Consider the following 52,060-nt stretch of genomic DNA (forward strand, 5'->3'; position numbering starts at 1 on the left):
CTTGCAACCTGCAGCAAGAAATGAGCATGTGGGCAAATATAAAATGTGATTTTTTTTTTTTTCTGTGGAGAACTGAGAACCTTCCAAGTTGTTTTTCTCACTGTAAAATTATTAATCAGACCTCAGTGCAATAAGAGCTTAGTGGAGTGTGAAAGAATGAGCAACCTGACATGCTTTATAGGCTTTGCCAACAGGCAGAAGGTAAATTTGCCAATGGGCAAAGCCTAATTGGAAGATATGTTTATATGTAGGTATTTCATTGCACTACTTAGTTCAAAACAGTATGTTTTGTGTCCCCTACAAAACTACGAATCTCCCAAGAGATTATATTTGGCACTTTATTAATTTGTAAGATTTCACTCCTTGCAATAAGAAGTAAGAGAACAGCAACTTGACCATAAATATGTGTAGAGAACCTTCCAATTAGGAAGTCTCCAGTAACCTCCATTTCGCATTCCCTGAACACCTGAACCTGAACTAATGTACTCACTTTAGAGTTTTCTTAATGCCAGGTGACAGTGGCTTCACATTTTTATATTTTAACAGCAACAATCACCCACTCCTGTGCTGACTCCAACAGAGCCCAAGACTGGATTTGCCTTCTGTAGAGGGAATCATCCACATTACGAAGTATTGCAAGAATACAGGCAACTATGCTGGGCAATGACAAGGCAAGAGAGGCTGAAGGAGTGCTTAAGGGCAGATCATATTTTCAGATAAAAACAAAGGAGCTTTTAAGGAAGTGTTGGAAAACGAAAGATGAAAAATATATCCTGCAGTGTTCCCACTGCCTGCTTCTCCTGTGAGGCATTGGCCTTCAATTTTGCAGCTACCCAGGCTCCAAAACGATGTGACAGCACCACAGAGAGTCTGGAAAATAGACCCTACAAACCACAGATCCTTTGGCAACACACTTGGCCCTTAGAGATCCTAAAAATCTAGGGAGGAAGGAAAGAATTAAGAGAGTCAAGAACATCATGGCTCAGCATCTGTGGAGAGCTTCGCTGGAAAATTGCTGTGAAGGGTAAAACCAGCCACTGCAATTCTTTTAAGAAACAGTCCCAATAAAGGTCATGTAGTGTCCTAGCATAGTTGCAGAAGATTTAAACTACTTTTTTGGGTGCTGCTTGTTCACAGCTAGGCTGGAGCAACTAGAAAGAAGCTTCTTTTTACCTACCCAACAAGTAAACTCCTATTCATTCTATTTTTGGTTCAATTTCTCAGCACCTCACCTCCAAGGTACCACATCCACATTGTATGCATCTCTCTTACTTCCACTGAAGATGCGTAATGTAATTTCCTCTCCCTTCTTGCCTTGCTTTCTGCCTATCACTGTAGTAAAGATACTGTATGTGCTTGAAACAGTAACATGCTGAAAATTTGAAGGTTTTAATTTTTAAAAGTATTTAATTGTTCTGTGATTTTGATTTTTACACTAGAATCAGGCACATGTATCGTCTCTTTCTAGTGCTATTTGACAGAAGCTTTAAGACTAAGGCGTTACTTTTGAGATGTCTTCTGTGTAAAGCACTACCAAAATTGCTAGTGCTATCTTCCAATTCTCATATCAAATAAGAAGGAAAATAATTTTGATAAATAGTGACCCTTCACAGCTCCTAAGCTTACCTAGAGAGATTTTGGATTTGTCACTTCTTTGTTTGAACAAAGTCATTCTCCATTCCCTAACGGTTCTTTCTGGTCTCTTATCCTTCAGGTGACAAAAACTGAGCTACACAAATGAAATTGCTATAATAAGAATTTGCCCTCTTCCTCTCCACCTACTTGAAGAGGTAAAAAAAACCTTTTCAAATGGCCAAATGATTCCCAAAACTGACACAGTGAAATGGAGCTGGTTCATCACCCAGGGCTGACAACTGTTTCACCAGTTCTCAAAAAATAAAAAACAAAAGGAGCAGATGGCAGGAGGAAGGAGACAGGGAGAAAATAGCTTCCCAGCTCAGAAATTAAAAAAAAACCACCAAACAGGATTGGAGATGCACTGAGAACTGAGTTGTAAAGTTGTGGCGAAAAGAAATGCTGTGTGATTATAGGGGACTGGGAGAAACATTTGATTTCCCTTGGAACTTGCAGCTGTTCAAAAAGGGGAGCTCCCAACAAAGAGCCTGTTTAATCATTTCAGGAAAAGGAGAAAAACTTATAAACCAAATGTGTTCTGGGAATTACTCAGTTGATGCCAGAGGTTATAGAGACAGCTCTGCGCAGGGATCGTTCCTCTGAGTGCTCCCGTAGGATGACTGAGCTGGAACAGCTGCTCCTCAGTAGGGTGCATATGGTGTTGGAACAGGATGTGCTTTAGATAGTGTGGGGACAAACAGTTGTCATGGAGCATCTTTTAACTCAAAGACCAAGCGAGTATCTAATGTCCCACAAAGTGAAAATCCAAAGTGACACCCCTCTTTCATGGGATTATGAATATTGATTCCTCTGCCTTGCTGTCACTTTACCTTCTTGGGCCTTCTTGTGTTGCAGAAAGGGTGTTAACAGTGTGTTTGCATGGCATTGTTATATTTATTGTTTGTTTTTTTTAATTTCTCTGAGCAATTCAGTTCAGGTTTGCTCAATCCATAAATTTATTCCTAATGTGTTTCGGTTTGTTCTCAGTACTGTGTATGTGCTGCTCAAGTAGCAGGACAATGTATCTCTGAATTCACCATGGTTTTTTCTTGTGGCATGTTATACACAGATATCTTCCCAGGGCTCACAGATCTGCAAGTCTCTCAACAGCCATAGTATCTCAAAGGCATTATGCTAAGAAGCAGCAGGAATTTATCAGGCAAGCAAGTAGGACGCATACAGTGATGAATGGCTTTTAGCCTCCCCATAAGTCTGCAACACCTGCACTTCATTCTTTCAGAAGCATGCTCTATTCAGGGCAAATATATCCTTTCCTTGCTTTGTCAAGAGTACACCATTTTTCTGTCCTTTCCTAGGCATCCAGCGAAGGTACCCATAGCCTTAAGCCTATAATGCTCTTGTATTTCAGAGAGACTATTCATGTTCACAAGTTTTCTTTATTTGTCTGGAAATTTCTTTGGGCCAAAGGATCCTAGGCTTTTACTTTTTATAAAGGCTCTAAGAAACTTGTGCATGTTTCCTGGGGCTTCTTCAGCCCATGTTATGGAAATAGTAGCAGATGATCCATAGCAATCAACTACATCTATTGCTAAAATGAGGAAATGTCTTTTCTGCTGCCAAACACTCTGCAAAGACCAGACATGTCTCATCAAGCATCCTATCTCCACCAAATCATCAGCATCTTCCTAGACATTATTAAATTTTATAATATGACACAGCAGCACACTCCTCTCAACATCATAAATCTCTGTGACAGCAGGCCCAACAACTACTGATTTACTTACAACATGTAAATTAGCTACTGACTGGTTGCAACCAAAAGCAGGCAAGCTTCCAGGTGGTGATGGCAATGTTCTGCTGATGATTGGAACCAGAATTGCATAAGCTTTTAAGAAAATGGCTTTTGTCCTCTTGATGTTCTGCTACAGTTATCCCAGTTGTTCAGAACTACTCTCTCCTACAATTGTGCTACTCATCAAACCCCAGAAATACTCTTCCACTGAGTAAATGTCTTACTTTACGTGGAGTAATTGTTCAATTTCTTTCTCTTCTTCCATTAATTGTATCATCCCAGTACCAGCAGCTCTGTGGAAAGCAGAGTCCTGCCTGTTTGCATAAATCCCGACAGGATTTATGCCATGCTGGCAGCTGTATGCCTGGTACCAACTGGCATCCAGCTTGGACTCTGCCACTGAACGCCAGCGCAGAAATACAGCTAGCAAATTTAACGGGTGCCTGAAGAGAAACTCTGAATTGCTGTTCAACACAGTTGAAGAGTTCCTGAAATTTCTGGTAGTAATCCCCAAACACACACAATATAAAATCTAGGTTGCTATGGGATAAATCTCTAGAATGCTCATTAAGTTAAACTAGTGTTCTGTTTTGTGGATAAAGGGACTAATTCAGAAGAATGCATTTCAGTCCGCGGTCGAAGATGGCAGTTAAAGCTAATGAAATAGTTTGCCGGTAACATCATCTGGATGATGAAGGCCACAGGGACTGACCAGGAAGCTCTGTTCTGCTATTTACCCTCAAACCCCAGCAGCTGAGAGTTTTTTAAGTGTGCATAGGGCATATTCAGAACAGCTCTTCATTGCAATTTGAGAGTTTCTTAACCAGCTTTTCCTTCAGTAACTCTTCTTTTTTATTTTTTTATTTGTCGTTCTGTCTGAATGCAGGAAAATCAAGAAAGGAAGGAGCAAGCTGCCAAGTCTGAGAAAAGGAAGAAGCAGCTTAAAGGAGAAGATGCAAAGAGGCTAAAGGGAGAGTATGGAAAAAGCAGTACATTTAACAAAAATTCATTCTGTTTTTACTAGCCAGCCTTTTGTGAATTAGGAGGAAATTATCTGTTTAGCTGTGGCTGATCTAATACAAGGAGAGTGATTTAGCTGTGGATTATGTAGTTGTCAAGCAGATAGTATAGTACGAAAGACATCAATTTTCAAGTGCATGTGAACGCTTAGAAGAAATCATGATAGGAATGTCAGAAAAAATACCACTCCCAATGAGCAAGTTGCTACAATTTTGCTTAGAGGTGGGTAATACCCTGCTATTGCTCTGCATAGCTGTTGGCAGACTTTTAGGGGTGTAGAAAGTTGCGCACACTTGACCTTCACTGTGCTGTGTGACCGTGGTAGGCAAGTTGTGTCCCACGTTACTGTTACCACAACATTCGCTTTTTTCTGATTAGAGGTCTGATTCCTTAAAGCAGTTACGTGTGTGCTTAAAGGAGCGTCTGTGCTTTGTGGAAGAACAGATGACAGACACAAATGCAGAGAAGCGTTTGCTGTGCTGGGCCTCCCCGGGTGTGAAGCATTTCTGGTGCTAACATTGGCATGTGCATATTTTAAAATTTTATTTTGTCAAATACTTGACATCCACTTTCCTTGAAAATTTCTGCCAATAACATTTGGTTGTGATTCTTGATTCTTCAGAGAACCACTGCAAAAATGGCATTAGTAAATCTGAGTGGAGTTCATTTAAACATTACACTAGATGCTCGCCCCTTGGAAGACTGTGTTTTGCCTTGTATCTGGTGTCTAAATTAATGGCCTTCTTTTAGATACTTTCACAGTTACTCATCTTTAGACGCAGTTTTTAAAAATACATAAAACTCATTCAAAACTGACCAAAACAAGCTTTCATTATTGTCTTGACAAGCTGTACTGCAAATGTTTTACGTACTTTGCAATAATACCATGCTTAATGTAAAGCTGCAGATTAAAATAATAAACATTTTTTCTGTAAATACAGAAAAGTAACTTAATAAATGGTAAAATAAAATTATAAAGTGACATTCAGCAGCTGTAAGGATTAAAGATGTGCTTCAACCCTGTGAAAAAAAGGAGCACCAGACCAGAAGAACTTTCTGTGCTTCCAACACGCAGTTTAGATGGAACTGTCATTATTTTTAGTCCTTTGTGAGAAGGCGGATTTAATTCTTGGGGTATAACCTTCAACATGATAGAGCATTTAGACTCTGAATTATTTTTCAGCACCTATTTTAGAAAACTGTGCATAGCACTGGTGACAATGAGAATCAGGCAATTTTTAATCTATTTTAATCTTCATCAGGATACGGTGACATAAATTACAGAGGGTATCAGATCTGGTATGGCAGGATGTTGGAGCTCATCTTAACATTCTTCAGTCTATGCAAAACTTTTTTATTTTAATTATGTATTTAGCAAGTTAATTAGTTTCGGTATTTTCCTGATGTGGGGAATGAACAGGAAGTAATTCTGGTGAAACCCTACTAGCATGTGCTTAGAGGATTATCAAGGCCTGGTCCCGCGAAGAATTAAGCACATCTTTAATTTTGCAGGTATCCCCCCTGCAGCCAGCGATACACAGCACACGGGGTGATCCTGTCCGTAAATCTTTCAGGCCCCAGTACTACAGTCTTTGACTCTCTGACCTTAACTCCCGTCACATGCTCTGTCAGTGTCAATATCTGGTTTACCCAGCTGGCTGAGGATCATTTCTCTGCAGTTGACAGATCTGCCACGGACAGCAGCACACGGCAGCAGAGTCTCTTAGGGCAGGTGGTCTCTCACTCTCCCGCGTTCAAACAGAAGAGGTGAAGGCAGAAGCACGCATCGCTGATGTATTATTAGCAGCTTACAAGGGAGGGCTTGCAGCTGCTGGAAATTGCTGAGAACCAAGCTGAGTCAGAAATTGTTACCAAAATTCAAATGTATGGCACAATTAAGAGAACAGAGCAGTATCTTACTTGGTTCCATGTATCAAAACACAGCTTTTCTGTGAATAAAATTTACGATATGATTTCCTAAAAAATTCTGCTGACAGGCTTCTGCTGGTTCCAGAGACTCAGACATCTAGGGTTTTTTTTTTAACTCCTCTGAACATGCATTTACAGTAAGATTTTTTTTCCATGCTTGATAATGGATTAAGCAACTATCTTGTTTTATTTGCTTCAGCTTCTCTTGCAGCAGGTTCCATTACTGAGCATTTAAAATCTTCAGAAAAATTGTATCAGATACTGGCGAAGACCACTTCCATATGCTGTTTCAAGAGAAATAACACATAAAAAAATATATGTATGTTATTGCAATAGAAATAACGTATAGAGGTTTCTTTAGGTAACCAAGTGGAAAAATGAGCTGTTTCTAATGGAAATTTGGGGACACAGCTAATGACCAGAGTAAGCAACAGAACAAAAACACTTAAGAACAAAATACGGAAATATGCAGTCAAATATCTGGTGAGAATTTATATATGTCACTCTATTACTGTAACTGCAGCAGAAAATTAAATGCTATTAAAGGATGAAGAGCCAATAAACTGTACTGATGAACAGTACAGGAGTTCCGCAGCATAACTACCATCGTTACATATAAAAACCAACTGCAAAAGCAGACCCCCAGTCCAGTTTCTTATGTTGAGATATTCAGGGTCAAATACAAGAGTTTTTCTGTGGAAAAATTCTTATTGCCTGTACTTACACAGCACTTACTCTTTTGGCTGTCAGTAACAAACCGGTGAAACGTCGTCAGCATAAATTGGTCTTGCAATAGTAAAAGCATCTAGTCTTCAAGAGCTGGGAAAATAAGCAAATGTTCTTCTGCTAAAAGCTTACTGATTATTGGGTTACTGTGGTATTCCTAGGATTTGCTGGTTTAAAGCATGTAATAATGTTTTAAAAAACTGTATATTAAGGACAAGTACAACTTTCAATGCAGAGTTTACTTACAACTGCATTGTACTCTAGTATGTATTTGTAATCCAGGATGTCTTCCACTTTTGTATATGTTTATTTTAGTAAACAGAGCTAAACAAATGTACCTGAACCTGTGAAGCTTATTAGGTGAGGTTTTAAATCATATACTAGCAGATAAGATCCCAAGTGACTGCTTATCCTGTGCTGATTCTGAATACAGCCTCAGTATTTTTATTTTATTTAAGTGGCACTATTTTCAGGTACAACTACAAGGACAGACTATCTGGCTCTTACTCTCCTAAAGAAGATGGTGAATAAATGAGAAAAAGCTTTTGGATTGCATTTGACAATACAAAACTATTAAGCCGTGACACTAATTCCACATGAATTCTAGAAAACTGCAAAGATCTTTTTTAAAAAAAAAGCTTGACCCCATGCCCCACAGTTCAATGAGTGTGCCACACTTCTTTCCCTGGGAGCCTGGCAGACTTCAGGCCATGCTCTCACAGGCATAAAGCAGCATAACCATATTCCAATGCACCTTTAATCACTTTTTAAAATATAAACCCCCCTGCAGAATCTCCAACTCATATTGGCTGGTGAGGTGACTCAAATTGAGCTCATTTCATTAAAATGTATTTTTAAATATTTCCGCCGACTTTATGCAGTCTTGTTTCTGTGCATATATACTCAAACAGCTGAAATAATGTGAAGCAGCCTCTGGTTTTGGTATCAGCTCGATTACTTGTTGGGCAGAAAATGATGTCACATAATTAGAGAGCTCACCATAGGATGCCAGAGACTAACATTGGTGTTCACATCTCTAGTCAGGAAAAACAGACCTGAGCCAGTCAGTGTCTGTCACATCACAGCTGAGACCCTTAACTCTTCAGCGAGCCTGTGGTCATAGTCCAGATACAATCTGGGGGGGCATTTGCTCTGGTTTATACATTCACTGTCCGTGACAGAGGGACCCGGTGGCAAAGCAGAATACCCAACACGAGACCCCCTCACAGCTTGATGCACCAAGCTGAGCTGTGGGATAAATTGCCTGTGCCCACTCACAGACATGTAGGTGATCACAGAATTAGGTGGCATCTGAGCAGCTTTTTAAGTGTTGCTTAAGTGTTTGACCTGAGCTTCTAAACAGGTAGATATGTACTTTCTGAGGGTTTGGGCAAAAGTCTGACAAGTCAGAAAAGACTGGCAGCACTGGGATTTACGCAGTTAGTAAAGCTGGTCTAACTCAAAGCAGTTAATGCTGAATCATTTTTGCCTAACCTCTTCTCAAAAAATGCCCAAGGACACAGGAATCCTGCAGCCTGGACAAACTGCTGCTGTGCTAAGATGGTGCTAAAATGCTGCTGTGCTAAAATGCCATCCTTAGGAGCAGTGTTGGAGCAAGGCTGGTTTTATTCCCAGCTTCTGTTTCAAGCTTAATAAAGATTTATATGCCTGCAAGTTTGTCCACATTTATCAGATCAGTCGGTTTAGTCTAGTATGAGATCATAGAATCATAAAATCATAGAATCATTAAGGTTGGAAAAGACCTCTAAGATCATCTCTTCCAAGTGTCAACCCATCACCACCATGACTGCTAAGAAGCAAACTCTTCATTTCATCCTACCCACCAGAGAGACAACACGCTCCCACTCCTTTTTAACTTGCAGCAGCTTTTTACATATTTGGAGGCTGTTATCATGTCACCTCTGGTCTTCTTTTTCCTAGACTAAACAACACCAGCCCTTTCAGTTTTTCATCCTGGGGCTTTCCTAGTTTTTCATCCTAGGGTTTTCCAAATCTGTGATCATGCACTTGTGGCTCTCTTCTAGATTGTCTTCAACTGGATCTCACCTTCCTCGCAGTGCAGTGCTGGATCTCCAGCTGGGCGGTTCAGTGGGGCTGAGGAGAGTGGAAGGACATCCTCCTGCATTTTACGGGTCGTTCTTCCATCTCAGCATGATATCTGACTTCTTTTGCAACCATAGGACATTTTGACTCCTATTCAGAGAAACATCCTGGTCTTCAGCATGATTCTTGTTGCTTCCAGCTTCATGCCATCTGCACATTCAGTAGGTGCACTCTCCATTTCATGCTCCAAGTCTTTCATGGGAACAGAAAAAAATTTGAACCACGGACAGAGCCTTTACGATTTGATGTGTGCTTTGTCCAAATAAATCATTCTTTACTACTCTCAGAGTATAGTCTTTCACATGCTTTTGCACCATTTTACTATTTTTACCAGGGCTGTGAACAAACAAGTGTTTGGTAAAAATGTAGTTTTGAAAAGAAAAAGTACTGTTTTGGTTGATATATTCTGCATTAAATCTGAAGTGCACTGCTTTAATCATGTGTACATATTTGACTCCTATTAGTTGCCCTAAAATAAAAAGCACTGCATTTTTTTAGCTAAGAAGGCAAATGCTTGAAAGTTTTCCTGTGAAATTACAAAGGTCATCTGTTGTCAGGTAAATTGGTTTTAATGGAAGGGCTCCGAGGAACAGGGAGCTCCTCTGAGATACAGACACCGATCACTGAGCTACTGGTTCACTCCTTTCGTCAGCACCCAGCTCCGGGTGATGCACAGGGAATGGGGACACTGTATACCTGCAGCCCTTACAAGTTGCATGTCACTCTGCATGACCTCACTGTTAACTCCATGTATTACTCAATTTAAAAGTCAAACATTTGCTTTTACCTGAGCAAAATCTTCAAGGTTGGATTTTTTTTTCCATCTCACACATCAAAATGGATTTAAATCCATTTACTTTGGTGGACTTGAGATGAGTTTGCATTTAAGTTGGTGTAAGAAGAATAATAAATCACTTCAAGTAATGAACTGCTTCATATTATTTCTATGGTGAGTTACACGGTTTCAACTTTTATAAAGAGAAATTGTCCCCTGGTTGGTTAGTTTGCTTGACAGTTTTCTTACTAGTTCAGTAATTTTTTCACGTAAAACTGTTTACAAAAATGGAAGGTGTGACATAGTTGGCACTGGAAAAAAAAAATACAGCTGGAGTTTCTGACCATCTCAGAATGACAGCGGATCTGATAACAGTGGATCTGATTACAGAAATGCTGAAGAGAACATCAAAAAATTTTCAAGTTTGCTACATCTGAAATAACACAAGAAGAAAACCCCAGCATATTTTCTGGCTATTAAGAACAGAGAAACTGACCTTTCTTTGCACAAAAAAATGCAGAAACTTCCACCAAGCTAGTCACTTTGAAGATATATGAAATTTTCTAACTTATTCTTTGTGACTGAGAGCCATAAAGAACAAATAGCTGAAAACGCTGTCATCTCCTGTTAAGAAGGCTAGATTCTGTCCCTAAGCAGGACAATTTACATGTAGTCATGCCAGGATGATTTGCTTTTAATAAAAGCAGAGCATAACCAAAAGCCAACCAACCAAACAAAAGAACAGCAACAACATTACTTTGGAAAAAGATTTGAGTTCCTACACTAATGAGTGTAGAGTATCATATAGAGAGAAAAAAAGCCATGCAGGAATGGCAATGCTAAAGGCCATAAAAATAACAACAAATACAACTCTGGGATCCTCTCTGACTTCAGAACGGAGCTGTATACAGCTTCTCCTGCAGAGGAACAGCACCGGGAATATGTATTTCTTGCAGCAAAGGGTATTTTTGCATTCTAGCTGTGTGGAGCTGGCTCACAAGCCATCAGTTCTGAGGAGAATTAGTGTGTGTGTGAGGGAACTGAGTGACACCACTGCTACATTTTGCTGTCCCTGGGGCTCGTGTTTTCAAATTGTAAAAGCAACGGTAAATGTAATGCCTGACAAATACTTATTACACAACAAGATGACACAATTTTTGTTATTTAATGGACAAAATTATTTTGGTATTAAGCAGCAAAAAAATCTGAAAGATTTGATGGAAAAGTAAGGAAAGCTTTAGAGGAAATTTTGAAGGAAAATAAAAGCCTGGAGGGGAATGAAACGGGATAATGTACAAAAGGGAAAAGCAAAAGTAGAGACGGATCACTCTGGCACCAGCTTCCTTTGCCAACTCTCAAGACAGACCCAATGCAGTAGACATGCACTTCATTAAGGGACTCAGTGTGGTGTGGAGTATGGGGCAAGTGCAACTACAAAGGGAGCTAAGGTACCAGGCAAAGAGAAGTTCAACTCATGAACAGGAATTTCCGCTGCATAGCAGGGCCAGGCTGGCTGCAAATGACTGAGATCATAGACCAGTGCAGAAGCTTTTCTTACGAGGTCCACAAGCTGTCAGTGCGTGGCTGCAAAGAGAAACACGGCCCGTGCTGGCTATTCCCATGTCAGGTGGAACAAGTTCAAGCTCAACTGGGATGCTGGGGAGCTCTAGACTGGCTGGTACCAGGGCAAGCAGTCCAAAGAGTTTGATGCAACGCCTATGCTTGAGGAGTTGTGGCCAGACATTTGGTGTGCATTAGACCACAGGAACCACGTCTTAAAAGACTTCACAGAAACTTCCCATCCCTACAACTGAAATAGTGGTCAAAATAAAAGTAAAGGTTAAAATTCTACAATGCAAAATTCTGAAACGTGAGCTGGAGGTTTGTCTTCCAGGCTATGTTAGATTGCACATGGCGTCTGGCTGTGAACATATACGTGAAATACCAAGCAGCTGTATGTGCATGTGGAGTGCCAATGGCAAAAAGAGGTAGCAGCATTTCAGTGTGTGAGACACCAGCAGTGCAGTGAAGCAGTGTGGGAGAGGAGCTGAGTTTCATCACGCATGTGAAACTTGGCAAGGCCAGGAATGTCTTAGGTGAGATATTTCCAGCTGAAAGGAGAAGACATTAATTCCCGTGTAGAGGATACTATGGAACTTCACATGGACCACAGTGTAGAACTTTAACTGCCCATGTTCAAGAACCATGAACCAAATTCAGAACAGGTGCAGGACAGGCAGATGAGAACAACCAGCAAATTGAGAGACGGTCTTTAGAGGAGAAGAGTAAAAAACCTTGTCTCTTTCTGTCGAGCAAAACAAAGCCCAAGACTGGATGTAATTCCTTCTATAAATACTACACAGGAAAGGGAGAGGAAGAAGTATTTGAATTAAATGGCAACATCAACCCAGAACATATGGATATAAATTGGCCAGAAGGGTGGAAATTAGCAGAGGTTTCTAACAGAGCAGCTCTGGAACAGTTATTCAGTAGGAACAGCAAGGTGATGTAGGATTTAGTTGACTGCAGTAGCAGGGCAAACTAGGCTCAAACATCAGGAGCTCCCTTCCAGACCTCTTTTCCGTATTTATCATCTCCGCTGAGCGATGCCAAATACTCAGCTGGAGCACCCAGAACGTTAAACCTTCCCAGCCTCCTTTTCCTACAGGAAATATTGCAAATGCTAGAAAGGAAGCAGAGCAAATGTCTGCTCTGGTTGCCACCATGAAGGCTTACAAGGTGCTGGAGTCTGGAATATGTTCTATACCACTTCTATGCACACACACATGTAAACTCATACATATATGTGTATATGAATGGGTAGATGCTTGTATACATATACACATGCACACATACTGACCCAGTATACAGAATCATAGAATCATTGAGGTTGGAAAAGTCCTATAAGATCATCAAGTCCAATCATCAACCCAACAGCACCATGCCTGCTAAACCATGTCCCACAGTGCCATGTCTGCACGTTTTTTGAACACCTCCAGGGATGGTGATTCCACCACTTCCCTGGGCAGCCTGTTCCAATGTCTGACCACTCTTTCAGTAAAGAAATTTTTCCTAATATCCAATCTAAACCTCCCTGACACAACTTGAGGCCATTTGTACGTGTTTGAAATGAGCTGTACATGCTGCTGTATTTCTCAGGAGCTCGTTTAAGTATTCCAGCACTTTCCTTTCATTGTTACACCAGAGTAATGGATTGTACGAGTACCTGTCTGCATTTTGGCCACTGCACACACATGTTTGTGTGATCTTGTATCTATCGTGGTATCTTGTCTGAGCCACAGTGTAAGAGAAGGAATGTGTCACTTGAAAATGCTGAATTTCTGTCACTTGCTCTTGGTGGTAATCACACACACAGATTTGCCAGAAGGAGTGCACAAGCAGCAGCTGGTGCAGTTGCTCCCGTCTGAAGCTGCAGCCTGCTATGTTCTGCTGGTGTTTTGCTTCTGTGCGTGCGTGTGTGTGCAGGCATGTACGTGCATCGATAGGCCTTGTACTAACACAGCTGCATGGGCTCAGACTAGTCTGTAAAGCTTCCACTTTCCAAATTGCTTTTTTAAGGACACAGTGCCATATGCCAGGAGCTAGAGAGTTCAGCGTTACAGAAAAAGCCAAGCCTAGCGAATGGCTCTTGCACGGGGAAGGGGTTATGGGTGCCAGGCACTGTCTGTTGGCCTGTCACACCAGGGAAGCAGGTGCGTAAACCTGTCCCTGTGACACAGCGCCACGCGCCCCGCTTGTTTGTCTCGCAGTGACGGTCCTGTGTTTTTCCAGATCAGTGTGTGAGTGTATGTGTGGCTGTGCATGTGCGCCTCGCCAAGATGGTCTCGGCTGCCTCAGGCCACCAGGACAGGGTATGTGTATGCCTGTCAATGGGGTACGTGCCAGCTGAGTAGCGACAGTCGTATGTATTTTAGGCTAGCGTGTGTGTCTGTCAAGCTCCAAGTGCGCCTGCCCGCGTTTCTCGGGCCAGCGGGTAGATGTTTGTGTCTCATGACCTGTGTGTGCCGGAGCAGCCTGTGTGCCTGTCCTTCTCCCTCTGCCTGTTGCGTATCGCGGGGTACTCCGAGGGTATCTGTGCACGTGCCAGGCTACCCTGCGCGTGCAGTTTGCTGTCTGTCTGTCAGCAACATGCCTCAGAGCAGCACCTGTGTTACAGCGACAGCGACCCGTGTTTCTCAGCCCAGTGTCTGTCTGTCTGTCAGCGACACGGGCTCATGCCCCTCAGGGCTCTGTGAGCGTCTCAGTGACACTGTCCCTGTGCCCAAGACCAGCGCGTGGGTCCGTCTCGCCGTGTCACTGTCACGCACACTCCAGCAGTGCTCATGTGTCTCACAGTGACAGTCACACACCTCAGGACAGCACGCGTCCACACGTCCCTGTGACACGGCCCCACAGACCTCAGACCACCGCGACACCCACATGCCCCGGACCCGTGCGTCGTGTCTCTGCATCACGCAGAGCCGTGTCAGCGGCACGGACCAGCTCGTGAGCGCACCTCACAGCGACACAGCGCTGCGTGACCCAGCGTCCATCCGTCCGTCTGCCCATCCATGCCACAGGCCTGGCTGCCTCAGGCAAGAGCGTGACTCAGGCCCACGTCCCCCCGAGCTGCCCCTGTCGCACGTGTGTGCCTCGGGACTGTGCGTGCCTCACGCTGCCACAGCCCCTGCGCCTCGGCGGTCGGCGTGTGCGTCTGTGTGCGTGGAGACTGGGTGTGGGAGGAGACCGGGGGGGGGGGGGGGGGGGGGAACAACACGACGACTGTGTGTGTGTGTGTGAGGAGACCGTGTGTGTGTGAGGGGACCGTGGGGGGACGACGACTGTGCGTGTGTGTGAGGACACTGGGCGGGCGGGGCCTGTGCGTGTGAGGAGACCGTGCGTGGGGAGACTCTGTGCGTGTGAGGAGACCGGGGAGGGGGGGGGGGAAGGACGCTGTGCGTATGTGTGAGGAGACCGTGTGTGTGTGAGGAGACCGTGTGTGAGGGGGTACTGTGCGTGTGTGTGAGCAGACTGCGTGCGTGTGCGTGTGAGGAGACCCTGCGCCTGTGGAACCGCGCGGGGCGGCCGGCGGGGCAGCGGGAGGCGGCGGGGCGGCCGGCGGGGCAGCGGGACCCGCACGTCAGCGCGCCGCGCGGGGCGGGCGGCGGCGACGCCGTTAAAGGGCGGCGGGCGGCAGCGCGGCGCGGGCAGCGCGCAGGGACGGGGCTCGGCGCCGGCGGCTCCAGCTCCAGCCACCCTCCCTCCTACCCACCATGTCGGGCACCCGGGCGTCCAACGACCGCAGCAGCCACCCCGGCGGCGGGCTGAAGCGGGCGCGCAGCGAGCCGGGCGGTAACAAAGTGACGGTGGTGCTGGGGGCGCAGTGGGGGGACGAAGGCAAGGGCAAGGTGGTCGACCTGCTAGCCACCGAGTCGGACATTGTGTGCCGGTGCCAGGTGGGTGCCGGGCCGGCTCTGCCCCGCCGCTCCCCCCGCCCCGCGTTCCGTCCTCTCCTCGGCCTCCGCTTTACCCCCCGCTCCCCTCGCCCTCCTTCCCCCGCGGGTCCCCTCGCTCCCTCCCGTGCCGCACTCCCTGTTCTCCCGCCGGCCCCGTTTCCCTCCGCCCGCCGCCCTTATCTCCTGCCGCTCCTCGCTGCTGTCGGTTTCCTTCCTCCCCTCCCCGCTCCTTATTCCTCCTCCCCGTCCCCTCTCCCGGGGCGCGAATGTGCGCTGCTGTGGGCAGCCATGTGCGTGTGTGTCCTCCCCACTCCCCCCCCCGCGCTTCGAAATGCCACTCGGAAAGAAAAAGCCCTGAGCTATAAATATAAATAGCTGACCCCTCACGGTAAGCGACACAAGATGCCGAGGTGCCGTCGGGCGGGCGGAGGGAGGGGACGGGCCCCGCCGGCCCGGGCCGTAACGCTGGCGGGCGGGGCTCGGCGGCCCTCGGGGCAGCGCACCGCGGTGAGCCGGCCGGCGGGCAGCTGCTGCCGGGCCTCCTCGGTCTTCCCCGGTTCTGCTGCGGGGGCTTGGTTTTGGATAGGCGGGTTGCGTTCCCTGCAAAGTGCCTGGGAGTTTATTCTAAAAATGCTTTGAAATGGAACAAAGCAAGTGGTGTAAAAGTACCAGATTTAAACAGTTAGATGAAAACAGGGAATGTCTTACGTAGCTTTGCTTATACATAGTTTTGAATTGAATGCAATACAAGGATTCTTAAAACTGTTTGCCTACTATAAGCCAGATTAGACACCAAGGTGATCCCAAATAATAGTAATAAATTTTACAAGAACTGTTTTCAAGTTCTATAAGCATATTAGACCAATGCAGCTAATAATCTGTTCAGCTGTCCTTGTAAACCAGTTGACTGTATGAAGTCGTCAGCTTAGTCCAGCTCATTTGGTATGTACTGTGAAATTCATTCCGCTTTAAAATGCATGATAGCTACTGAAAAGCTACAGATATCCTTGAAGCTGAGATGGTAAATCCAAGGACAATTGTGTAATGAAGTATATTATGTAAATAAATGTTGTCATGTGAGTTAAATATTTAGAAGGTGGAGGAAGCATTTTCAATTGGAACATTAAACTCCCAAGATCTTGCATCACCTTGGGGAGAAATTTCCTTGCAAAAGTTAGCTAATGAAAATGTATTATCAGGACTATAGCTGCTTTTCCATCTTTATTTCCCTCTACCCCCAATAATGTGTTGCTAGGAACTTAAGCACAGGTCTCATAATTGCTTTGGTGAGAAAAAAATAATTTAAAAGTTTTAGCTGAGGAGGAGCATTTTGTGTAGGCCCCAGTCAAACGGTGCTTTCATGTAGGCACACTGTTATTACTGCAAGGAATTGTATTGGTTCTTTTTAGACCTGCTTTTAAGGGATGCCCTGGGGCAGCTTTCAAGACGGATTTGCTGTCCATCCAGAGAATTAATTTGCAAACATAGCCCTCGGGTGCAGCCTCAGAATACACTTTGAAAGATACAGGACTCTGCATGCGTGAGTATACCGGGAGGGTTAGTGTGTTAACAACAGGCTAGACGGCTTAGATGGCTTAATACGCTGCCGGGCACTTGCAGGTTGTTTTTCTGTAGCCTAATGATGAGACCAGGGTGGATGGAAGGCAGGTGGATCTAGAGGAGCTCTGGACTCTTTTCAGAATAGTGTTCACTGGTGCACGCATGTACACATACCATGTGCATGAGACTTCAGCAGGAGTAGCAATGCACTGATTTAAATGCAAGTGTCTTCAGGATTAGAGTCTATGGAAGATGGTAAAACATTCTGTAAAATGAGAAAATACGAGTAATTATTTACTTTTCAGTAGCAAAAACTATACAACTTCAGTGAAAAGTAATTTAAAAAAATATTTAAGTGTGGTTTGTTTTTTTTTTCAAATTTGGCAGTGTTGATGATGCATTTGAAAAAGTTGTCATTTTAATAGCTTAGTACTTCAAGTATTTCATACTTTCAAAGCCAGTCATGCAAGTAGGTAACAGTGCATGATTTTTCCCTCTCTGAGAACTCAGATGAGACTGCTTAGTAAAGATAGGCATGTGTGTAAGCATGTGAACAGTACTCACTAGAGTTCAGTGAGTGATAATGGTAGGTGATTAACTTATAGGCCTAATTAGTTTGAGAGGGACTTCATTACTGCTGTTTAAAAAACCTCAGCATTTGGACCAGAGTCGTGCTTGCTTCACACTAGAAACTAAGAAAAACTTTTTTAGTGCAATAGCACTTGTGTACTAGAGTAGATTGCTTAAAAAAAAAAAAAAACAAAAAAAAAAAACACACCACTGAAGGTCTCCCTTATTAGACACTTGAGGCAAAAGTTCCATCAGGATGTTTCCTGATGTCCTGTCCACTCTGTTTGCTGAGACTTTGATAGAAACAGTGTTTACCAGCTTGTTTTAGTCCTCAGCAAAATGAAAGTAGGGAAAGCTAGAAAAGAAATGACTGAAAGGGGGATGTTTGTCTCTTAAAATGCTGCCTCAACTAGATTAATTCTTCATCACAGTAGGATACTCTTTGATCTAACATTTTTTAAAGCTTCCCTTCCCCCTTCAGAGTAGAATTTAAATTCAGGGCCAAATTTGGGTTTGAAGAGCTTTCTCAAAATAGTAGTACCCTAATATTTCTATGGAAGGAAATAATTTTCATTAAACATTTCTCAAGTGTTTTTAGCGTGTTGATTTCGTGAGAAAAATCTGTGACAGCTAGATTGCTGCAGAGAAAAATGAAATGGTGTTTCCTGGCATACTGGAAAGAAAGGCAAGCAGGCACATGGGAATAGGGAATCCTTTACAGCTACAAGGGAAGCTTCAAAATATGTTAAAGAAAATTCTGCATGAAAACTCTGGCCTCATTAATTTTCCTGAGTTATCAGAATTTGACTTCATATGAATTGAAGAGTCTGAATTTGTTGACCATGTTGTTTCTTTCTCTGTACCTTAGATTATACACAGTCTAAGTACAAGTGGATTATCGTACACATGATAATTCACTTTTCACACTAGTGACACTGAAATATGTGACAAAATGTAAACATGAAATCTTAGTTCACCTAAAGTAATTGATTTTATTTCACCTGTATACTTGAAGCATTCTTTGTGAAAGAGGGTGTTTCAATGAGGGTGAAAGATCTCTGGACATTTTCGTAGATGATGCTGAACAAAACTTTTCACAGACTGCTTTCATTAAAATACCAGATACACTGGCACACATACCCATATAAACAAGCAGAAAAGGTTTTCTAAATAAATGAATAACAACGGGCAGTTCAGGGTTTTTACAGAACTGAGTAGGTTTGTCTAAGTTCGGTTTTTATGGAGAACATCAAGAACATTTTTCCTTTAAATTGTTCTTTCAGCAAGCAAAAGCATTCAGAACCAGAACGATAGAGGCTAATACTTCTTTCCTGTTGTGGTCTCCTGAGGCATAGAACTGTTGCATTGCACTGTGCAATGCTTTGAATCACCAGTATATTTTCAGGGAAGGGTACAATCAAAGAGTTCACCCACAAATGTTTCATTTTGACGTTTCCTTTAAAAACATGGTCTGTGCATTTGCTTGAAGCTTTTAACTGTTAGAAAAAATGGAAGTTCACTTTTTACCTGCCTCTTAGCATGTTGTCATAGAACAGGAAGTCCTGATGTAAGCCTAAGCAATTTGGACACGTACATTAATGAAGACAGGTTTGGCATTGTTCAAAACATGGCTTCAGATCATGATTTCTTTAGTGGCAGCTCTCATTCCAGCTGCACATTTCTCACATCACCTCACATGTTGTTGTGTGGCTTCCTTCAGAACTAGACCTTGTGACTGGTTTTTAATTACATAATTTCTCAGATCTCGTTTGGATCATGATCACACAGTCAGCTGTCACAACTGCCGAGGTGATGTGCCTCCAGAGGCACCACTTAAACTAGATCTGTTCCGAAAAAGTCCTATGTGGAACTGCTGTAGTAAGTTCAGAGTTAACTGAGGACAGCTGGTGGTCATGCAGTTCTAGCTCTTTCCTTAAGCTGAGATTATGTAAGGAACACTTGTAATAATAACTTTTCACTGAACATGTTGACTGCACACTTCTGTATGGTTGTGAATGGAAAAGGAAACAGCATGCATTGTCATACATGGCAGGAGAAGGTACTTTGCCAAGAAATACATCTTTGCTAATAATGGTAAATTACTCGTGAGACACTTCCTCTTTTATAATTTAGCTGTGAACCCAGAATGTCTAGGAATTCCTGTTGTGGTGGAAAGTGAACAATTCTGCCTTTCCTCATGAAGTTTGCTTGTGCAGTATATTGTTTTTCAACAAAACATCCAAATGCACTGTAAGAGAATGCCCCATAAATGATTTGATTAAAAAATTTGAAGAGGAGGAAAGCCTGATGTGAAAGATGCAAAAAAATGTTGCTAGTAAATTAGTAGAGTCCCTGTGATGATAATCATAACCTGCAGTGGGATTGATCTCAGTTACTGAATAGATTGGTAAAACAGTCACAGCATAAATGCACGCCTTTCCTTCACTTCATACCCAAACCAGTGACAGTGATTCAGCAGCAGTGATTAGTCCGAGACTGTTTTTAAGGTTTTTTCAAGCCTTTGTTGCAGAGTTGCCCATGCCAATGCTGGATGTGTCAGACCTGTGACACTTCTAGCATCCAGAAATCTGGAACCAATCTGCCTGATGCTGTCAGCATTCCCTTAAGAACTGGTGTTGAAGAAACACCACCAAATTGTAGGAATGTAGTTGCAGTAAGAAGAGCTATTACTAGATTTGTTAAGCTTTGCATGTTAATGTGCTTTTATTTTTCACTAAATATGCAGCCACTTTTTAGAACATTTCCTCTGTCCAAGTCAGTATACTTTCAAGTTAAGAATTGCTTTGGTTTTAGAAAGAGATCATCTGATCTTTTGAGACAGATGGACAAAAATCGTAGTTGATGTTAATACGGAAGAAAAGCTAAGGAGGTTGGAAAAGGTACCAGAAAAACTTGCTGTTCAGGTCTTTTGTGGTTGAGTAGTTTGCAGTTATGTGGAGTGAAGAGATTTAGCCCAAATCTTATACCAAGGGCCTTGACTGGCTAGTTTTCTGGGTGTAGTAGATGTTAACAAATAAGATTGAGAATGGCTAACCAGTAAGAAAAGCCTGAGAAAGTTTTGGGTATGAGAATTGCTTGCAAAATGAGAGAAAGATCTAGGAAAGTGTGAAAGGACGTCCCCAACACTTACGGTACAAATAACTGTTACTATTATTATCGGTTTCCTTATTTTCTTATTCTACTGTTTTAATGAATGCAAAGTAAATACCATATATGTTAGAAATTATATTCTGAGGAATGCAAAAAAATATACTGTGAGCAAGTGATTGAATAATAAAACCCAAATGTGGCAGAAATGCCAGACAAGAAATTTTTCTCAGTGGTTTAGGTGTGAGACAGGGTGGTTTCTTTTGTTCCACTGTTGTGCTGCTGACATGGCAGGGCAAGGCAGCCACAAGTTGTTGTGAAAGTCTCTGTTGATCATGAGCTGCTGGAACTGTTTGCAACGGGAATTAAATTAGGGCAGTTTTATGTGATGATTACGTGGAGTTCCAGAGCTTGTGGGCTACTGTTTTTCTCTGCGTGTATGTATCGTGTTGCTCTCCTTTCAGTGAGACTTAACCCCGATGTTTAGTATAATTTCTTCCTACAGGATAAAGTAGCATGTAAAGGCTTTAATCTGCTAATGATTTAGTGCTTGATGATCTTCAGTGAAGAGATTGATGACCTTGTAGTCATGAGTGTTCGGTGACTTCTGGACTGTTGTTTTTGATTTCCCTAATGTTTGGAAAGGTTGATAATACCGTTTGCATGCACATGTACATTCATATAGGCATATTGCTTTGTAAGTAACTTTTTGCAAGATTCCCTGCAAAAACCAGGTAGGTTTTCTTTTGCTATTCAACATAGGAAAGGGTTCATTAAGTGTGAGTGGTTTCCTTAGCTGCAATAAAGAAGTCCACCCTTTCAAAATTGAAACTTTTTGTGACAATGTGTCATTTGTAACATTTTACCCAAATTTTACTTTTTATTTTGCTTACACATATTTAAATGCTACACTATATCATTTTAGGATTTAGAACAACATGGTGACACTGCTATTTTAAACTAGCCTCTCCTTTGGGCATCAGCGAGATCATCTCAGGACCACCAGGATTATAAATACTGTATGAGAAGGTCAGGTTTAAAGTTTCCAAATCTCCATAAGAAAGCAAGCTTAATTTTCAATCCCTTTCATAAAGCCTGATAAATGTATTATCCTCTACAAGCATCAAAAGAAAACAGCTGAAAATTAAACTGAAATGACATCTGTTCTGTTTCATTCCTGGTGTAACTCACTGGCTGTTGTTAACTTGTTTACAGATAAAAGAAAAGTTGTGCTCATGTCCTTGGATCATATTACTTCCCCCAGGGACATGACTACACTTCTTCGGAAGAGAGGACTAAAGATGAGCAGTCACGTCTACATTTTTCATGTTCCATTTCCTTTGTTTTGGGATTCTGCTAACATTATTCAGAATGCTTTTTCCACTACAGTATTTTCTGTTAATCTACCCTGAATTCATTATTTCAGTTACATTTTCTGCTGGAGTTAGGTGTGTGTTTTGTTGTGGTGGTCTGTCGTAGTAGATTGTTTTTACGTCGTTTGACCAAACTTTGAATTCAATTTGAGAGAAAATAACTAGAGTTTAAGAGTGTCTAGTTTGTCTACACTGACTGCTGTTTAAAAATGGATTTGAATTAGACCTGGCTTTTCCAGTTGCGTTTTTCAGGTTTTGAGGAAGACCAAGGCCTCCATTTAAGTTAGGGTCACTTTTCATTTGTAGTAAAGGAAGATTACTACGTTATTAGTGCAAAACATGATATGAGCTTTCTTTTGGATATTTGCATTAGAAATATTTTATATATTTCTTTAAAAGGTCAAAAGTTTTGCTCAGCTCTTCTCAAGAGTGTCCGTGTCTACGATCATACTAATTATTTCATTAGGCTTTAGAAGGTCTTCTTCCATGGGAATTCAGGAACTTCTGAAGAGATCACTATTGTAATTAGGAAGGTGGGATCTCTTTGAGACAGTGAGAAGGGGCACAGGAGGAACACACACAGGAACTGGACATAGCAGTTCTGTGCAGAGTTGTGCTTACGTGAAACTGTTACTGCACATGTATTCTTTGGGAAGAAGAGCAGGGCAAACTGGATTTGGCTGATGAGGATTGGTGTCACGGCATGAATATTTGCCACTCACTTTAGGTACAATTATTCAAGTTAGTTCCAGGCAGTTGCTAATGTAGGTTGGAAATAACCGTCATTAATTAAATTGTAGAAAGAAAGAAGAAACAATTTATTTAACAGTGCTCTTTCTCATTTATTCAGAATCACACATTAAATGCTATAAATGGAAGAAAATTCCTCAGTCCAGATAAGAAAACTGAAGTATTTCATGGTCTGTTTCATAGTATGATGAGAAGTATGCGGCCTGCAGATGCAGCTGAATTTCAGAAAATGTTTTGCTTCATTGATGGATGGAATTAGTAGACCTGGGACACTTAGAATGAAAGGAGATGGACAGGAATCATAGCACTTGTTTTCTGATGCAGACTTCCCAAACTGCTGTTTTGTAGCGGGTATTCCAATTCATTGATTACAAATTCATTGATTATAATGCCAGAGGGGATCATCTTGTAATCTTGTCTGAGTACCAAGGACATGGTATTCTAGTAGCAGTTGCACCACTGCCAAAAGGAGAGGAAATACAATCCCTGTACTCCTACTTGATATTCCCATTTATACATGCGAAGTTTGCAGCCAGTACTGAAACTTTGTTCAGACACCTCCACATGCATCCTAGCATAGATATCTCCCATCCAGAGTTTGGCCTACCTTTATGTTTCTAATTCATTTATTCTAAACCCGGTCACGACATTTCATGTGTTCAGTGTTGCACTAGTTGGCTAAGGATCTCAGACCGCTGCATACGGCTGGTACATCACGCAAACAGTGGTGTCAGCTGCAGATCTTCAGTGATAAGTTTCTGGGGTTTTCCCCACTGCATTGATTAACATTGCCAACTGGAAGAGGGTAAGAACTGGTCACTGTGGGACCCATCAGAAACATACCTGTTTTGTGTTCATCCTCTAGTTACATGAAACTATCATCAGGTTTTAAGGCATTATATATGTGCTCTGGTGATTTTTTTCATATCAATCTAGTTTGTTAATCAAGTTAATTTGGAGCATTGTGGGAAGCACTGATCAAATGAAAGATGTGCTAACCAGAGGAAACCAGCAAAGTATATGAAAACACTCCTCCCACATATGCAGAATGCAGTCTCCTGCACACTGCCTGGCTGGCACCGGCAGGGAGAAACACATCTGAGCATCAGGACTCATTTCATTCTTATTCAAATATCTATCGTAAGGCTAGCTGGGAGGCAGAAGTTCCTGCAGCCCCATTGCTGCTCAGAATAGAAATTCTGTTTCTGTCTTGGGATGTTTCAGCTGCAGAGAATAGAAGAGGTGATTTGAAAAAAGCCCAATACAGAGCAAAACATCAGCCTTGAAATGGCTGAGCACTTTGGAAGGTGGATTTGTTTCTTCATCTTTTTTTTGTAAGTTTTACCAACAAGATAAAGACTCTGTTCTCCTCTACCAATCTGTTCTTAATAATTATTAATTCCCTGAAAGATAGTATTTATGCAAGCATACAGTTGTTAACACTGGTAAAATGGAATAGCTTCTCCATTAGTGTGTTGATACAGTGCTTGTGTTCACCAGTTGTAGAAGAGTAATCAAAGTACACCATTTCAGTGCAAGAATGCAGTATCACAAATAGGTCAGCGCATAAAAAGCTTGGAAAAGTATTTTCTTTTTAAATAATGTATCTGAAAAAAACATTTGGGTATTTTATAAAGCAGCTGAGGCTCCTTTAGCTTTTTTTTTTTGGTACTGGGACAACATGTAACTTTATACTTTGATTATTAGAAGTCTGAAAATATAGATTAAAATCTTCCAGAAAAAAAAATCTTAGTTTTTATTTGAGTCTAACTTCAACATTCTGTAAAAATAATTTTAAAAAACCTAACAACTAAACCTCACCGTGTAGGATTACTCTGCTCTGAAAATAATGCAAAGTATGTTTCCTGTTGTTTAACTCTGGAAATCAACATGTTACAACTCTTTCAATTAATTTAAAGTTTGTTTTCCAGCCTGGAATGATAGGCATTTGAGGTTGTTGAATTTAAACCACATTGCTGGTGGTCTGCTGGTTTTTAGAAGAAAAGGAATATAGCTTGAAGCACTACAAGGTAATAGAGCATTCCCTGTGCAGAATATATTGAAATTATACATATTTAATGCTGTTAATAGAGCCTCAACTTCTACTGCTTTCAAAGTTAATAAAAACTGATTAGTTAAGCAGCGTAGGTACTTTCAAAAGGCTGAATACTAATTTTCCACTGCAGGCTATGAATGACTTCAGTGAAAGTTGTTTTTTCTTGGGTGCCTGATTTAAATGTGAAGAACTTTAACACCCACCAAATACTGTTAGAAACAAGCATTTATATGCTCTGAAACTGTAATATAGCAATATGAAGAACAACAGCCATGGCTACACAGTCAAAAAGTATTGCTGCATAGGCAGCGCCTCGAAGCAAGGATTTTTCTGTGCTCTCTGGAGGTGAGCCTCCTAAATGGATATTTAGGTCTTATTGCTGTAGTAAGATATCTGTCCTGTTGTCTTTGGCTTGCTTAATACTTTCTAGTTCTCAAGTCCTGCTTCATTGCTGCAGTTTGCTGTAACTGATAGCCCTGATCACCTGCACCTGGTAGGTTTCCTGCATTTGGCACAGGTTTAATAGTCACTGAAGTGGCTTAACAGAAGGGACACAAGTGCTCCTGAATCTGTTGGAATCACTGCAGGAGAAGTAAGGAAATGGATGCTAATGCTCAAGACACTGAGGTCATCCCAGTTACACTCTTAGACTTTTGGAGCTTCAGTAGGTCAACTATGGTTCCTTCTTTGGACAGAACGTCCCATGCCAGAGTGGTTTAATGGGAATGCCCAGGCTTCCCAGATTTTGGAAGTGAAAGCTGATTGTTATCTCTGGTCATACCATCCTTTCACAGTACAGATGATGCCAAAGTGGCACTGGTGCTTAATCTGTCAGAAGCTGTTGCCTTAACGTTCCCTTCGTTAGATAAGGTTTTGAAGAACCACAAAAAAAGGCAGGTACCACCTCTAGGAAGGGGAAATGACCTAGGAAAGGGCAAATGATGAAAGATAAATAAAATTCAGTTGAGAACAGTGGTGCACAGTGGAGATTCTGTGAGTTGGGTTGAATACTAAATGGAAGCTCATTATGCAGAGCTGCGTTTGAAGCAAGGGCCAAGCAGAGATTTCATCGGTGAAGTGGAAGCCTCCTGAGGGTCCAGAGAATACTGTCACTAGGTGTGTTAGTGTTGACACCACTTTAGTGAAGTGCCATGTGAGGAAAAGAAGGGAGCCTATATGGTTGCAGTGTACCGGGTAGTTCTCTCCACCTTCAGTTACATAATCTTCAGATTAAGCCCATACAAGCTTTTAGGTTTCGCTTATACTTCATTAGCAAAAGAAATGGCTCATGTAGACCCTATATTGAGTCTTAGCACTCAAGTAATATTAGAAAATGAGTAGATATCTTTAATGTCTGAGCTATTAGACTGCCAGTATGCTTTTAGAATGTCTGTGAAACTGAATATGAGAAACGACTGAGATGACCGGATAATGAACAGAAAGTATCTCATCAGACCAGTGGTATGTTTTACAAGTTAGATAGTGTCTGTTGGGCAATTCAATGCTCTGCTACCACTTTAATTATATTTGTAAAAATGTAATTAATTGAGCTGTAAAAATATACTGTGAAGACACTTGTTTAGGAAACGCAGACCAACATGAGTAGTGCATAAAAACAGTTCCAGAGCTGTCAACACTAGCTTTAGATTAGAGAAGTGCTGTTTTATAAGGTCTGTCACTGAATTCTTGGTTTATGTTATCTGTCCAGAGGGACTGAAAGTGGATTCAGAGATTTGGGCAATTAAAGGATGTATCATATCTGCTGATGTTTCTGTGCTGAAGCATTTATTTATGTATGCTGGCTTTCACAGCTGATCAATTAATGTCCCTTTTTAAGCATTTGCTAAAGAAAAAAACAGCATTTGTCTGGGTCTCAGTGGTTCAGGAAAAATTCCAAAATCATACACTGTCTTTAATAAACATTCTCATACTGGTATATCCCACCTTCTAAAATTTTAGGATACAAGAAGACACTTCTGACTATAATTTAGGAGTGCTGTTTTCTCAGATTGTGAGTCCTCAAGCCTGATTTCATTTGTTCATGTTGATTAAGAAAAGCAGAATATATAGTATTAGTGACAACCAATACTTTTGAAGGAGCCTGGTTCCCAATTTTCTTAGGAAACATGAAGGTTGTTTTTTGTAGTAGTGATTAAATCAGTGGTAAATGATGGAGTTCATTCTCTCAAAGTTTCCAGCTTGCCATCATCTATGGGCAGGCAGAAAAGGAAAGCTAATTGTTGCAGAAGTTACTAACCTCTTTCTCGAGTGTAATACCACTACAGAAAAATCAGCTAGTGTTTCAGCCGGTGCAATCCATCCAGTCTCAGACCTCTTAAATATGTAAAGGAGTCTCCTGCATGATTTATTAGCCTGGTAGATAGTTCAGTACCTTTAACTAGATCCAGGTTTTCCTACAACCAGCTTATTATATCTGGGAGGCAAGCTGAATACCCAGGGAGGTTCTACTGTCTTCACGATTCTTCAGTCAAGTTATAACTCTGCATTAGCGAGACTTTTGGGACTCCTTCCCAGCCCAAGGATGAGCTACCCAGCATTTTGCTAAATCAAATGAAATCTGTGCATACACCAGTTTTTCTGTTACAACTCCTCCTCAGCTCTCCCTTAGGTTACCTGTTTAAACTTCATTGCTGAACTCACATCTTCTAAAACATGAGAATTACTTTTGTCATATTTAAAGGTATATTTCTTAATGTTTTCCTCCATCCCACTGCCTAAATAATTATTTTTTATTACCTGTAGCTTGTATTTTCTTACTGTTCTGTTTCAGCATATATCCACGTTTTGAAGGGAATGTCAGTTGCCATTTTTGTTACATGCAAACAAATGGGCAAATGAGTAAATGAAACCCTGGAAGAATGTGTGTTATATTATTAATTTTTATAAAAGACTGTTGTTTCTCAGTTTTCATACAGCTCCACTCCTTCAGCCAATACTCTTCATTATTTGCAGATTACCAGTGACAGTCTGTTCTCCAGTAGATACCCTCATTCTAGACACCTCTATATCTTTCAGACCTCATATCAAATACACGAAGATTTGTAGTCATTTTGGAAAATGGAAGGCCTGTGGCACCAGAGCAGACAGGTAGCCAGGAGCAGTTACATCATGACAGAACAGCCACAAACATTAAACCTGTCAAGAAAACTGGTCCTTTGTTTTTTAAAACTCTACTGTTTCTGTTCAAATCTCCTCATGACCTTGATTTACTTACTTCTTCACAAGTTTGTGTGTTGTGTCATAATCTTCTTTTAAAACTGTTTGCAAAAAATCAGTTTCTTGAGGAAAATACTAGCTCCTGTTCTCAGGTCCGGTAGATGGTTGTATAAGGTGTGAATTGTAGCAGACTCCATAAAGTGGTGGTGGTGTCAACTGGCAAGATCATCCCTTGACAGGGAGATTCTGTGAAGCTGCAGAGATTATGCATATTCCTGACTTCATGCAGACCTTCCATCTTGAACACCTAGAGTAGTGGTAGCTGTTTGTGGATGGGCAGGCGGGAAGAGCTTCCATTCAAAAGGAAGTACTGGGTGTTGTTATTTGGCTTAAACCCAAAGAGATGAGCATGCACAGAAGATGCCCAGAAAGGACGGGCTTGTGTAGGCATGTCAGGGACAGGATTCCGTGGGTGGTAGTTCAGTCCAGTTTTGTCCCCAGAAAGCTTCAGTTCTCTTTTAGCTTCTGCCACCACTCCCGCATTTACTCTTGCTCTTCCCCAGTCCTGCCTTGATTTCGTGGTATCATTCTGCTTGGTAATTCTACACAGTCCTACTGAAATCCTCCGGTCCCCTAATTGTCCTATATGACCCCTTTTTACAGTACTGCAGCATCTCAAGAAACTGTAAGGTGGAGAAAGCAGTGACCTAAGACAGGAACGTATAAATAAAAAAAGATAATTTTTTCAAATTATTTATTGAGAGTTTAGAGAGGTAGTATAAGACCATTAATCTTCTGGTGTTTCTTTCTGTTGCAGGGTGGGAATAATGCAGGCCATACTGTGGTGGTTGATGGAAAAGAATATGATTTTCACCTATTCCCTAGTGGCATCATTAATCCAAAGGCAATTTCTTTTATTGGTAAGACAATTTTGGAACTTATTAAACAAAATAACATTACATGGTGGGTAGCTGCAACCGTATTTTATAGTAGGAAGCAAATTAAAACCTGTGGGTGACTGTCAGTCAGATTTGTAGCTTCAGCTGTTTGACTTCTATTTCACTGCTACTTTAACGTGAAGAATTATTCCACTTTCAGTGTCAGTTTAGTTTTTGCTACTGAGAAACTGAAAGTAAGAAGCCCCTCTTTCTGTCATGTTGCTGTTTCTTACACTGTATGGTACAAGTTTGGATCGCGTCCTTTACTTGTGCACTCCTTTTATACTTTCACAAATATGTGCTATTCTTTGAGAACACAGAACCAGCACTTAGGCTAAATAAATGAATTGTAAATTATCTCTGGCATCTCTTTACTGGCTTTCCAGAATAGGCCCCAGGGTGCAGCGCTTTGGAAGATTATCATCCAGTCTCCTTTTTGTTCACATTGCCAGCTGTTTTAGGTGATGTTGTATTTCATTATAAAGATACTCAATGCAGACGGCATCATAAAAAAATTTGCATTGTTTACCGGACTTTAAACTCATATTTGAGTGATATTCAAATTTAAGCCTTATATGATGATTCTTTCTGACAGAGAAATTGTATATACACTGTGCAAGAAATGAGTGTGAGTTTCAGTTTTGTTCCATTTGAGAATTTCCAAATGGATGATTGAAATACATGAAACGTTTTTTCTCTCCTCTAAATATGCTGCATAGTCTCAGTTTACAATTTATTCCTTATCAGTAAAGACTATAACTTAAGTTATCCTAAATTTAGGTTGAGACAGACTCTTGCAGATATTTCTGATGTTCCCAAGAAGGAAGCAGCAGCTGTTTCCAGCCCACTACCTCCCTAATCCTCCGCGTCTCATCAGTAGTGCTCTGTATTGCTTGTGGATTCTATATTGTAGCTCAAAAGAGGGAAGACGGCCTTGCTAATGTATTACAGCATAGTGTGAGCTGACTTTAAAACAAATACGTGAACACTGAAGAAAATTTAAATACTGTTGCACAGACTTGTCAGTGTTGTAAAGCCATGGACTTCTTTGAGCTTTTACCGGTGAACAACTGAGGCTGAAGTCGTGGTGCAAAGTCCCCCACAAAGACAAGAATCAGCTTACCTCGGCTGGCTTCAGAGCAGGCTCGGCATTCACATCTCAAATAAGCAAGCTCTGTTTTTTCTGGGTTTAGCAGGCTTGTAGCTGCCCACCCAAAATGAGGATTTATCTGAAAGGTTCCTAAGATCGCTTTCTGAGAAACGTGAGAAACTTAGTCTTACTTCTTAAATTAAATTTCAGACAGCAAGTGTTTACATGCCTTACATCCTAAGAATGAGCATTGTGTTTCTTGCTTTAAAATAAATCATTTATGTTCCCAAAGGTAATGGAGTGGTTATACATTTACCAGGCCTGTTCGAAGAAGCTGAAAAGAATGAAAAGAAAGGTTTGTATCAAATAACTTTTAACCTTTCCTTACATTGGCAGCCAGGTTGAGGGTTTTTTTAAGCCTTTATTTCTGACCATAACTATTCAGTGTAATAGCATTCTGTGTTTTAAATAATGAAGACAACAGTATTTAGAACGTTGAATAGTGTTGTAGTCTTCGGACAGGTTTTCTAAAGCAATCTTTTCATGGGTTTTAAGGGAGCCTTATGGCATTTGATAAGCGTGTGATAAGCTAGAAGAAAGACATAGAAAAAATAAAAGCAAATCTTAAAGTTTGACCAATCAGTGCAGCTGAAATCCTCCTTTTCTTTGTATCTTCTGACAGGTTTAAAAGATTGGGAGAAAAGACTGATTATATCCGATAGAGCACATATAGGTAAGCAATGAATGATTGAAGGGGAAAAAAAATCACAAATAATTGCTTAGCTCATGGTGCTAAACTACATTGTTACTCCACATAGCAGTCATATATTTGATCTAATATGGCTTCTTTATATGTTGTGTATCTGAAGCATAATAATGGATTTTGTATCCTCTAAAGAGTGATGTTTTACATGTTTTCACAATGGTTGAGGAATACTCGCTCTGTTTTCACATGAGGAGGCCTGTGCACTGTCAATGATAACAAAGGCACTTTGCCTTAAAATGATATATGTCTGTGATTTAAAGAATGCTTTCCCCCTTTGGTCTCCCACTACGTCCATTTGATTTTCCGTTGCAGTGTTTGACTTTCACCAGGCAGTGGATGGGCTCCAGGAAGTGCAACGTCAAGCACAAGAAGGAAAAAAGTAAGTATTTTCAGCACCTTCATTTCATTAATAATTGTGCAAATTTGAAAAATTGGTGTCATTTTGGAAAACGGAAATGCAGTATATCTCTAAAGAGCCTTGCTAATGTTACTAATTCTGTGACTCTGTTCTGCTCCTGCTTATGTTAGCGAACAAACTCTGAGGTATTACTGAAAAGGCAGGGTATGAATTCTTACATATTTCCATTTTCCAGTTCTCTGCAATGTATAGAGACATTTTGAAATTCCTACCAAATCCTCAAACCTCATTACCATTAAAATGACATTCCCAATCCATTTTGATATCAGACTAGTGATGCTCTTTTGAATCAGGTCTGAAGTGTTGGGGAGATTAGGTTTCACACTTGTAACCATTACATTTATTGTATATTCACTTACTTTTGGTGGAGATACTAGTTTCTATTTTAATTTTAATCTTACATGTTAGCAGCATATGTAACTGTTCATACTTCATTATTCTGATTTCTGAAAGAACAAAGGTTTGTGTGAACACGCTGTATTTTTCTCTCTGTTAGTCTCTTAGTTTTGGATCCCATCAGACAATTTCAACCAAACAACATACAAATAGAGATCTCAAAATTACTGTATTTTGAAAATGCATATGAAAATAGGCATGCGGGTAGGGAAACAGTTTCATTTTTATCCTCATCAAGGTAAAGGCTGCAGTTTATGGGGACAGAGATAGTATGAATAATGCCAAAGACATAGGAAGCCAGTTTGATCACTCAGAGCTGGTTGTTTTTGACCATAGACAGTGCTGCAACTGTGAAAATGTGAAAATGACATTTGTTTCCTGTTGTTTGTGGTAAGGAATGTAGTAGTACCACCGGATAGTTTAATAACCATTATTACTGCATAAGTTATGTATATACACAGATAGTTTCAGCTAAGCTTGTCTCAGCCAGACTCAAGGCTTAATGCTTTACTGAATCCCATGAATATTAGCAATATTTATGCAAATCCACTGAAGCATGAAAGTTGCTGTATATTTATTGTTATAGAACTTCAGTCTTTTTTATGTATCAGATTTTCTGCCCAGTATATGGTATATTGAAGAGCTTTAACAAAATTACTTACCATAAAGCATATTTGTGCACACATTTATACACATTTGGGGGGGTTTCTTTTTAATTAGTATTGGCACAACAAAGAAGGGGATTGGACCAACATATTCTTCCAAAGCTGCACGAACAGGCCTTCGAATTTGTGACCTCCTTTCTGACTTTGATGAATTTTCTTCAAGGTACAACTATTTTCATTTCTAAATATTATGTTAGAGTGATACATTTTGGCTGACAGATTTGCTTTTAAGGAGATGTTTCTAAATATGTGTCTGAATTTTGTATATAAATTGTCTAGTAAGAGAAGAAAACTAGAAAGAATCTGTGTGTCTATTTTCTGTACTTCAGAGTTTCTCATAATTTAAAACATAATTTTGTACACTGGGAAATGCACTAGTTCAGGTGTTGAAGTTCTGGATATTTTCTCCCTGTATCTCTCAGTATAAACTGAGTTCTTGCCAAAGGTTCTATGAACAGGAACTCAAAAAGTGTTCTTTATAGATACAATTTCAATATTTTACAGATTTAAAAATCTGGCACAACAGTACAAGTCAATGTTTCCTACATTGGACATAGATATAGAAGGCCAATTGAAAAAGCTAAAGGTAAGGATTTAACATTTGTGATATTTGTTCAGTTTCAGGGAAAGCACAAAAGAAAACAGTAATATTTATTTTAATTTAAAAAGTGAAAGTTAAGTATACCAGAACTACTACTTATTAAACTAATTAATTTAAATAAAAAATGCATTTCTAATTATTATAAAACCTTTTAATAAGCAGTAGCTGTGGACTGATCTAGTCTGTCTGAGATACTTCCATGCTTAATGAAGAACTGTTTGTGGAAGCTGCCTTTCAAGATCCTCGTATTACAAGAAAAAATGTCTTTTTATAGATAAACTCCAAAGAGCCACTGGTAAAATGTCTTCTTTCATGAATATGTAAGAAAAGAGGATGCTAAAAAAATCTCTTACCCTTCCCAGATTTTGCCTGGTACTTGTTCAGAGCTGACACTCTACCTTTAAAAATGTTTTTTAATATTTGTGAGTAGTGATTCTTTTTTTTGTTTGTTTGGAGCTTGCACTATTTCTAAGTCCCGCTTTCAGTGTGTCTAGACTGTAGACACACTATATAGAGACCATATCAACAAAGTGAGGTAGGTATAGAAAATCTCTGTGAATAGAAACAGTAGAGAAATTACATTATTCTAATAACATCTCTGTGAATAGAAACAGTAGAGAAATTACATTATTCTAATGCCATAACAAGTCATATTTTCTTATGTGAGTAGTTCATTACATTGATTTGTTTTCAGTAGAATATAAGTTAATGGTTGCATTTTTCAGGTAAAACACAGTTATTGAAGCTAGCGTGGTAGGGTTATCTGTATATTTCACGTTTAAAAAGTAAACAGTGTAACATGCTTCCAGCTGTTGTCTGGGGATGCTGACATTTCTGCTCAAATTTCCAGGGATATGCTGAAAAAATAAGACCCATGGTTCGAGATGGCGTGTATTTTATGTATGAAGCTCTTCATGGCTCTCCAAAGAAGATCCTTGTTGAAGGAGCCAATGCAGCATTACTTGATATTGACTTTGGTAAGCTAAGTTCTAAACTCAATTTAACTCCTAAGAGATTAGTTTTATTTTGATTAGTTTTACTTTGATTTGTGTTTATCAGCTTTGCAAACAGCAGGAAAATAGAGAAACAGAATAGTCTTTCCTTTAATAGGAACAGATCTCCCAAAAGTAAAGCACAGTAAGCCAGAGATTGTATCATTAACAGGATAGGGTTTAAATATTGATTTTTACTGAAGTTTATTCTAGTGGAGTTGAAATTTCACTCCAGATATTCTTATCTTTATTACTTCTAAATGTGTGTGCCCATTGCCATACGTTCCAGGCAGCCATTTTAGTGCTGCTAAGATAATTCCTCTGCAGTGGAGGGAGGCTTAAACTGGTGCAGATAACCTGTAAATCTAGCTTCTTCAGTTGATCTCTGCATTGCTCTCTCACCAAAAGTATAATTAAACCACTTATGTCTCCACGAAGATGAAATGAAGAACTGGAGAGATGCTCCAATCCAGAGTCACAGTGTAGAGATCATGGATAACCTCTTCAGACTTAGTTTGCTGCAGATACTCAGAGCTGCTTGTGTAGAGCCCAGGGAATGTCAGACTGTGACCTTTACACCAGGCTTTCCGTGGATGTTGTGGAAATACTTTCTGTGATACACAAGGCAGTGAAAAAAGCTTTATAGAGCAGCAGTGTCCTGTAATAGATCCAGTCCCCAATGGAGGTGGGATAGAGATGCTTTTAAATTTCTCCCTCGTGGGCAATCCTCACTGAAAGTTGTGAAGGATGAATGCAGAAAAGCTTACGGATTGGAACAGATCACACACACTTGATACCTCTTTAAGAAAGTAGTCTATTTTCTTACTTGTCTTGCTTGCTGATAATATGCTTGTACAAGTTGCCAGGATAAAAGTCAGCTATCTGAGTGGAAAAAATCCTTCGTTTGTGAGAGGTTTCTGTTGAGCGTTAGAAATCTAAATCCATAGATCCATTTACAAATCTCAGTCCATATTATTCACTACAGGAGGAAGCAATCTGGGGAAGAACAGCTTAATTTTTTCTCTTAAAAACAAAATGGGGACATGTAGTAAGAAGAATTTGCCCTGCTCTTCGGCTGCTATTTCAGTTTAGCTTTAAAGCTAAACATGCATGTGAAAATCTCCTTTCAACTCAAAGGAAAATCAGTCTTTGTTTCTTATCATTGCTGAAACAGGGTTGTGCTGTTGTGTTTTTCTGACAGGCACGTATCCTTTCGTGACTTCATCAAACTGCACCGTAGGTGGTGTATGCACCGGGCTTGGTGTTCCTCCCCAGCATGTCGGTGATGTGTATGGCGTGGTGAAAGCATATACTACTCGGGTGGGAATTGGAGCCTTCCCCACTGAGCAGATTAACGTAGGTTTAATATTACAAAATGCAATATATACAGCTGCCAAAAAATAAGGTCAATGGAATGGCGTAAGGGTATACCAATGATAAATAAGCACCATAATAATAATGCCAAAGCAATCACACTCACAAAAAGAGGAGAATTACATTATAAACTTAAGGTATTTTTCTTGAGAGGAATGAAACATCAGTGTGATGATGTTCTATTATAGTGACCACACTTCTGTTGTAATGAATGATGTGAAAACAGATATTATGATTTTATGTAATATCGTTAATTTCAGTGGTGAGAGTTTGTTGCAGACTGGAACTGTCAGTGCATTGCAGGAAAGCCTAAATTACAAGGTACAACTTCTGTGCTTAACAGCCTGCATTCTGTGTCATTTGTAGAACAAATGTGGTGTATGCGTCAGCCAGTCGTGCACAAATTGATCAATAAAAAGGAGGGGAGAGATTTTGATTATTTTAAACTGTCTATTATATTTTCATTATCAAGAAACTAGAAAGCTCAGGGTATTGATTATCAGCTATGCACACAGCAATTTCTAGGTCAGTGATCTGAATCTAATTTAAGGATTTAGTCACTAAAATCCTTGTTCTAGTGGCTCAAATGAAGCGATGATATCCTTTAGTTTTGTGAATCACGAGCGTCAAGTGTCTTCCTTTCTTCGTTTTTCACACAGCATAAACGCTGCCACCCTGAAAGGAACAGTTGGTGGTCTCATACTGTGGTTGAACCTCGGAGCCCTAGGCATGGTCAGGGAGTCTGACACAGACATTGTACAAGCGTTGGTCATGTCCCAAGCATTTACAGTCTTGCCCCCCAAAGTAATAGATGCCAAAAGACCAGATGAAGAAAGTAAACACAAACAAAAATAAAACCAGGGCTGAATTGTCAAGGAACTCTTCCTGTCAGATGAAGAAGGAAGAAAACTGTCTCCTTGGAACATGAAATAGTAATATTAAATAAGTATTTTGGAAGTGCCAGTGATTGAAACACAAAACTCTTGTGCGTGAGGGGCTTTATTCTCTGCCTTAGTCCCCTCCTAATAAAAATTAATATTTTTCTCTTTTTTTCCTGCAAAAAAAGCCTTGGAATTGAACAACTGCATTTTTCTTGCTATTTATCTGTATTTTTTTAGATTTTGTTTTCCACCTGTTTAGTGAATTACCATCAGCATTCTTTCTGTCGTCTTTTAGGAAATTGGAGATCTGTTACAGTCCCGTGGCCACGAATGGGGAGTAACTACAGGCAGGAAGAGACGCTGTGGCTGGTTAGATCTTGTCATTTTGAAATATGCTCATATGATCAACGGATTCACTGCGTAAGCATCACAGATTTTGCGCTACATTTGGAAGTGATAATTTTGTGCTTCACAGAATAAATATGTAGGTAACATTAATATAAGTCCAGTAAAGTGTTACATTTTAAGCAATAAAATAATTCAACATGGGCAATTGAGAATTGTCTTAATGCTAATAATAATCTAATTCCTTTGCATTTTTTCAAGTCGTGTGATTTTACAACATCATAGCAGTGATTTTTTTTTTTATATGTTTTTACTTTGCTTACGTCAGGTGGCCGATGTAGATTAGAAAATTGATGTATCAATCCAACAGTTTGCTCTAGTGTTCTTGATCCAGTGCTTTCATACTGTCTTATGTCATGATCTAAAACCTGCTGGTTTTGAGCTTGGACTGACTCTAATGGATTCACTTGTAGAACCGAATCTTTATCATTCAGAACTACTACCTCTTTAAGTGAAATTAGTGGGATGACACGAAGTGTACAGCAACTCACACAGCTCTCATTCCAGTCCCAACAGGTTCTTTTATTTACAAAGGTTTAGTCTAATATTGTATTATAAATGCTGTTTTTAATGGGCTGAGCTTTATTTTTCTTGAGACTAAGTGATTTACTTTGTTGACAAATTATCTTGGAATGCAAAATATATATTAAACTGACATTTTGAAGGAAAAGTGACTGTTCAAAGACTGTTCCAAGAGTATAATGCCATCAAGCTAGCTTACGTCTAACGCTAAAATGCTAGTAGTTTATAAGTAATTACCAGTTTGTATTTTCAGAAGAAGTTAGAAAAGTTTCATTACAGTTTTGTTCATACGAAGTGTAGACTTACTCATGCATTCAGGCAAACGTGTTAATATATGCAAACACATGACCCTGGGCATTTTAATATCTTATAAACTGAGACTTAACTTAATATTGTTTATGCTTCTAATGTTACAAAGGTACCATGATCTTTGTTCATTAATTTATTAGAAGGGGTTTTAGATTTTTTTTTTTTTTCACTTGGACTTATATTTTGCTTTAACTTAGAGCTCTAGTTTATGTGGAAGTAGTATTAGGAAGGCATTGTGATTCCTTCCATTTCAGTTCTATACAATTACTGCACTTCTGTCAACAAAGCTATGTCATCTCTGCTAAATGTGACAGTTCAAAAACATGGGCAGACAAAAACTTCATAAAGTTGAGAGCTGCTCTAAGCTGCTGCTTTTCCTAAAAATGTCTTTTCATTTAATCATCGCATTCATTGTATACTTACTGAGCACATACAGCATAGACTGTTAATCCCATACCTGTCTAAATCCTTAGCTACTGATAATTCTACCGAGCAACGTCTGGCATATTGTTTCCAGAGAATTTGACTAGTTTTAAAATGCAGTTTTATTCTGATCAGTGAACACTATGGTGTCATCTTGAGGTACCATTTTTGTGTTCCAGTGCCTTCATTCACAAGATAAAAAAGGTTCATTAAACTGACAACTCTGATAGCATAGCCTGAGCACTGAAAGTCAGGGTGGGATCCTTCCTACTGAACTGTATATGTGATTTTAGTAGCCAGATTATGCTTATGAAGTCTGTTTTAGTGGGTAAGTAAGTCTGTAAGTGTGTAATTACACTAAGTGTAATTTAGTAAATAAGTCTGTCTTATAGTTGTTGTGAATCAGTAGGAGTAACAGAAATAATCACTAGTAGTGATGTAAAGTGCCATGCAGTCGTACACACCCAAGCCAAGTCCAGTAAGTGCCATTTTACACAGTCACCTTGCATTTTCATGCGCTGACCTGAACACTGTGCACCTGTATGAGCAGCCAAGTGTTTGGAAGTGGCTTGGTAACTCAGGCATATATTCATCCCAGAGGCGTGAGTTCAATTAACAATGTTGATAGTTCAATACGTTTATGTATTTCTGCTTGCTGGGTTGCCTGAGCTGGATTTGTGAATACAAAACTAGGAAGGAAAAAAAAAAGATAAGTGTGTAACTCTCTAACCGATGTTTTTCTGTACAGTTTGGCCTTAACAAAACTGGATATTCTTGATGTCCTTGATGAAATTAAAATTGGTGTTGCTTACAAATTGGGTGGAAAAAGAATTCCCTATTTTCCAGGTATGTTGTTAAATATCTATGTTTTCTCTTCCCTGCCTGTTAAGTAATATCTGTTGGGAAAGACTTCTTTTTAAAATCGGTTTTGATTTCTTTTTCATTAGACCTTCTGTGGAAATTTGCAGAACTGTAGTATCAGTGTAAAGACTGCCCGGTCAGTACATTAGCATTTTCCATTCACTTTACATCTCTCCATATGATGCCAAAAATTTCAGAGGAAATGAAATCTTGTCTTAGGGCCTCTATGTATTGCCCCATTAGATTTCTTCTTATTGGCAACAGCAGGGATCCGAAAGTCAGCAAGACACAAGTCAGTGACTGTGTATCTTTGGCAATGGCCTTTAATGAAGTAAAGTAAAAATAAAAGCAGCGCTTAAGCTGTGCAAAAAATGAGACGGATACTTGCAGAGTAAAGCTGCTTATGGTCTACCATCTTATAAATGTAGTTAACAGCAGCAACATTGTGGTTAATAAAAATATATATTGCCTCTCAATATGATTGATCTTAAAACCATTAAGATGTAATAATATATGATTTCCTTACATTAATGATGTTTTCAAGATACCTGTAACAGTCTGTGCCAAGACGAAGGGTTTGTTCTGTTGAGACAGGGGATTCTGGAGGCATGGGGAGGGCTGGCAGCAGCCAGCTTTACCACCGCTGATGGTAGCTCCTGGCTGTGGACACAGTGAGAATTCCAGGGGGGAAAGCTTGAAGCCAACTTGAGTTTTTAGCAAGCCTGACTTAACCCAGTTCTGTAAAGATAAAAACATTTGAGACAGTAGAGCCTTCTCAGGAAGACTTCTATTTTATTATGTGCAAATGTGAACCAAAAGTGGAAATACTGTAAACTTCAAATAATACGTTTCCTCAAAAATAATACTGTAGTCTTTTGACAGCATAGAGTGCATCCTACGGTTTTTAGAAGAGGAAACTGGATTCCTGGATCCTCTCAGATCAGAGTTATCTTCCTAAGTAACAGAACTTAATCTAAGTTAAGAATGAATGAATGAACCAACCAGTAGAAATACTATTTTTTCATACAGCAGATATTAAATGTTGTCAAAAGACTTTGTTGGTCAAGAACCGTAGGTGTGTTCTTTTAAGGTGGAGCAGCTAAACCCAACTGTGATCAATATTGTTTTTCCACAGCTAATCAGGAGATACTACAGAAGGTGGAAGTAGAGTATGAAACAATGCCTGGATGGAAGACTGACACAACCAGTGCACGAAAATGGGAGGACCTCCCACCCAAGGCCCAGAATTACATCCGATGTGTGGAGAACCATGTTGGAGTGCCAGGTAAATCTTTCTGTAGAGGTACATATGAGGATGCCATGGCAGAGAGGAATACCTATATAAAAGTGCTCAAGTTTTCCTTTTCTGAAAGTCAGGGAGTGGCTAGATTTGGGCAGGAGGCAACAGAGGCCTCTGTGGTTGGACTGATGATGGTAGGTGACAGCTAGCCAAGAAGCAGCAAGGGGTGGTGTTTTGTGGGCAGGTCTGCAGTGCTGCAGAGAACTCCAAGCTGCTGCTGACAAGGGTAAAATCAGAGGAAAGATAAACGTGTACTGTTCTTGGCGAACTGCCGCCTTCTGTCAGTGAAGACTTTGGGACCTCTGCACCATGCTTCAGTGCATAGGTAGTCTAATGTCTTCCCTTTACTAATCTTTCTTTCAGTTTACTTCCTGCACTGCATCACTATTTGAACATAGGCTTCTTTTTTTTGTCTTTTTTTTTTCTCTATTCCACACTTACACATATAAGGAGATGTGTTGCATAATGGATGCAAGATTGCTTAGCCCAGTTCTGCCACTTTGGAAGAATGAGAATCTTAACATGATCAAGTCTCCAAAGGTTAAGCCATCCAGTTTTCTTCAAATCTAATTGCTACAGCTCTAGAGGTGCCAAGAGCTAGATATGGCATGAATGATGGAGTTTGAAAGGCAATTTCCACAGTAGTAAACTTAGAAAGCTGGCATGTGTGCTTTTGTTTTCCATAAAGCACCTCAAAGGTCACATTTGGGGAGTGTGAGCTAGTTTCGACTGTGGGAATTCAAGTATCATTTATGGATTACGAAGCATCTGATAGCAGAGCCTGAAACTGGGTGGATGGTCTCTGTGTGGTCATGGACAGAGATGTGGGCGTGTGATATATAAATAAAAGTCCCCTTATTTTATTTCTGAGGTTCTCCATGTGAAGGTAGGGTGCCTTGGAGGGTTTGATGTCTGAAGGAGACCTACCTACAGTTAGTTCTATAGTATCCATGGGCACTAAAAATTGTAATGGAACAATAATAATACGGTGTTTGGGGTGACTGCTCATACTGAATGATGTTTTTAATTGGAGCCTTACATCTAACAATACTGTATCACATGTGCATCACTGTCTCCCGGTCCACACTGAGTAAACTTCACAGTCTAGCAGAGCTCTTGCTTCCTCCCTGCAGCAAACATGCCTGACCTGCTGTTAGGTCGTCCATCTGCAGTGCTTTGTGTTTATGGTGTAATTATTTCATACTTTCAAACTTTAGTATATTGCACTTCTAGTCTAGTAATGCAGGAGGAGTAAAGTGATTTTTGACAGTAAAATGTCCTAGCATTGTGTTTCAGCACAAAGCTGGCCAGTTTGTAGTGAAGTGTGATGAAAGGTGAAAACTCTTCCAATTCGTTGTTTATAACACTTACTCTCAGTAATTGTTCTAATAGATGTGTTTTCCTTCCTAGTTAAATGGGTCGGAGTTGGAAAATCAAGGGAGTCGATGATCCAGCTATTTTAAACAAATGAAGACCTTCAGTGGTGAGAAGCACAATTTAGTGTTCATCTGTTCCTTACTGCTTCCTCTTTAAATGGAGATGCTGTTTAAAACCAACATGTTCTTCTAGGAATTGAATAGAAACAAAACATATATTCTGTATTGTAACACTTTGTTTATCTTCAAGTTCTCAGTAAATTCGGTGTAAAATCTCCTTGGTAGCCATCATTTAAAAAAAAATTTGAAAAAGTATTCTTAACAAAAAAAGTTAAAAAATATATATTTTTTTTTTTATATGAACCATGTTACTATTTGAAAGTATTTTACATCCAGATAGAGTTATTTCTTCTTGATGAAACCAGTATTAAGCCTTTCCCAGTAGTTACTGGGTAACTTTAGAATTGTGAAGCTTGGATTTGTTCTTCAACTTTAAATGTTAAGGTATCTATATATCTGGGTTGACAGTAATAAGGCAGGTTCCATGTACTTAAGTTGGTTGGATTATACAGATTTTCAGTTTCTAAAATACAGTGAAGTTAGGTAGGTATTTTTGACTGCGCAGAGCAAACACAATTATCCATGATTTTTATATAATGATTTTTAATAGCACACTAAAATGGATGAATAGCAGCTAAAATATTTTTATCACAGAGCCAATTCTAGTAACTGAGATACATCTGCAGAGGGGCCAAACAGGAGAAAGTTGTACTAACAGACAATCCCTGTGGACACTGTCAGATGTGCAGTCTTTATTCTGCGCAGTAGGGAAGGAGTGAGTCAAGGTGGAAGGGAGAGAGTCCTCAGGGTACAAAACACACAGGCAGAGCGGAGCCGAGACAGCATGTTGTGTTTTCTCAGAGAACCTGAGACATTTCTTCCTGCTAAGGTAGTGATTTTAATTTCCAAAGTTTCACTGTAGTTATCTGTTGAGGAACTTGGGACTTGCAGCTCTGCAAGGCACACTCACTTCCACAGCTCCTAGGTTTCCAAGAATAAATCAATGCATGACTTAACGATGACTGCTGCAGTATTTACACCCTTCATGCATTTTGACCTTCCTCAGCAAAATGTAATGCCTATTTATAGAAGGGGATGACACGTGGCAGCTGGGGCTGGGACATGTAGAAGCCAGGGAGAGGTCCCACAATCTTCAAAAATGTAGATCCTCTGATTTATAGTGGTTATACTTCAAGAGCTCTCAACAAAGGCCTACCTCTTGTAGAGGAAAAAGAATACACTACAGAGTTATTCCCTAACCGTGGAATTTTCCAAGTAAATGTTCCTTTTCTATATATGTCTTGGAGAGCTGTAATAATATTTTTGTATCATGCCCCGGGGCTGTGGAAATGGCATCACAACCCCAGTAATGCCATTAACTAGTGTGTGAAAATATACCTTTTCTGAGGTGATAACTCCAAGGATACAAAACGCTGACATTCTTTGCATCAGAGATGGGGAAAAAGAAAAACCTATCTGGAGTATCTTGTGTCACATTCATCCCCTTTTGTCTTTTCTTGCTCAATATTAAATAACAGTTAATGCTCAAACCCATTAGTGTCAAGAAGCGATTACAAAAGTACTGGTACAAGCACATAGCAACCACTAGATTTAAGTGTTTACGGATGTATTGCTGCTTGCAAGGCAGAATTCTTACACCCTCTGGCTGCAGTGCAGTCTGTTTATGCCCCAGTGCATCACGAGCTGTGGCTTTATGCCACAAACAAATACCCTTTATCTCTTAAAAAAAAGCCCTACGCTGCGAGTCCTGAATTCAGCAATTCAGCTACATCTTCTTTGTCAGTCTTTGACAGGTTGTTTAATCTCCCCGCTACTGTTTTTGCAGTCTGTAAAATGGCAGTTAGGAATACATCCTCACCTCTCTTACACTGTGTTTTGGAGGTCCTGTTGGTCCAGCCCTGCAGTCCTTGCTCTGACATTGATGAGGAAGCTCTCCCCATCGTATTTAGGGGTGTTCTAATGAAAGAGCAATGAGATTTCTGACCTTATTTCATGTTTGCAAAGCACTTCTGAAAGGTGCTTGGTGCTAATTATTACAAGCACCATCAAATGTGCCTCCTTTGTATGAGGTAATTTAAGCATGAAGATGCTTGGAGATACAGTAATTAAGTTTTATTTTTATGTGGCTCAACCTTGTGACATTGGCCTACGGGATGTTCTGGACCTGTTCCTCTTCTTGGTCCTTTTCATCTGTGCGTTTGCGTTAGGGGGTGGCCACTATGTTTAAGCTGTGGTTGATTTATAGGCAAAGTCCACCACAACTGCTAAGCCACTTGGTGTGCTGAATAACTGGATTAAATGATTGACTCCGAACAAAGTATTTGTCATACTGAAAAAATTAGGTTTTATAGCTTAATTTTCACAGGATTACTTCCTGTTGTTCACCTAATCTTTAAATTTTCCATTAAATAGTTTTTCCATTAAGTTTCTGTTAGATCCATATTGTCTGTCTTTGTGTTCAAGGATTCATCGGAAACCCAGTGATGTTGTCAATGGCCATGATTTAGTAGGCAATTATCCCATGGCTTACTTGGTTACCATTAAAATAATATCATGCATTTCATTTTATAGCATAGATTTTTTTAAATTAAAGTTCTACCCCTATTGAATTTCATATGTGTTGTCATCAAGTTAAATGTGAGTAAGTTCAGGCTTTTATCGAAAATCTCTTTAATCTACTGAGTGACACAATGCGTAATAAGAACATTTTTATGTAAATTCGCTTTCATTTTGGCTGTTTCCCATGTGTATTATTTTGTATTGTTTGGAATGTCATTTTAATAACAATCACTGTGATGAATTTAATTTCTTCTTTCTGCCCAGCCAAATGCAGTAATAATGACTAAAACTGGTTGATGCATCATCCTGTTAGATATCTGGATGGAAGAATAAGGGTAAACGTCTACCAAAACGGCATAATTTGTGGTAAAGATTATAGTTTTTTAAAAGTAGCAATTACTGATGCACTCATGCACATTAATGTATTTGACGTATTTTCTCACACTTACACCTGACTCTGGAGGCCATATTTAAGGGTATGGTTCCTAACATGTGCAGTATAGGATTTTGAAGCTTTTGTAATTTTTAATTTGCCTATATATGGTCTTACAGTTCTGGTATAATGCACTTTATAAAAGGAAAGAAAATGAAGCATTTCCATAGTAATGTGCAAACTACACTTACACCTTATGCAGATTTTTTCAGATGAATTTTGGATCCACATCTGTTTACTTTGTCCTGAAAGACATATTAAAACTGATTTAAAGTAACAGTGCTTGGTCTCTATTTCTCGGTTTTTTTTTGTAACACAATACACTTCATACAAAAACCTCGTTCAGTATTTCATGGATTTTAAAAAATATCTATCAGCATTATTGAATTGAATGGATATTTTCTTTTGATCTACAGATTCCCAGTGTTTGGTGGGGTTTTTTTATATATTCTGTAAACTTTGTCACACTTATCCATTTACAAACTGAGCAGGGATCCACCTTTACCAGCGAGGATTTATGGTGAGTTGTCTCCAGTTAGCTCACCTGAGTGAGCTATGGTTTTATGAAGGAAGAAAAAAAACCCATTTTCTAATTGATACAAAAATGTTCTTGCCATACCAGCTGGCTCAGAACAACTGGTGTGAATGCCATATAGCTCTTCATCAACAACACTGTGCTAGAAAGGAGAGGTAGATATTGGCTCAGATAAATAATTATCACGTCTACAATGTGAGTGGGCTTCAGACAAGGACTGTTAGGGCCTTCAGAAGCCTTTGTAGAAATCACTGCTTTTCTCGCCCATTTTAGAAGAAGCCTGGAACAGCAGGTGAGTGACCTGTCCAATAAATGACAGTGGCAATGTCCGAGAGCTGTGTGAGAACTGCTCTGCTAATTAACTAGTATTTCTTCATTTCCTTTGCATCAGTAATATAAATTCATGTAGAATGGTCTTTGGTAGACGAAGCATCTGAAGCAGGTTCATGTAACTCCACGTGATGCTGGCAATGCCCAAGGCAAAAAAAAAAAAAAAGCCTCACAACTGAGGGAGTCTCTCTGCTGAAGTTACCCACCAGGAAAACACTTGTTTTTTCAGTGGTCTGTCTGTTGTCGGTCAGCTGGAGAGGTGAGTCTTAAGACTGTTGATCTTGTTTCCTCCCTCTGGCCCAGTAAAAAGAGGACCAATGTGACCGTCTTGCCTCTGGAGAGCTGCAATTAGTAGATGATGTTCCTGCCCCTGCCCTCTTCTGGTAATACTTTACATAGGGTCAGGCTCCAGCCAACTCCTTATTCCTTGTGGAAGTGGCCCGGCTTCCTTTACGGTAACATGTAGCCATCAGAGAGCTGGCTTCAAGGGCTGGCTCTTTGCAAAAAGGACAAGCTGACACCACCCTTTTATCAAGGCATCAGCCAAGAGAGAAAATCCAGCTCCAGCCGTCTTACCTGTAGGAGAAGTCCCTGTTTGTGGTGCAGGCGCTGTATCAGAGGGTCACCTGTGGATTTGTTGGCTACTCACTAAGTGAGTTTGTTACCGCTGGTTTCATGTCTTTAGCAGATCCGTGTTGCCAGTGAAGAAGGGGGAGCCTGAGGTGTGGAGCTGCTCGATGATCACAGTGCTACTTGGGATCCACGGTGTATGAGAAGTGGTGGTGCATAGCCTGTGTCAGGGAGGTGGGAAACTTGGTCCTTCCCTTCCCAAATCATGAGTCCACCACAAAGGAGCTTCGGAAGGAGCACCTTTTGCTCTCGGATGGGGCTGGTTGAACCCTTACATACTGCTCAAATTTAAAGTAAGAAATTATCCATGTGGAGACACTGAAGAAGTCTACGCAAGGATTTCAAGATTTGCTTTTTAATCTCTTCTATACTTACAGGAAACTTGTTGTTCTAAAATACCTTCATGGGCTAATAGCTGTACATTTCTAGAGTAGAGACTGTGCATTAAATATTTGCCTATCAGGCCTATGAGACGGTCTGTAAGAAAAAAAAAAAAGAAAAGGGAAAAAGGTCTTCTGTAAGCATGTATCCTTTATAGCTTCCTCTAACATAGAAAATTTTGGCCTGTGGCTGCATTTTTTCAGTGGTTGGAAGCAGTACAAATTCTAACACTGTCTACAGAAATGTCTTCAGCAAGGAAATATCTTTGTCATGAAAAAAATAACACTCATGTATTTGAATGTTTTTGCAGCCTTGAGACAATGTACCCTTCCTTTGACAGGCGTTGCCTTTTGGGAGTTGTGTACATACACCAGCGTTCACATTACAGACCTGTAAATAGTGCCTCAGACGACAGCGTCAGGTTTCAGGAGATACCTTTACAGTGCTTGAGAAGTGGCGGAGAACTTCAGACACTTTAGATGGCCACTGAAATCCTTAAAATACCCTGGACAGAAGCACTGCAGACATGTTTTCTTAAGAACTGCAGGATACATCCAACCATACCTTCCCCTTACAGCAGAGGTGGCAGCATCCATCTTCATCTTCCCCTACGTGAGATGAAACTTTTAATGCTAAGTGGGCCTAATCCTTCAAATGTGTGGAAACAGCGTGTGCTGCTGAGGTTTGTGAAGCGCTGCTGGCCTGTGAAGGGGGATGGTCCCAGACAGCGGGTGCTGGAGTCAACCTGTGCAGAGCCTGACAGAATGACAGCCTTGGTAAATACAGTGTGTTACCAGTCACCGCCATAAAAAGGTGTTTCACAGTGTTCTTTGCTTCTGGAGAGGAAACTCCCAGTTACAAACCTATTGTGGTTAGAGATATGTTTCCACTGAGATTCTTAAAATAGTTCAGTGCTCTGCCATGAATGGAAACCTGTCCCTTGGTGAGTTCTGAATTCAGGAGTGGCTGACAACAACTAGCAAAGACCATGACGAGCTTGAGGACTGAGCAACGGAAAGCTTGTAGAGCTCAGGAAGAAGCACAGGAGTCCCTATGTCTCTTTACAGACTGGGAAGTGCCTGACTGAGGAGCAGCTCTGCTAAATAGGACCCGGGGTTTACAGCAGGTGCCAGGGTGAGTGTAAGCCAACAATGCACTTGTTGCTTGAATAAAGCAAACGGCCTGCTGGGCTGTACCGGGGGGATAATAGCCAGGAGATGGAGGGAACGTATTCCCTGTGACTCAAGTTGGCGAGTAGCACTGCTGATTCAAGCTAAATGTCCGCTGGTATCCGCTGTAATGACATGTTTTGTGTCCTTAGTAAATGGGTGAAGAAGAACAGAGAGCTGGGGAGATGGTGTGATGTTCTTGTTTCAAGAATCAGCCTTGGTACAGATACAACTAGCTGGGCTGCCGGTGCACAGTCGCATGAACGTCAGTGCTACGGTTAAAACTTCGCTGCTTAGTTGGCATCCTATAGCATCAAAAATCGGCAATGCAGCTTCAATTTTGAGCTTTGCATTTCGTACTCCAAATTTCTTCCGCTTCAGTTGTTCCAGCCATGAAGGCTGTGCCCTTGTGGTGGCTTCATGCTGCTCTGCCATGGCTGTTATCGCTGTTCTACATGTTGGCTTGCACTACAAAGTGGTGCACCCAGCATGGAAACTGGGTTCCTTTCGCACGCAACTGAGTGAGAGCTGCTCTCCAGCAGTACCCCCGCTACTGTCCAGGTGCTGGTCAGAGTTCAGTCCACGAGGCCACCGAAGAGCTGGTCTGAAGGAACTCTCCTCCATCTACAGTGTGGATACTGGGGCCTGAGCACCAACCGCTTTGCACATTTGTTCCTGTAGCGCTGCAGTGCTCGCTAATACAAACACAGGTTTTGAACATCAGCCATTCCATCTTCCCCTGTCGAGTTCTTTACACTAATCCCTTAGCTAATTATTCCCTGTACAGTTCCATATCAAATGCTTAATGAAGTCTAAACAGAGGATAGCCACTGTATTTCCTTTGTTCATAAAATCAGCTATTATCCAAGATACTCAGGTGTCATCTGCTTGTAAGTGCATTTTGCATTTTATCCCATTTTGCATTTACCTCCATGTTTTTAGCAAGCCTTTTGTTGAAAACATTGCTGAAGTCTTGCAAACTACAGAGTCCAGACTATTAACCCTCTGGTTGTCCAAATAATTTTTTCATTGCTTCGTTTAAAAGTATTACATCTTCAGTTCTCAGATAATGCAATACCACTCTCAACTTGAAAGATTATTAGAAGCATTTCTGCCTGCCTTGCAATTGCACAGACCCATTCTCTTGGAGTTCAGAAATGCAGTTTGTATCTGTACCAACGGGGCCATAATCATGTCTGTGTGAGATTAAAACACAGTGTGAAGACATTTACTGAGTAAGTTCACAAAAGGTTTGCCTTGCCATTCTGAAACAGCATTATGTTTCTATCTATAGTTCCTAAAGAAGATTACTGGAAAAGGTAACTAAGACATCAAACCCATTTTGCGAGGATTTGGTCCACTGATTTCAAGTATACACATTCTGCAGACAAAATTAGAATATACCTCCAGTGATCTCTACTCACCTGTATTGCATAGTGAAATAAACAGGGGTCTGGACAACGAAGCATCTTCAACTTTGCCAGAAGAAACGAAGCTGGAACGAAACAGCAGCCAGCTCACGTGCCGGGTGCTGAACTTGGCCCAGAGAATGACCAGTGGCTGGGACGAACACCGGAGGGCTGTGAATTCTGAAGAGCTAGGAGGAATGTCAGGCTACTCTGCTCCATTATTCAGTCAGTTATCCAATGCCAATATAGTTTTATATGTGGACCAGTTTCAGTCGTGATAGATTTGTATGGTAGTTCTTCACAGAGTTTAGGCAGTAATAAAGAATCAGAAATGGAGGCAATACTGAACACCTTCACCATCAATCTAGATGTCTTCCAAATGTTGCGGACAAGAAAGATACAACAGAAGAAAAGAAGATACAATTGTGTCACAGCAGTATTTCTCTGAAATTCTCATGCAGATAAAAAAAACCCCCAAACCAAGAAAAAACAAAGATGAATGCTTATACAAGGTAGGAACGTGCTGAGCATAAATATATAGAATAAGTTACAATGCATTTTAATATACATGAAAAAGAGGTCAAGTGGAAGAAATAAATGATGTTAGCTAGTTAAGGCATTACAAATGGGGTAAGACATTTTGTCGATTAGAGATTGATTTGCACCAGGCTACGTAATTATAATACCAGAGCTGGTGCTGACGGAGGTCTGAGCCCTACGCAAAATGTATTGATGATTTCCCTCCAGGGGAAACATCGCAGCAGCACAAGAAAGTCTCATGCTATTAATTGGCACCCTGGGTGCTAGGCCTAGGACTGAAGGTTACTGTTACAGCTTATATCACACCACTCGTGAACTGCTGGGCAGAGAGCAAAGAGAGGGAGATGAATGCCTGGAAGACTTCCTGATGGAAACAGATTTCAACCGCAAAGGCTGCACTGAGAAAATTTCCCCGTCAGCCCTAGTGATGGTCCCTGTAGCTGGGGCGTGTTATCCTGGCAGCGTTCAGGGACTCGCTTTGACTCTGTGCAGCTTCTGTTTTCTGGACAGAGATCGTCTCTATCCCGGATTGACAAAACAGCCACGCTTATTTAAAATAAACACACTTTATGGGCTGCTGCTGGGGAATCGTTTGCTGGACGTGGTGAGTGCAGAGAGCAGGCTCTTCGCCAGCACGTGCTGACACGGTCCCTTGGAGCTCAGTGGATGTACCCTGGCTCATCCAAGTAAACAGCTGCTTCAGGGAGCGGGTAAAGGCGAGCACTTGGGGCACAGCATGCAAAGCGAGGATTTATTTCCCCAACAGAATGACAAGACCAGGGCAGGTGCAGCTGCAGTGTGGAGGGAGGAAGGTTTTTCCCAGCCCTTCCTGCGCTGTATGGGGGAGAGGATGTTTTGCACTGAGTGGGCCTAGCAAAAGGACAGAGGCACCTGTAGCCACTCCCAGGTAAAGCCACACTGAATAAGAGAATGGCACCTTTTGGACACAGATTTAAAGAATTGTTAGGACAACCACCTAGTATTAAATGAAAAACGGTGTCGCCTGCAGAGGAAGAAATCAGAATACCTTGGCACGTTTGGTCAGGAATGGCTGTTACTGCTGCCAGAGCTCAATTTCCTTCTTCCTTGAGAGATTAAAATAATCTGGAAAGAGGCAAATAAAGGAAACCACGTGCAGCAGAAATGAAGGCACACAGCTGGAAAGGCCAGGAACAACAACCAGAAAAAAAAAAACCCACCTTGGAGAAAGCAGCCCCTTTGTGAACGCTGCACATTGCTGGCAGCAGAATAGTAACACCCCCGCAGGAGCAATAACCATTTGCAGTCTTGCGAGTGCCCTGTAGTGTGAGCGGGACCTTTGGGTGCTGCGATCTGCTGAGCAGAGCTGGTATACCTCATAGCTGGCAGAACAGGAACGTGCTGTGAAAGTCCACCACACCACACTAATGTAAGAGCGAGTGCTGGCTGCCGTGCCAAGATGGCAGAGGCTTGGCTTAGCAGCAGCGCGCTTCTAGAGCCAGCCTTAATCCTGCACATCACTGGCTTATCAAACGTTTTTTGATGTGCAAACCAACTCTTCAAGATGAGGGCACGAACCCTGTAGCTGACTAGTCTTCGTAAAGTGACGTGCACTTGTGAACAGATAGCGTCTGAATGGTACGCAGCCCTTGGATCCGAGCTGCGAACATGTTGTCTGTTCAGGCAGCCGTGGTGCAATACGATAGGAAATAAAAAGGGCATAGAAGAAAGGAAACAGCCCTGGGCCATTCCAGTGAAAGAAAGTTTGTTCAAGGAGGTTGATTTCATCTTCAAATCCATATTGCAGAGTGCAGATAGAAGGGTGCGGTGGGACTGGGTGCGTGGGATGTGGTGCTTGACTGCGGCTCTCACAGAGGGGGTGTGTGCATCCTGAGACTCCGGCCGACCTAACGCAGGCTGCACGCTGGCGCACCCCCAACTAATCAGCTGCTATAATGTGCATGCCACTTAAAAGCATTTCCAGAATATTCCTTTCACCGTGTTATCATGAAAACATGAGAAAAGAACCAGTGAGCTGGCCAACATCCATTCTTTTTACATCAGTACAAATTGAGAGAAATTGTTAAGAAAACTCTTGATTTAAAGTTCTTTTGATTTAAAGAGTGCCACCTCTAGGTGTTGTGTTTCGATTTCTTTCTAAATGGCCTAATAACGAAAGAGTAGAATAAATGGGGATTTTTTACTACAAGCACATGGAGTAGGGGACTTTGGTATAAGTGAAGCTGGAGAGAAGGGCCTCCAGTGCTTAGGAGAACCTACTGCTAGGCATTTGGAATCGTTTCAAAGCGAGTATAATCTACTGGATTGCTGTTTCTCTGCCACCTGTTCCTAAAACGGGACACTGGTTACAGTAAATGGATAAAAGTTGCTTACAAAACAAGGCGTAGACAAGAAAAAGTAAGGCTGATGAATATTTAGATTCACAAAGCCCAGTCAGCCATCGTGGATATTTTGTCCAATGCTGCCAAAAACAGAAGGCATAATTTTCCCCAATTTGCTGTTTTCCTACTTTGCAAGTGCTTTTCCTTTTAAGACAGCATCCAGTCTCGATTTGCAATGTCTGTGATTTACATTGTCTGTGGTTTTTGTTTCTGTCTACCTGTTTATTTATATTTTGGAGTAGTTGGAAGTATTGGCTGACAGGCAAACATTTATTATTATTGT

The 52,060-nt window shown here is 40.8% G+C and overlaps 1 protein-coding gene across 1 annotated transcript; it reads left to right on the top strand.

The window, feature by feature from the left end:
- The first annotated feature begins 15,151 nt into the window (after positions 1-15,151).
- On the top strand, positions 15,152-44,679 carry ADSS1 (adenylosuccinate synthase 1). Its single transcript, XM_075426719.1, has 13 exons — positions 15,152-15,418; positions 28,830-28,932; positions 30,333-30,395; positions 30,723-30,773; positions 31,119-31,185; positions 32,341-32,448; positions 32,790-32,871; positions 33,737-33,863; positions 35,080-35,234; positions 36,429-36,553; positions 38,541-38,638; positions 39,789-39,938; positions 41,364-44,679. Exons 1-13 carry the CDS (start codon positions 15,236-15,238, stop codon positions 41,414-41,416), a joined length of 1,365 nt encoding a protein of 454 aa, XP_075282834.1. The 5' UTR covers positions 15,152-15,235; the 3' UTR covers positions 41,417-44,679.
- Positions 44,680-52,060: the final 7,381 nt, after the last annotated feature.

The sequence above is a fragment of the Opisthocomus hoazin genome, chromosome 7 (assembly GCF_030867145.1).
Source record: "Opisthocomus hoazin isolate bOpiHoa1 chromosome 7, bOpiHoa1.hap1, whole genome shotgun sequence".
Classification (NCBI taxonomy): Eukaryota; Metazoa; Chordata; class Aves; order Opisthocomiformes; family Opisthocomidae; genus Opisthocomus; species Opisthocomus hoazin.

Excerpts from the sequence above, each read along its gene's own strand:
- ADSS1 (XM_075426719.1), top strand. The coding sequence starts at position 15,236 with ATGTCGGGCACCCGGGCGTCCAACGACCGCAGCAGCCACCCCGGCGGC. Across the intron at positions 15,419-28,829 it reads ACATTGTGTGCCGGTGCCAG|GGTGGGAATAATGCAGGCCA; the intron begins GTGGGTGCCGGG and ends TTTCTGTTGCAG. Across the intron at positions 35,235-36,428 it reads TCCCCACTGAGCAGATTAAC|GAAATTGGAGATCTGTTACA; the intron begins GTAGGTTTAATA and ends GTCGTCTTTTAG.